This window comes from Calliopsis andreniformis, unplaced genomic scaffold, assembly GCF_051401765.1.
Source record: "Calliopsis andreniformis isolate RMS-2024a unplaced genomic scaffold, iyCalAndr_principal scaffold0178, whole genome shotgun sequence".
NCBI lineage: Eukaryota > Metazoa > Arthropoda > Insecta > Hymenoptera > Andrenidae > Calliopsis > Calliopsis andreniformis.
In genome coordinates, this window is record NW_027480587.1 from 223,831 (window position 1) to 295,919 (window position 72,089).

Sequence of the window (72,089 nt, forward strand, 5' to 3'; positions counted from 1 at the left end):
GAGGATTGAGGATTGAGGACTGAGGACTGAGGATTGAGGATTGAGGATTGAAGGTTGAGTATTGAGTATTGAAGATTGAGGATTGAGGATTGAGGATTGAGGATTGAGGATAGAGGATAGAAGATTGAGGATTGGGGATTGAGGATTGACGATTGAGTATTGAGTGTTGAGGATTGAGAGTTGAGGATTTAGGATTGAAGATTGAGTATTGAGGATTCAAGATTGAGGATTGAGGATTGAGCATTGAAGACCGTCGACTGAGTGTTGAGGGTTGAGTGATGAGAATTGATGTTTGTGGATTGAGATTTGAAGATTGAAGAATGGGGATTGAGTATTGAAAACTGTGAATTGAGGATATTCTATTGAGGATTCAGGATTGACAATTGATTGTTGAGGTCTGAGGACTGAAGTTTGCGGATTCAGGATTGAGGATTCGGGATTGAGGTTTCAGGACTGAGGATTGAGGGTTGAGGATTGAGGATTGAGGATTGTGGATTGAGTATTGAGGATTGAGGATTGAGGATTGAGTATTGAGGATTGAAAATTGAGGATTGATGATTGAGGATTGAGGATTGAGGATTGAGGATGAGGGTTGAGGGTTGAGGATTGAGGTTTGAGGACTAAGGACTGAGGATTGAGGATAGAGAGTTGAGGATTGAGGATTGAGGATTGAAGATTGAGGCTCCGGTATTGAGGTTTGAGGTTTGAGGATTGAGGATTGAGGATTGAGGATTGAGGATTGAGGATTGAAGGTTGAATATTGATGATTGAAGATTGCGGATTTAGGATTAAGGGTTGTGGATTGAGGACGAGGTCAGAGGGTTGGGTATTGATGCTTGAGGTCTGAGGATTGAGGACTGAGGATTGCGAATTGAGGATTGAGAATTGAGGATTGAGGATTGAGGATTTGGTATTGAGGATTGAAGAATGAGGATTGAGGATTGGGGATTGAAGATTGAGTGTTGAAGATTGAGTATTGAGGATTGAAGATTGATGATTGAGGTTTGAGGATTGAGGATTGAGGATTGAGGGTTGAAGATTGAAGATTGAGTATTGAGGATTGAAGATTGAGGATTGGGGATGGAGGATTGAGGATTAAGGATTGAAGATTGAGGATTGAGAATTGAAGATTGACGATTGGGAATTGAGGATTGACGATTGAGGATTGAGTATTGAGGATTGAGAATTGAGGATTGAGGATTGAAGATTGAGTATTGAGGTTTGAAAATTGAGGATTTAGGATTGGGGATTGAAGATTGAGGACTGTGTGTTGAGGGTTGAGTGATGAGAATTGATGTTTGTTGATTGAGATTTGATGATTGAAGAATGGGGATTGAGTATTGAAAGCTGTGAGTTGAGGATATTCTATTGAGGATTGAGGATTGACAACTGATTGTTGAGGACTGAGGGCTGAAGGTTGAGGATTCAAGATTGAGGATTTGGAATTGATGTTTCAGGACTGAGGATTGAGGGTTGAGGATTGAGGATTGAGGATTGAGGATTGAGGATTGAGGATTGAGTATTGAAGGTTGAGTATTGAGGATTGAAGGTTGAGGATTGAGGATTGAGTATTGAGGATTGAGAATTGAGGATTGAGGATTGAGGATTGAAGATTGAGGACTGGGCTTCAAGGAGTGACGAATTAGGATTGAGGATTGAGGACTGAAGATTGAGGATTGCGGATTGAGTATTGAGGATAGAAGATTGAGGATTGAGGATTGAGGATTGAGGACTGAGGACTGAGGATTGAGGATTGAGGATTGAAGATTGAGTATTGAGTATTGAAGATTGAGGATTGAGGATTGAGGATTGAGGATTGAGGATAGAGGATAGAAAATTGAGGATTGGGGATTGAGGTTTGACGATTGAGTATTGAGTGTTGAGGATTGAGAGTTGAGGATTCAGGATTGAAGATTGAGTATTGAGGATTCAAGATTGAGGATTGAGGATTGAGCATTGAAGACCGTGGACTGAGTGTTGAGGGTTGAGTGATGAGAATTGATGCTTGTGGATTGAGATTTGAAGATTGAAGAATGGGGATTGAGTATTGAAAACTGTGAATTGAGGATATTCTATTGAGGATTGAGGATTGACAATTGATTGTTGAGGTCTGAGGACTGAAGTTTGCGGATTCAGGATTGAGGATTCGGGATTGAGGTTTCAGGACTGAGGATTGAGGGTTGAGGATTGAGGATTGAGGATTGTGGATTGAGTATTGAGGATTGAGGATTGAGGATTGAGTATTGAGGATTGAAAATTGAGGATTGATGATTGAGGATTGAGGATTGAGGATTGAGGATGAGGGTTGAGGGTTGAGGATTGAGGTTTGAGGACTAAGGACTGAGGATTGAGGATAGAGTGTTGAGGATTGAGGATTGAGGATTGAAGATTGAGGCTCCGGTATTGAGGTTTGAGGTTTGAGGATTGAGGATTGAGGATTGCGGATTGAGGATTCAGGATTGAAGGTTGAATATTGATGATTGAAGATTGCGGATTTAGGATTAAGGGTTGTGGATTGAGGACGAGGTCAGAGGGTTGGGTATTGATGCTTGAGGTCTGAGGATTTAGGACTGAGGATTGCGAATTGAGGATTGAGAATTGAGGATTGAGGATTGAGGATTTGGTATTGAGGATTGAAGAATGAGGATTGAGGATTGGGGATTGAAGATTGAGTGTTGAAGATTGAGTATTGAGGATTGAAGATTGATGATTGAGGTTTGAGGATTGAGGATTGAGGATTGAGGATTGAAGATTGAAGATTGAGTATTGAGGATTGAAGGTTGAGGATTAGGGATGGAGGATTGAGGATTAAGGATTGAAGATTGAGGATTGAGGATTGAACATTGACGATTGGGAATTGAGGATTGACGATTGAGGATTGAGTATTGAGGATTGAGGTTTGAGGATTGAGGATTGAAGATTGAGTATTGAGGTTTGAAGATTGAGGATTTAGGATTGGGGATTGAAGATTGAGGACTGAGTGTTGAGGGTTGAGTGATGAGAATTGATGTTTGTTGATTGAGATTTGATGATTGAAGAATGGGGATTGAGTATTGAAAGCTGTGAGTTGAGGATATTCTATTGAGGATTGAGGATTGACAACTGATTGTTGAGTACTGAGGGCTGAAGGTTGAGGATTCAAGATTGTGGATTTGGAATTGATGTTTCAGGACTGAGGATTGGGTGTTGAGGATTGAGTATTGAGGATTGAGGATTTGGGATTCAGGATTGAGGATTGAGGATTGAGGATTGAGGATTGAGGATTGAGTATTGAAGGTTGAGTATTGAGGATTGAAGGTTGAGGATTGAGGATTGAGTATTGAGGATTGAGAATTGAGGATTGAGGATTGAGGATTGAAGATTGAGGACTGGGCTTCAAGGAGTGACGAATTAGGATTGAGGATTGAGGATTGAGGATTGAGGATTGCGGATTGAGTATTGAGGATAGAAGATTGAGGATTGAGGATTGAGGATTGAGGACTGAGGACTGAGGATTGAGGATTGAGGATTGAAGATTGAGTATTGAGTATTGAAGATTGAGGATTGAGGATTGACGATTGAGGATTGAGGATAGAGGATAGAAGATTGAGGATTGGGGATTGAGGATTGACGATTGAGGATTGAGTGTTGAGGATTGAGAGTTGAGGATTCAGGATTGAAGATTGAGTATTGAGGATTCAAGATTGAGGATTGAGGATTGAGGATTGAAGATTGAGTACTGAGTGTTGAGGGTTGAGTGATGAGAATTGATGTTTGTTGATTGAGATTTGATGATTGAAGAATGGGGATTGAGTATTGAAAGCTGTGAGTTGAGGATATTCTATTCAGGATTGAGGATTGACAACTGATTGTTGAGTACTGAGGGCTGAAGGTTGAGGATTCAAGATTGTGGATTTGGAATTGATGTTTCAGGACTGAGGATTGGGTGTTGAGGATTGAGGATTGAGGATTGAGGATTTGGGATTCAGGATTGAGGATTGAGGATTGAGGATTGAGGATTGAGGATTGAGGATTGAAGATTAAGGGTTGGGTGTTGAGGATTGAAGAATGAGGATAGAGGATTGAGGATTGAAGATTGAGAGTTGAAGATTGAGTATTGAGGATTGTTGATTGAGGATTGAGGATTGAGGATTGAGGATTGAGGATAGAGAATTGAGGATTGAGGATTGAAGATTGAGTATTGTGGATTGAAAATTGAGGATTTAGTATTGACGATTGAAGATTGAGGACTGAGTGTTGAGGGTTGAGTGATGATAATTGATGTTTGTGGATTGAGATTTGAAGATTGAAGAATGGGGATTGAGTATTGAAAACTGTTAATTGAAGATATTCTATTGAGGATTGAGCATTGACAATTGATTCTTGAGGACTGAGGGCTGAGGATTGAGGATTCAGGATTGAGGATTCGGTATTGAGGTATCAGGACTGAGGATTGTGGGTTGAGGATTGAGGATTGAGGATTAAGGATTTGGGATTGAGGATTGAGGATTGAGGATTGAGGATTGAGGATTGAGGATTGAGTATTGAAGATTGAGTATTGAGGATTGAATGTTGAGGATTCAGGATTGAGGATTGACGATTGAGGATTGAGTATTGCGGATTGAGATTTGAGGATTGAGGATTGAGGATTGAAGATTGAATATTGATGATTGAAGATTGAGGATTGAGGATTGAGGGTTGTGGATTGCGGACGAGGACTGAGGGTTGAGTATTGATGCTTGAGGTCTGAGGATTGAGGACTGAGGATTGACAATTGAGGATTGAGGACTGAGGATTGAAGATTGAGGATTGAGGATTGAGGATTGACGATTCAGGATTGAATATTGAGGATTGAGGATTGAAGATTGAGGATTGGGGATTGGGGATTGAGGATTGACGATTGAGGATTGAGTGTTGAGGATTGAGAGTTGAGGATTCAGGATTGAAGATTGAGTATTGAGGATTCAAGATTGAGGATTGAGGATTGAGGATTGAAGACCGTGAACTGAGTGTTGAGGGTTGAGTGATGAGAATTGATGTTTGTGGATTGAGATTTGAAGATTGAAGAATGGGGTTGAGTATTGAAAACTGTGAATTGAGGATATTCTATTGAGGATTGAGGATTAACAATTGATTGTTGAGGTCTGGGGACTGAAGTTTGCGGATTCAGGATTGAGGATTCGGGATTGAGGTTTCAGGACTGAGGATTGAGGGTTGAGGATTGAGGATTGAGGATTGTGGATTGAGTATTGAGGATTGAGGATTCAGGATTGAGTATTGAGGATTGAAAATTGAGGATTGATGATTGAGGATTGAGGATTGAGGATTGAGGATGAGGGTTGAGGGTTGAGGATTGAGGTTTCAGGACTAAGGACTGAGGATTGAGGACAGAGAATTGAGGATTGAGGATTGAGGATTGAAGATTGGGGCTCCGGTATTGAGGTTTGAGGTTTGAGGATTGAGGATTGAGGATTGAGGATTGAGGATTGAGGATTGAGGATTGAAGGTTGAATATTCATGATTGAAGATTGCGGATTTAGGATTAAGGGTTGTGGATTGAGGACGAGGTCAGAGGGTTGGGTGTTGATGCTTGAGGTCTGAGGATTGAGGACAGAGGATTGCGAATTGAGGATTGAGGATTGAGGATTGAGGATTGAGGATTTGGTATTGAGTATTGAAGAATGAGGATTGAGGATTGAGGATTGACGATTGAGGATTGAGGATTGAGGATTGAGGATTGAGGATTGATGATTGAAGTTTGAGGATTGAGGATTGAGGGTTGTGGATTGCGGACGAGGGCTGAGGGTTGAGTATTGATGTTTGAGGTCTGAGGATTGAGGATTGAGGATTGAGAATTGAGCATTGAGGACTGAGGATTGAGGATTGAGAATTGAGGATTGAGTATTGAGGATTGAAGATTGAGGATTGGGTATTGAGGATTGAACATTCAGGATCGAGGAATGAGGATAGAGGATTGAGGATTGAGGATTGAAGATTGAATATTGATGATTGAATATTGGGGATTGAGGATTGAGGTTTGTGGATTGCGGACGAGGACTGAGGCTTGAGTATTGATGTTTGAGGTCTGAGGATTGAGGATTGAGGATTGAGAATTGAGGATTGAGGATTGAGGATTGAAGATTGAGGATTGGGTGTTGAGGATTGAAGAATGAGGATAGAGGATTGAGGATTGAAGATTGAGGGTAGAAGATTGAGTATTGAGGATTGAAGATTGATGATTGATGATTGAGGATTGAGGATTGAGCATTGAGGATTGAGGATTGACGATTCAGGATGGAGTATTGAGGATTGAGGATTGAAGATTGAGGATTGGGAATTGAGGATTGACGATTGAGGATTGAGCATTGAGGATTGAGGATTGAGGATTGAGTATTGAGGATTGAAGATTGAGGATTCTGTATTGAGGATTGAACATTCAGTATTGAGGATTGAGGATAGAGGATTGAGGATTGACGTTTGAAGGTTGAATATTGACGATTGAAGATTGAGGATTGAGGATTGAGGGTTGTGGATTGCGAACGAGGACTGAGGGTTGAGTATTGATGTTTGAGGTCTGAGGATTCAGGATTGAGGATTGAGAATTGAGGATCGAGGATTGAGGATTGAAGATTGAGGATTGGGAATTGAGGGTTGAAGATTGAGGATTGAGTATTGAGGATTGAGAATTGAGGATTGAGGATTGAAGATTGAGTATTGAGCATTGAAGATTGAGGATTTAGGATTGAGGATTGAAGATTGAGGACCGAGTGTTGAGGGTTGAGTGATGAGAATTGATGTTTGTGGATGGAGATTTGATGATTGAAGAATGGGGATTGAGTATTGAAAGCTGTGAATTGAGGATATTCTATTGAGGATTGAGGATTGACAACTGATTGTTGAGGACTGAGGGCTGAAGGTTGAGGATTCAGGATTGAGGATTCGGAATTGATGTTTCAGGACTGAGGATTGAGGGCTGAGGATTGAGGATTGAGGATTGAGGATTTGGGATTGAGGATTGGGGATTGAGGATTGAGGATTGAGGATTGAGGATTGAGTATTGAAGGTTGAGTATTGAGGATTGAAGGTTGAGGATTGAGGATTGAGGATTGAGGATTGAGAATTGATGACTGAGGATTGAGGATTGAAGATTGAGGACTGGGCTTCATGGAGTGACGAATTAGGATTGAGGATTGAAGATTGAGGATTGAGGATTGAGGATTGAGGATTGAGGATTGAGGATTGAGGATTGAGGATTGAGGATTGAAGATTGAGTATTGAGGATTGAAGATTGGGGATTGGGGATGGAGGATTGAGGATTAAGGATTGAAGATTGAGGATTGAGGATTGAAGATTGAGGATTGGGAATTGAGGGTTGAAGATTGAGGATTGAGTATTGAGGATTGAGAATTGAGGATTGAGGATTGAAGATTGAGTATTGAGGATTGAAGATTGAGGATTTAGGATTGAGGATTGAAGATTGAGGACCGAGTGTTGAGGGTTGAGTGATGAGAATTGATGTTTGTGGATTGAGATGTGATGACTGAAGAATGGGGATTGAGTATTGAAAGCTGTGAATTGAGGATATTATATTGATGTTTGAGGATTGACAACTGATTGTTGAGTACTGAGGGCTGAAGGTTGAGGATTCAAGATTGAGGACTTGGAATTGATTTTTCAGGACTGAGGATTGAGGGTTGAGGATTGAGGATTGAGGATTGTGGATTGAGTATTGAGGATTGAGGATTGAGGATTGAGTATTGAGGATTGAAAATTGAGGATTGATGATTGAGGATTGAGGATTGAGGATTGAGGATGAGGGTTGAGGGTTGAGGATTGAGGTTTGAGGACTAAGGACTGAGGATTGAGGATAGAGAATTGAGGATTGAGAATTGAGGATTGAAGATTGAGGCTCCGGTATTGAGGTTTGAGGATTGAGGATTGAGGATTGAGGATTGAGGATTGAGGATTGAGGATTGAAGGTTGAATATTGATGATTGAAGATTGAGGATTGAGGATTGAGGATTGAGTATTGAGGATTGAAAATTGAGGATTGATGATTGAGGATTGAGGATTGCGGATTGTGGATTGAGTATTGAGGATTGAGGATTGAGGATTGAGTGTTGAGGATTGAAAATTGAGGATTGATGATTGAGGATTGAGGATTCAGGATTGAGGATTCGGTATTGAGGTATCAGGACTGAGGATTGTGGGTTGAGGATTGAGGATTGAGGATTAAGGATTTGGGATTGAGGATTGAGGATTGAGGATTGAGGATTGAGGATTGAGGATAGAGTGTTGAAGATTGAGTATTGAGGATTGAATGTTGAGGATTCAGGATTGAGGATTGACGATTGAGGATTGAGTATTGCGGATTGAGAATTGAGGATTGAGGATTGAGGATTGAAGATTGAATATTGATGATTGAAGATTGAGGATTGAGGATTGAGTGTTGTGGATTGCGGACGAGGACTGAGGGTTGAGTATTGATGTTTGAGGTCTGAGGATTGAGGATTGAGGATTGAGAATTGAGGATTGAGGATTGAGGATTGAAGATTAAGGGTTGGGTGTTGAGGATTGAAGAATGAGGATAGAGGATTGAGGATTGAAGATTGAGAGTTGAAGATTGAGTATTGAGGATTGTTGATTGAGGATTGAGGATTGAGGATTGAGGATTGAGGATAGAGAATTGAGGATTGAGGATTGAAGATTGAGTATTGAGGATTGAAAATTGAGGATTTAGTATTGACGATTGAAGATTGAGGACTGAGTGTTGATGGTTGAGTGATGATAATTGATGTTTGTGGATTGAGATTTGAAGATTGAAGAATGGGGATTGAGTATTGAAAACTGTTAATTGAAGATATTCTATTGAGGATTGAGGATTGACAATTGATTCTTGAGGACTGAGGGCTGAGGATTGAGGATTCAGGATTGAGGATTCGGTATTGAGGTATCAGGACTGAGGATTGTGGGCTGAGGATTGAGGATTGAGGATTAAGGATTTGGGATTGAGGATTGAGGATTGAGGATTGAGGATTGAGGATTGAGGATTGAGTATTGAAGATTGAGTATTGAGGATTGAATGTTGAGGATTCAGGATTGAGGATTGACGATTGAGGATTGAGGATTGAGGATTGAGGATTGAAGGTTGAATATTGATGATTGAAGATTGAGGATTGAGGATTGAGGATTGAGTATTGAGGATTGAAAATTGAGGATTGATGATTGAGGATTGAGGATTGCGGATTGTGGATTGAGTATTGAGGATTGAGGATTGAGGATTGAGTGTTGAGGATTGAAAATTGAGGATTGATGATTGAGGATTGAGGATTCAGGATTGAGGATTCGGTATTGAGGTATCAGGACTGAGGATTGTGGGTTGAGGATTGAGGATTGAGGATTAAGGATTTGGGATTGAGGATTGAGGATTGAGGATTGAGGATTGAGGATTGAGGATAGAGTGTTGAAGATTGAGTATTGAGGATTGAATGTTGAGGATTCAGGATTGAGGATTGACGATTGAGGATTGAGTATTGCGGATTGAGAATTGAGGATTGAGGATTGAGGATTGAAGATTGAATATTGATGATTGAAGATTGAGGATTGAGGATTGAGTGTTGTGGATTGCGGACGAGGACTGAGGGTTGAGTATTGATGTTTGAGGTCTGAGGATTGAGGATTGAGGATTGAGAATTGAGGATTGAGGATTGAGGATTGAAGATTAAGGGTTGGGTGTTGAGGATTGAAGAATGAGGATAGAGGATTGAGGATTGAAGATTGAGAGTTGAAGATTGAGTATTGAGGATTGTTGATTGAGGATTGAGGATTGAGGATTGAGGATTGAGGATAGAGAATTGAGGATTGAGGATTGAAGATTGAGTATTGAGGATTGAAAATTGAGGATTTAGTATTGACGATTGAAGATTGAGGACTGAGTGTTGAGGGTTGAGTGATGATAATTGATGTTTGTGGATTGAGATTTGAAGATTGAAGAATGGGGATTGAGTATTGAAAACTGTTAATTGAAGATATTCTATTGAGGATTGAGGATTGACAATTGATTCTTGAGGACTGAGGGCTGAGGATTGAGGATTCAGGATTGAGGATTCGGTATTGAGGTATCAGGACTGAGGATTGTGGGCTGAGGATTGAGGATTGAGGATTAAGGATTTGGGATTGAGGATTGAGGATTGAGGATTGAGGATTGAGGATTGAGGATTGAGTATTGAAGATTGAGTATTGAGGATTGAATGTTGAGGATTCAGGATTGAGGATTGAGGATTGAGGATTGAGGATTGAGGATTGAGGATTGAAGGTTGAATATTGATGATTGAAGATTGAGGATTGAGGATTGAGGATTGAGTATTGAGGATTGAAAATTGAGGATTGATGATTGAGGATTGAGGATTGCGGATTGTGGATTGAGTATTGAGGATTGAGGATTGAGGATTGAGTGTTGAGGATTGAAAATTGAGGATTGATGATTGAGGATTGAGGATTCAGGATTGAGGATTCGGTATTGAGGTATCAGGACTGAGGATTGTGGGTTGAGGATTGAGGATTGAGGATTAAGGATTTGGGATTGAGGATTGAGGATTGAGGATTGAGGATTGAGGATTGAGGATAGAGTGTTGAAGATTGAGTATTGAGGATTGAATGTTGAGGATTCAGGATTGAGGATTGACGATTGAGGATTGAGTATTGCGGATTGAGAATTGAGGATTGAGGATTGAGGATTGAAGATTGAATATTGATGATTGAAGATTGAGGATTGAGGATTGAGTGTTGTGGATTGCGGACGAGGACTGAGGGTTGAGTATTGATGTTTGAGGTCTGAGGATTGAGGATTGAGGATTGAGAATTGAGGATTGAGGATTGAGGATTGAAGATTAAGGGTTGGGTGTTGAGGATTGAAGAATGAGGATAGAGGATTGAGGATTGAAGATTGAGAGTTGAAGATTGAGTATTGAGGATTGTTGATTGAGGATTGAGGATTGAGGATTGAGGATTGAGGATAGAGAATTGAGGATTGAGGATTGAAGATTGAGTATTGAGGATTGAAAATTGAGGATTTAGTATTGACGATTGAAGATTGAGGACTGAGTGTTGAGGGTTGAGTGATGATAATTGATGTTTGTGGATTGAGATTTGAAGATTGAAGAATGGGGATTGAGTATTGAAAACTGTTAATTGAAGATATTCTATTGAGGATTGAGGATTGACAATTGATTCTTGAGGACTGAGGGCTGAGGATTGAGGATTCAGGATTGAGGATTCGGTATTGAGGTATCAGGACTGAGGATTGTGGGCTGAGGATTGAGGATTGAGGATTAAGGATTTGGGATTGAGGATTGAGGATTGAGGATTGAGGATTGAGGATTGAGGATTGAGTATTGAAGATTGAGTATTGAGGATTGAATGTTGAGGATTCAGGATTGAGGATTGACGATTGAGGATTGAGTATTGCGGATTGAGAATTGAGGATTGAGGATTGAGGATTGAAGATTGAATATTGATGATTGAAGATTGAGGATTGAGGAATGAGGGTTGTGGATTGCGGACGAGGACTGAGGGTTGAGTATTGATGCTTGAGGTCTGAGGATTGAGGACTGAGGATTGACAATTGAGGATTGAGGACTGAGGATTGAAGATTGAGGATTGAGGATTGAGGATTGACGATTCAGGATTGAATATTGAGGATTGAGGATTGAAGATTGAGGATTGGGGATTGAGGATTGACGATTGAGGATTGAGTGTTGAGGATTGAGAGTTGAGGATTCAGGATTGAAGATTGAGTATTGAGGATTCAAGATTGAGGATTGAGGATTGAGGATTGAAGACCGTGAACTGAGTGTTCAGGGTTGAGTGATGAGAATTGATGTTTGTGGATTGAGATTTGAAGATTGAAGAATGGGGTTGAGTATTGAAAACTGTGAATTGAGGATATTCTATTGAGGATTGAGGATTAACAATTGATTGTTGAGGTCTGGGGACTGAAGTTTGCGGATTCAGGATTGAGGATTCGGGATTGAGGTTTCAGGACTGAGGATTGAGGGTTGAGGATTGAGGATTGAGGATTGTGGATTGAGTATTGAGGATTGAGGATTCAGGATTGAGTATTGAGGATTGAAAATTGAGGATTGATGATTGAGGATTGAGGATTGAGGATTGAGGATGAGGGTTGAGGGTTGAGGATTGAGGTTTCAGGACTAAGGACTGAGGATTGAGGATAGAGAATTGAGGATTGAGGATTGAGGATTGAAGATTGGGGCTCCGGTATTGAGGTTTGAGGTTTGAGGATTGAGGATTGAGGATTGAGGATTGAGGATTCAGGATTGAGGATTGAAGGTTGAATATTCATGATTGAAGATTGCGGATTTAGGATTAAGGGTTGTGGATTGAGGACGAGGTCAGAGGGTTGGGTGTTGATGCTTGAGGTCTGAGGATTGAGGACAGAGGATTGCGAATTGAGGATTGAGGATTGAGGATTGAGGATTGAGGATTTGGTATTGAGGATTGAAGAATGAGGATTGAGGATTGAGGATTGAGGATTGAGGATTGAGGATTGAGGATTGAGGATTGAGGATTGAAGATTGAGGATTGGGTATTGTGGATTGAACATTCAGGATTGAGGATTGAGTATAGAGGATTGATGATTGAGGATTGAAGATTGAATATTGATGATTGAAGGTTGAGGATTGAGGATTGAGGGTTGTGGATTGCGGACGACTACTGAGGGTTGAGTATTGATGCTTGAGGTTTGACGATTGAGGATTGAGGATTGAGGATTGAGGATTGAGAATTGAGGATTGAGGATTGAGGATTGATGATTGAAGTTTGAGGATTGAGGATTGAGGGTTGTGGATTGCGGACGAGGGCTGAGGGTTGAGTATTGATGTTTGAGGTCTGAGGATTGAGGATTGAGGATTGCGAATTGAGGATTGTGGACTGAGGATTGAGGATTGAGGATTGAGGATTGAGGATTGAAGAATGAGGATTGAGGATTGAGGATTGAGAATTGAGGATTGAGTATTGAGGATTGAGGATTGATGATTGAAGTTTGAGGATTGAGGATTGAGGGTTGTGGATTGCGGACGAGGGCTGAGGGTTGAGTATTGATGTTTGAGGTCTGAGGATTGAGGATTGAGGATTGAGAATTGAGGATTGTGGACTGAGGATTGAGGATTGAGGATTGAGGATTGAGTATTGAGGATTGAAGAATGAGGATTGGGTATTGAGGATTGAACATTCAGGATCGAGGATTGAGGATAGAGGATTGAGGATTGAGGATTGAAGATTGAGGATTGGGTATTGGGGATTGAAGAATGAGGATTGAGGATTGAGGATTGAGGATTGAGGATTGAAGATTGACAATTCAGGATTGGAGATTGACGATTGAGGATTGAGGATTGAGGATTGAGGGTTCAGGATTGAGGATTGAGGATTGAAGACTGAGTATTGGGGATTGAAGATTGAGGATTGAGGATTGAAGATTGACGATTGGGAATTGAGGATTGACGATTGAGGATTGAGTGTTGAGGATTGAGAATTGAGGATTGAGGATTGAAGATTGAGTATTGAGGATTGAAGATTGAGGATTTAGGATTGGGGATTGAAGATTGAGGACTGAGTGTTGAGGGTTGAGTGATGAGAATTGATGTTTGTGGATTGAGATTTGATGATTGAAGAATGGGGATTGAGTATTGAAAGCTGTGAATTGAGGATATTCTATTGAGGATTGAGGATTGACAACTGATTGTTGAGGACTGAGGGCTGAAGGTTGAGGATTCAAGGTTGAGGATTTGGAATTGATGTTTCAGGACTGAGGATTGAGGGTTGAGGATTGAGGATTGAGGATTGAGGATTGAGGGTTGAGGATTGAGTATTGAAAGTTGAGTATTGAGGATTCAAGGTTGAGGATTGAGGATTGAGTATTGAGGATTGAGAATTGAGGATAGAGGATTGAGGATTGAAGATTGAGGACTGGGCTTCAAGGAGTGACGAATTAGGATTGAGGATTGAGGATTGAAGATTGAGGATTGCGGATTGAGTATTGAGGATAGAAGATTGAGGATTGAGGATTGAGGATTGAGGACTGAGGACTGAGGATTGAGGATTGAAGATTGAAGATTGAGTATTGAGTATTGAAGATTGAGGATTGAGGATTGAGGATTGAGGATTGAGGATAGAGGATAGAAGATTGAGGATTGGGGATTGAGGATTGACGATTGAGTATTGAGTGTTGAGGATTGAGAGTTGAGGATTCGGGATTGAAGATTGAGTATTGAGGATTCAAGATTGAGGATTGAGGATTGAGGATTGAAGACCGTGGGCTGAGTGTTGAGGGTTGAGTGATGAGAATTGATGTTTGTGGATTGAGATTTTAAGATTGAAGAATGGGGATTGAGTATTGAAAACTGTGAATTGAAGATATTCTATTGAGGATTGAGGATTGACAATTGATTGTTGAGGTCTGAGGACTGAAGTTTGCGGATTCAGGATTGAGGATTCGGGATTGAGGTTTCAGGACTGAGGATTGAGGGTTGAGGATTGAGGATTGAGGATTGTGGATTGAGTATTGAGGATTGAGGATTGAGGATTGAGTATTGAGGATTGAAAATTGAGGATTGATGATTGAGGATTGAGGATTGAGGATTGAGGATTGAGGATTGATGATTGAGGGTTGAGGATTGAGGTTTGAGGAATAAGGACTGAGGATTGAGGATAGAGAATTGAGGATTGAGGATAGAGGATTGAAGATTGAGGCTCCGGTATTGAGGTTTGAGGATTGAGGATTGAGGATTGAGGATTGAGGATTGAGGATTGAGGATTGAAGGTTGAGTATTGGTGATTGAAGATTGCGGATTTAGGATTAAGGGTTGTGGATTGAGGATGAGGTCAGAGGGTTGGGTACTGATGCTTGAGGTCTGAGGATTGAGGACTGAGGATTGCGAATTGAGGATTGAGAATTGAGGATTGAGGATTGAGGATTTGGTATTGAGGATTGAAGAATGAGGATTGAGGATTGAGGATTGAGGATTGAGGATTGAGGATTGAGGATTGAGGATTGAGGATTGAGGATTGAAGATTGAGGATTGGGTATTGTGGATTGAACATTCAGGATTGAGGATTGAGTATAGAGGGTTGATGATTGAGGAGTGAAGATTGAATATTGATGATTGAAGGTTGAGGATTGAGGATTGAGGGTTGTGGATTGCGGACGACTACTGAGGGTTGAGTATTGATGCTTGAGGTCTGACGATTGAGGATTGAGTGTTGAGAATTGAGGATGGAGGATTGAAGATTGAGAATTGTGTATTGAGGATTGAAGAATGAGGATTGAGGATCGAGGGCTGAGGATTGAGGACTGAGGATTGAGAATTGAGGATTGAGGATTGAGGATTGAAGATTGAGGTTTGGGTGTTGAGTATTGAAGAATGAGGATTGAGGATTGAGGACTGAGGATTGAGGATTGAGGATTGAAGATTGAGTATTGAAGATTGAGGATTGAGGATTGAGGATTGAGGATTAAGGATTGAAGATTGAGGATTGAGGATTGAAGATTGAGGATTGGGAGTTGAGGATTGACGATTGAGGATTGAGGATTGAGAATTGAGGATTGAGGATTAAGGATTGAAGATTGAGGATTGAGGATTGGGGATTGAGGATTGAGAATTGAGGATTGAGGATTGAGGATTGATGATTGAAGTTTGAGGATTGAGGATTGAGGGTTGTGGATTGCGGACGAGGGCTGAGGGTTGAGTATTGATGTTTGAGGTCTGAGGATTGAGGATTGAGGATTGAGAATTGAGGATTGAGGACTGAGGATTGAAGATTGAGGATTGGGTGTTGAGGATTGAAGAATGAGGATAGAGGATTGAGGATTGAAGATTGAGGGTAGAAGATTGAGTATTGAGGATTGAAGATTGATGATTGAGGATTGAGGATTGAGGATTGAGGATTGAGGATTGAGGATTGACGATTGAAGATTGAGTATTGAGGATTGAAGATTGAGCATTGAGGATTGAGGATTGACGATTCAGGATTGAATATTGAGGATTGGGGATTGAAGATTGAGGGGTGGGAATTGAGGATTGACGATTGAGGATTGAGCATTGAGGATTGAGGATTGAGGGTTGAGGATTAAATGTTTAGTATTGAGGATTGAAGATTGCGGATTTAGGATTGACGATTGAAGATTGAGGACTGAGTGTTGAGGGTTGAGTGATGATAATTGATGTTTGTGGATTGAGATTTGAAGATTGAAGAATGGGGATTGAGTATTGAAAACTGTGAATTGAAGATATTCTATTGAGGATTGAGGATTGACAATTGATTGTTGAGGACTGAGGGCTGAGGATTGAGGATTCAGGATTGAGGATTCGGTATTGAGGTATCAGGACTGTGGATTGTGGGTTGAGGATTGAGGATTGAGGATTAAGGATTTGGGATTGAGGATTGAGGATTGAGGGTTGAGGATTGAGGATTGAGGATTGAGTATTGAAGATTGAGTATTGAGGATTGAAGGTTGAGAGTTCAGGATTGAGGATTGACGATTGAGGATTGAGTATTGCGGATTGAGAATTGAGCATTGAGGATTGAGGATTGAAGATTGAATATTGATGATTGAAGATTGAGGATTGAGGATTGAGGGTTGTGGATTGCGGACGAGGACTGAGGGTTGAGTATTGATTTTTGAGGTCTGAGGATTGCAGATTGAGTATTGAGGATTGAAGATTGAGGATTGAGGATTGAGGATTGAGGATTGAGGACTGAGGATTGAGGATTGAGGATTGAAGATTGAGTATTGGGTATTGAAGGTTGAGGATTGAGGATTGAGGATTGAGGATTGAGGATAGAGGATTGAAGATTGAGGATTGGGGATTGAGGATTGACGATTGAGGATTGAGTGTTGAGGATTGTGAATTGAGGATTGAGGATTGAAGATTGAGTATTGAGGATTCAAGATTGCGGATTGAGGATTGAGGATTGAAGATTGAGGACTGGGTTTCGAGGAGTGACGAATTAGGTTTGAGGATTGAGGATTGAGGATTGAGGATTGCAAATTGAGTATTGAGGGTATAAGATTGAGGATTGAGGATTGAGGATTGAGGATTGAGGACTGAGGATTGAGGATTGAGGATTGAAGATTGAGTATTGAGTATTGAAGATTGATGATTGAGGATTGAGGATTGAGGATTGAGGATTGAGGATAGAGGATTGAAGATTGAGGATTGGGGATTGAGGATTGACGATTGAGGATTGAGTGTTGAGGATTGACAATTGAGGATTGAGGATTGAAGATTGAGTATTGAGGATTGAGGACTGAGTGTTGAGAGTTGAGTGATGAGAATTGATGTTTGTGGATTGAGGTTTGAAGATTGAAGAATGGGGATTGAGTATTGAAAACTGTGAATTGAGGATATTCCATTGAGGATTGAGGATTGACAATTGATTGTTGAGGACTGAGGACTGAGGTTTGCGGATTCAGGATTGAGGATTCGGGATTGAGGTTTCAGGGCTGAGGATTGAGGGTTGAGGATTGAGGATTGAGGATTGAGGATTGAGGATTGAGGATTGAGGATTGAGGATTGAGGATTGAAGATTGAGTATTGAGGATTGAAGATTGAGGATTGAGGATTGAGGATTGACGATTCAGGATTGAATATTGAGGATTGAGGACTAGGATTGAGGATTGGGAATTGAGGATTGACGATTGAGGATTGAGCATTGAGGATTGAGGATTGAGGGTTGAGGATTGAATATTGAGTATTGAGGATTGAAGATTGCGGATTTAGGATTGACGATTGAAGATTGAGGACTGAGTGTTGAGAGTTGAGTGATGATAATTGATGTCTGTGGATTGAGATTTGAAGATTGAAGAATGGGGATTGAGTATTGAAAACTGTGAATTGAAGATATTCTATTGAGGATTGAGGATTGACGATTGATTGTTGAGGACTGAGGGCTGAGGATTGAGGATTCAGGATTGAGGATTCGGTATTGAGGTATCAGGACTGAGGATTGTGGGTTGAGGATTGAGGATAGAGGATTAAGGATTTGGGATTGCGGATTGAGGATTGAGGATTGAGGATTGAGGGTTGAGGATTGAGTATTGAAGATTGAGTATTGAGGATTGAAGGTTGAGGATTCAGGGTTGAGGATTGACGATTGAGGATTGAGTATTGCGGATTGAGAATTGAGGATTGAGGATTGAGGATTGAAGATTGAATATTGATGATTGAAGATTGAGGATTGAGGATTGAGGGTTGTGGATTGCGGACGAGGACTGAGGGTTGAGTATTGATGCTTGAGGTCTGAGGATTGAGGACAGAGGATTGAGAATTGAGGATTGAGGATTGAGGATTGAAGATTGAGGATTGGGTGTTGAGTATTGAAGAATGAGGATTGAGGATTGTGGACTGAGGATTGAGGATTGAGGATTGAAGATTGAGTATTGAAGATTGAGGATTGGGGATTGAGGATTGAGGATTAAGGATTGAAGATTGAGGATTGAGGATTGAAGATTGAGGATTGGGAATTGAGGATTTACGATTGAGGATTGAGGATTGAGAATTCAGGATTGAGGATTAAGGATTGAAGATTGAGGATTGAAGATTGAGGATTGAGGATTGAGGATTGAGAATTGAGGATTGAGGATTGAGGAATGATGATTGAAGTTTGAGGATTGTGGATTGAGGGTTGTGGATTGCGGACGAGGGCTGAGGGTTGAGTATTGATGCTTGAGGTCTGAGGATTGAGGATTGAGGATTGAGAATTGAGGATTGTGGACTGAGGATTGAGGATTGAGGATTGAGGATTGAGTATTGAGGATTGAAGATTGAGGATTGAGGACTGAGGATTGAGGACTGAGGATTGAAGATTGAGTATTGAAGATTGAGGATTGGGGATTGAGGATTGAGGATTAAGGATTGAAGATTGAGGATTGAGGATTGAAGATTGAGAATTGGGAATTGAGGATTGACGATTGAGGATTGAGGATTGAGGATTGAGGATTGAGGATTGACGATTGAAGATTGAGGATTGAGGATTGAGGATTGAGGATTGAGAATTGAGGATTGAGGATTGAGGATTGATGATTGAAGATTGAGGATTGAGGATTGAGGGTTGTGGATTGCGGACGAGGGCTGAGGGTTAAGTATTGACGTTTGAGGACTGACGATTGAGGATTGAGGATTGAGAATTGAGGATTGAGGACTGAGGATTGAGGATTGAGGATTGAAGATTGAGTATTGAGGATTGAAGATTGAGGATTGGGTATTGAGGATTGAACATTCAGGATTGAGGATTGAGGATAGAGGATTGAGGGTTGAGGATTGAAGATTGAATATTGATGATTGAAGATTGAGGTTTGAGGATTGAGGTTTGTGGATTGCGGACGAGGCCTGAGGGTTGAGTATTGATGTTTGAGGTCTGAGGATTGCAGATTGAGTATTGAGGATTGAAGATTGAGGATTGAGGATTGAGGATTGAGGATTGAGGACTGAGGATTGAGGATTGAGGATTGAAGATTGATTATTGGGTATTGAAGGTTGAGGATTGAGGATTGAGGATTGAGGATTGAGGATTGAGGATAGAGGATTGAAGATTGAGGATTGGGGATTGAGGATTGACGATTGAGGATTGAGTGTTGAGGATTGTGAATTGAGGATTGAGGATTGAAGATTGAGTATTGAGGATTCACGATTGCGGATTGAGGATTGAGGATTGAAGATTGAGGACTGGGTTTCGAGGAGTGACGAATTAGGTTTGAGGATTGAGGATCGAGGATTGAGGATTGCAGATTGAGTATTGAGGGTAGAAGATTGAGGATTGAGGATTGAGGATTGAGGATTGAGGACTGAGGATTGAGGATTGAGGATTGAAGATTGAGTATTGAGTATTGAAGATTGATGATTGAGGATTGAGGATTGAGGATTGAGGATTGAGGATAGAGGATTGAAGATCGGGGATTGGGGATTGGGGATTCAGGATTGACGATTGAGGATTGAGTGTTGAGGATTGACAATTGAGGATTGAGGATTGAAGATTGAGTATTGAGGATTCAAGATTGAGGATTGAGGATTGAGGATTGAAGATTGAGGACTGAGTGTTGAGAGTTGAGTGATGAGAATTGATGTTTGTGGATTCAGGTTTGAAGATTGAAGAATGGGGATTGAGTATTGAAAACTGTGAATTGAGGATATTCTATTGAGGATTGAGGATTGACAATTGATTGTTGAGGACTGAGGACTGAGGTTTGCGGATTCAGGATTGAGGATTCGGGATTGAGGTTTCAGGGCTGAGGATTGAGGGTTGAGGATTGAGGATTGAGGATTGAGGATTGAGGATTGATGATTGAGGATTGAAGATTGAGTATTGAGGATTGAAAATTGAGGATTGAGGATTGAGGATTGAGGATTGAGGATTGAAGATTGAGAATTGGGGACGGAGGGTTGAGGGTTGAGTGATGAGAATTGATGCTTGTGGATAGAGATTTGAAGATTGCAGATTGAGTATTGAGTATTGAAAACTGTGCATTGGTGATGTTGTATTGATGATTGAGGATTGACAACTGATTGTTGAAGACTGAGTGCTGAAGGTAGAGGATTCAGGATTGAGGATTGAGGATTGAAGATTGAGGTTTGGGGACTGAGGATTGAAGATTGAGGATTGAGGATTGAGAATTGAGGTTTGAGGAATTAGGATTCAAGATTCAGAATTGAGGATTGAATATTGAGAATTGAGGATTGAGGACTGAACATTGAGGACTGAGTGTTGAGGGTTGAGTTATGAGAATTGATGTTTGTGGATAGAGATTTGAAGAATGCAGATTGAGTATTGAGTATTGAAAGCTGTGAATTGAGGATATTCTATTGAGGACTGAGGATTGGCAACTGATTGTTGAGGACTGAGGGCTGAAGGTTGAGTATTCAGGACTGAGTACTCAGAATTGAGGTTTGAGGACTGAGGATTGAGGGTTAAAGATTGAGTATTGAGGATTGAAGATTAAGGATTGAGGATAGAGGATCGAGGATTGAGGATTGAGGACGAGGGCTGAGGGTTGATGGTTGAGGTCTGAGGACTCAGGACTGAGGATTGAGGATTGAGAATTGAGGATTGAGGATTGAGGATTGAAGATTGAGGATTGGGGACTGAGTGTTGAGCGTTGAGTGATGAGAATTGATGTTTGTGGATTGAGATTTGAAGATTGAACATTGGGGATTGAGTATTGAAACCTGCGAATTGGGTATATTCTATTGAGCATTGAGGACTGACAATTGATTGTTGAGGACTGAGGGCTGAAGGTTGAGGATTCAGGATTGAGGATTCAGGATTGAGGTTTGAGGACTGAGGATTGGGTGTTGAGGATTGAAGAATGAGGATAGAGGATTGAGGATTGAAGATTGAGGGTTGAAGATTGAGTATTGAGGATTGAAGATTGATGATTGAGGATTGAGGATTGAGGATTGGGGATTGAGGATTGAGGATTGAAGATTGAGTATTGAGGATTGAAGATTGAGGATTGGGGATGGAGGATTGAGGATTAAGGATTGAAGATTGAGGATTGAGGATTGAAGATTGAGGATTGGGAATTGAGTGTTGAAGATTGATGATTGAGTATTGAGGATTGAGGATTGAGGATTGAGGATTGAAGATTGAGTATTGAGGATTGAAGGTTGAGGATTTAGGATTGAGGATTGAAGATTGAGGACCGAGTGTTGAGGGTTGAGTGATGAGAATTGATGTTTGTGGATTGAGACTTGATGATTGAAGGATGGGTATTGAGTATTGAAAACTGTTAATTGAAGATATTCTGTTGAGGATTGAGGATTGACAATTGATTCTTGAGGACTGAGGGCTGAGGATTGAGGATTCAGGATTGAGGATTCGGTATTGAGGTATCAGGACTGAGGATTGTGGGTTGAGGATTGAGGATTGAGGATTAAGGATTTGGGATTGAGGATTGAGGATTGAGGATTGAGGATTGAGGATTGAGGATTGAGTGTTGAAGATTGAGTATTGAGGATTGAATGTTGAGGATTCAGGATTGAGGATTGACGATTGAGGATTGAGTATTGCGGATTGGGAATTGAGGATTGAGGATTGAGGATTGAAGATTGAATATTGATGATTGAAGATTGAGGATTGAGGATTGAGGGTTGTGGATTGCGGACGAGGACTGAGGGTTGAGTATTGATGCTTGAGGTCTGAGGATTGAGGACTGAGGATTGAGAATTGAGGATTGAGGACTGAGGATTGAAGATTGAGGATTGGGTGTTGAGGATTGAAGACTGAGGATTGAGGATTGGGGATTGAAGATTGAGTGTTGAAGATTGAGTATTGAAGATTGAAGATTGATGTTTGAGGTTTGAGGATTGAGGATTGAGGATTGAGGATTGAAGATTGAAGATTGAGTATTGAGGATTGAAGATTGTGGATTGGGGATGGAGGATTGACGATTGGGAATTGAGGATTGACGATTGAGGATTGAGTATTGAGTATTGAGAATTGAGGATTGAGGATTGAAGATTGAGTATTGAGGATTGAAGATTGAGGATCTAGGATTGGGGATTGAAGATTGAGGACTGAGTGTTGAGGTTGAGTGATGAGAATTGATGTTTGTGGATTGAGATTTGATGACTGAAGAATGGGGATTGAGTATTGAAAGCTGTGAATTGAGGATATTCTATTGATGATTGAGGATTGACAACTGATTGTTGAGTACTGAGGGCTGAAGGTTGAGGATTCAAGATTGAGGATTTGGAATTGATGTTTCAGGACTGAGGATTGAGGGCTGAGGATTGAGGATTGAGGATTGTGGATTGAGTATTGAGGATTGAGGATTGAGGATTGAGTATTGAGGATTGAAAATTGAGTATTGATGATTGAGGATTGAGGATTGAGGATTGAGGATGAGGGTTGAGGGTTGAGGATTGAGGTTTGAGGACTAAGGACTGAGGATTGAGGATAGAGAATTGAGGATTGAGGATTGAGGATTGAAGATTGAGGCTCGGGTATTGAGGTTTGAGGATTGAGGATTGAGGATTGAGGATTGAAGGTTGAATATTGATGATTGAAGATTGCGGATTTAGGATTAAGGGTTGTGGATTGAGGACGAGGTCAGAGGGTTGGGTATTGATGCTTGAGGTCTGAGGATTGAGGACTGAGGATTGCGAATTGAGGATTGAGAATTGAGGATTGAGGATTGAGGATTTGGTATTGAGGATTGAAGAATGAGGATTGAGGATTGAGGATTGAGGATTGAGGATTGAGGATTGAGGATTGAGGATTGGAGATTGAGGATTGGGTATTGCGGATTGAACATTCAGGATTGAGGATTGAGTATAGAGGATTGATGATTGAGAATTGAGGATTGAACATTGATGATTGAAGGTTGAGGATTGAGGATTGAGGGTTGTGGATTGCGGACGACTACTGAGGGTTGAGTACTGATGCTTGAGGTCTGACGATTGAGGATTGAGTGTTGAGAATTGAGGATTGAGGATTGAAGATTGAGAATTGTGTATTGAGGATTGAAGAATGAGGATTGAGGATTGAGGGCTGAGGATTGAGGACTGAGGATTGAGAATTGAGGATTGAGGATTGAGGATTGAAGATTGAGGATTGGGTGTTGAGTATTGAAGAATGAGGATTGAGGATTGAGGACTGAGGATTGAGGATTGAGGATTGAAGGTTGAGTATTGAAGATTGAGGATTGGGGATTGAGGATTGAGGATTAAGGATTGAAGATTGAGGATTGAGGATTGAAGATTGAGGATTGGGAATTGAGGATTGACGATTGAGGATTGAGGATTGAGAATTGAGGATTGAGGATTAAGGATTGAAGATTGAGGATTGAGGATTGAGGATTGAGGATTGAGAATTGAGGATTGAGGATTGAGGATTGATGATTGAAGTTTGAGGATTGAGGATTGAGGGTTGTGGATTGCGGACGAGGGCTGAGGGTTGAGTATTGATGTTTGAGGTCTGAGGATTGAGGATTGAAGATTGAGGGTAGAAGATTGAGTATTGAGGATTGAAGATTGATGATTGAGGATTGAGGATTGAGGATTGAGGATTGAGGATTGAGGATTGACGATTGAAGATTGAGGACTGAGTGTTGAGGGTTGAGTGATGATAATTGATGTTTGTGGATTGAGATTTGAAGATTGAAGAATGGGGATTGAGTATTGAAAACTGTGAATTGAAGATATTCTATTGAGGATTGAGGATTGACAATTGATTGTTGAGGACTGAGGGCTGAGGATTGAGGATTCAGGATTGAGGATTCGGTATTGAGGTATCAGGACTGTGGATTGTGGGTTGAGGATTGAGGATTGAGGATTAAGGATTTGGGATTGAGGATTGAGGATTGAGGGTTGAGGATTGAGGATTGAGGATTGAGTATTGAAGATTGAGTATTGAGGATTGAAGGTTGAGAGTTCAGGATTGAGGATTGACGATTGAGGATTGAGTATTGCGGATTGAGAATTGAGCATTGAGGATTGAGGGTTGAAGATTGAATATTGATGATTGAAGATTGAGGATTGAGGATTGAGGGTTGTGGATTGCGGACGAGGACTGAGGGTTGAGCATTGATGTTTGAGGTCTGAGGATTGAGGACTGAGGATTGAGAATTGAGGTTTGAGGATTGAGGATTGAAGATTGAGGATTGGGTGTTGAGGATTGAAGAATGAGGATAGAGGATTGAGGATTGAAGATTGAGGGTAGAAGATTGAGCATTGAGGATTGAAGATTGATGATTGAGGATTGAGGATTGAGGATTGAGGATTGAGGATTGAGGATTGAGGATTGACGATTGAAGATTGAGTATTGAGGATTGAAGATTGAGCATTGAGGATTGAGGATTGACGATTCAGGATTGAATATTGAGGATTGAGGATTGAAGATTGAGGATTGGGAATTGAGGATTGACGATTGAGGATTGAGCATTGAGGATTGAGGATTGAGGGTTGAGGACTGAATGTTGAGTATTGAGGATTGAAGATTGCGGATTTAGGATTGACGATTGAAGATTGAGGACTGAGTGTTGAGGGTTGAGTGATGATAATTGATGTTTGTGGATTGAGATTTGAAGATTGATGAATGGGGATTGAGTATTGAAAACTGTGAATTGAAGATATTCTATTGAGGATTGAGGATTGACAATTGATTGTTGAGGACTGAGGGCTGAGGATTGAGGATTCAGGATTGAGGTTTCGGTATTGAGGTATCAGGACTGTGGATTGTGGGTTGAGGATTGAGGATTGAGGATTAAGGATTTGGGATTGAGGATTGAGGATTGAGGGTTGAGGATTGAGGATTGAGGATTGAGTATTGAAGACTGAGTATTGAGGATTGAAGGTTGAGAATTCAGGATTGAGGATTGACGATTGAGGATTGAGTATTGCGTATTGAGAATTGAGCATTGAGGATTGAGAATTGAAGATTGAATATTGATGATTGAAGATTGAGTATTGAGGATTGAGGGTTGTGGATTGCGGACGAGGACTGAGGGTTGAGTATTGATGCTTGAGTTCTGAGGATTGAGGACTGAGGATTGAGAATTGAGGTTTGAGGATTGAGGATTGAAGATTGAGGATTGGGTGTTGAGGATTGAAGGATGAGGATTGAGGATTGAGGACTGAGGATCGAGGATTGAGGATTGAAGATTGAGTATTGAAGATTGAGGATTGGGGATTGAGGATTGAGGATTAAGGATTGAAGATTGAGGATTGAGGATTGGGAATTGAGGATTGACGATTGAGGATTGAGTATTGAGGATTGAGGATTGAGGATTGAGGATTGAGGATTGACGATTGAATATTGAGGATTGAGGATTGAGGATTGAGGATTGAGAATTGAGGATTGAGGATTGAGGATTGATGATTGAAGATTGAGGATTGAGGATTGAGGGTTGTGGATTGCGGACGAGGGCTGAGGGTTGAGTATTGACGTTTGAGGTCTGAGGATTGAGGATTGAGGATTGAGAATTGAGGATTGAGGACTGAGGATTGAGGATTGAGGATTGAGGATTGAGTATTGAGGATTGAAGATTGAGGGTTGGGTATTGAGGATTGAACATTCAGGATTGAGGATTGAGGATAGAGGATTGAGGATTGAGGATTGAAGATTGAATATTGATGATTGAAGATTGAGGATTGAGGATTGAGGTTTGTGGATTGCGGACGAGGACTGAGGGTTGAGTATTGATGTTTGAGGTCTGAGGATTGCAGATTGAGTATTGAGGATTGAAGATTGAGGATTGAGGATTGAGGATTGAGGATTGAGGACTGAGGATTGAGGATTGAGGATTGAAGATTGAGTATTGGGCATTGAAGGTTGAGGATTGAGGATTGAGGATTGAGGATCGAGGATAGAGTATTGAAGATTGAGGATTGGGGATTGAGGGTTGACGATTGAGGATTGAGTGTTGAGGATTGTGAATTGAGGATTGAGGATTGAAGATTGAGTATTGAGGATTCAAGATTGCGGATTGAGGATTGAGGATTGAAGATTGACGACTGGGTTTCGAGGAGTGACGAATTAGGTTTGAGGATTGAGGATTGAGGATTGAGGATTGCAGATTGAGTATTGAGGGTAGAAGATTGAGGATTGAGGATTGAGGATTGAGGATTGAGGATTGAGGACTGAGGATTGAGGATTGAGGATTGAAGATTGAGTATTGAGTATTGAAGATTGATGATTGAGGATTGAGGATTGAGGATTGAGGATTGAGGATAGAGGATTGAAGATTGAGGATTGGGGATTGAGGATTGACGATTGAGGATTGAGTGTTGAGGATTGACTATTGAGGATTGAGGATTGAAGATTGAGTATTGAGGATTCAAGATTGAGGATTGAGGATTGAGGATTGAAGATTGAAGACTGAGTGTTGAGAGTTGAGTGATGAGAATTGATGTTTGTGGATTGAGGTTTGAAGATTGAAGAATGGGGATTGAGTATTGAAAACTGTGAATTGAGGATATTCTATTGAGGATTGAGGATTGACAATTGATTGTTGAGGACTGAGGACTGAGGTTTGCGGATTCAGGATTGAGGATTCGGGATTGAGGTTTCAGGGCTGAGGATTGAGGGTTGAGGATTGAGGACTGAGGATTGAGGATTGAAGATTGAGTATTGAGGATTGAAAATTGAGGATTGAGGATTGAGGATTGAGGATTGAGGATTGAAGATTGAGAATTGGGGACGGAGGGTTGAGGGTTGAGTGATGAGAATTGATGCTTGTGGATAGAGATTTGAAGATTGCAGATTGAGTATTGAGTATTGAAAGCTGTGCATTGGTGATGTTGTATTGAGGATTGAGGATTGACTACTGATTGTTGAAGACTGAGTGCTGAAGGTTGAGGATTCAGGATTGAGGATTGAGGATTGAAGATTGAGGTTTGGGGACTGAGGATTGAAGATTGAGGATTGAGGATTGAGAATTGAGGATTGAGGAATTAGGATTGCAGATTCAGAATTGAGGATTGAATATTGAGAATTGAGGATTGAGGACTGAACATTGAGGACTGAGTGTTGAGGGTTGAGTTATGAGAATTGATGTTTGTGGATAGAGATTTGAAGAATGCAGATTGAGTATTGAGTATTGAAAGCTGTGAATTGAGGATATTCTATTAAGGACTGAGGATTGGCAACTGATTGTTGAGGACTGAGGGCTGAAGGTTGAGTATCCAGGACTGAGTACTCAGAATTGAGGTTTGAGGACTGAGGATTGAGGATTAAAGATTGAGTATTGAGGATTGAAGATTAAGGATTGAGGATTGAGGATCGAGGATTGAGGATTGAGGATGAGGGCTGAGGGTTGAGGGTTGAGGGTTGAGGTCTGAGGACTCAGGACTGAGGATTGAGGATTGTGAATTGAGGATTGAGGATTGAGGATTGAAGATTGAGGATTGGGGACTGAGTGTTGAGCGTTGAGTGATGAGAACTGATGTTTGTGGATTGAGATTTGAAGATTGAACATTGGGGATTGAGTATTGAAACCTGCGAATTGGGTATATTCTATTGAGCATTGAGGACTGACAATTGATTGTTGAGGACTGAGGGCTGAAGGTTGAGGATTCAGGATTGAGGATTCAGGATTGAGGTTTGAGGACTGAGGATTGAGGGTTGAGGATTGAGGATTGAGTATTGAGGATTGAAGATTGAGTATTCTGTATTGAGGATTGAACATTCAGGATTGAGGATTGAGGATAGAGGATTGAGGATTGAGGTTTGAAGATTGAATATTGATGATTGAAGATTGAGGATTGAGGGTTGTGGATTGCGGACGAGGACTGAGGGTTGAGTATTGATGTTTGAGGTCTGGGGATTCAGGATTGAGGATTGAGAATTGAGGATTGAGGATTGAGGATTGAAGATTGAGGATTGGGATATAGGGTTGACGATTGAGTATTGAGTATTGAGGATTGAGAATTGAGGATTGAGGATTGAAGATTGAGTATTGAGGATTGAAGATTGATGATTTAGGATTGAGGATTGAAGATTGAGGACCGAGTGTTGAGGGTTTAGTGATGAGAATTGATGTTTGTGGATTGAGATTTGATGATTGAAGAATGGGGATTGAGTATTGAAAGCTGTGAATTGAGGATATTCTATTGAGGATTGAGGATTGACAACTGATTGTTGAGGACTGAGGGCTGAAGGTTGAGGATTCAGGATTGAGGATTCGGAATTGATGTTTCAGGACTGAGGATTGAGGGTTGAGGATTGAGGATTGAGGATTGAGGATTTGGGATTGAGGATTGGGGATTGAGGATTGAGGATTGAAGATTGAGGGTTGAAGATTGAGTATTGAGGATTGAAGATTGAGGATTGAGGATTGAGGATTGAGGATTGAGGATTGAGGATTGAGGATTGAGGATTGAGGATTGAAGATTGAGTATTGAGGATTGAAGATAGAGGATTGAGGATTGAGGATTGACGATTCAGGATTGAATATTGAGGATTGAGGACTAAGATTGAGGATTGGGAATTGAGGATTGAGCATTGAGGATTGAGGATTGAGGGTTGAGGATTGAATATTGAGTATTGAGGATTGAAGATTGCGGATTTAGGATTGACGATTGAAGATTGAGGACTGAGTGTTGAGAGTTGAGTGATGATAATTGATGTTTGTGGATTGAGATTTGAAGATTGAAGAATGGGGATTGAGTATTGAAAACTGTGAATTGAAGATATTCTATTGAGGATTGAGGATTGACAATTGATTGTTGAGGACTGAGGGCTGAGGATTGAGGATTCAGGATTGAGGATTCGGTATTGAGGTATCAGGACTGAGGATTGTGGGTTGAGGATTGAGGATTGAGGATTAAGGATTTGGGATTGAGGATTGAGGATTGAGGATTGAGGATTGAGGATTGAGGATTGAGGATTGATGATTGAGTATTGAAGATTGAGTATTGAGGATTGAAGGTTGAGGATTCAGGGTTGAGGATTGACGATTGAGGATTGAGTATTGCGGATTGAGAATTGAGGATTGAGGATTGAGGATTGAAGATTGAATATTGCTGATTGAAGATTGAGGATTGAGGATTGAGGGTCGTGGATTGCGGACGAGGACTGAGGGTTGAATATTGAGGATTGAGGATTGAAGATTGAGGATTGGGAATTGAGGATTGACGATTGAGGATTGAGCATTGAGGATTGAGGATTGAGGGTTGAGGACTGAATGTTGAGTATTGAGGATTGAAGATTGCGGATTTAGGATTGACGATTGAAGATTGAGGACTGAGTGTTGAGGGTTGAGTGATGATAATTGATGTTTGTGGATTGAGATTTGAAGATTGATGAATGGGGATTGAGTATTGAAAACTGTGAATTGAAGATATTCTATTGAGGATTGAGGATTGACAATTGATTGTTGAGGACTGAGGGCTGAGGATTGAGGATTCAGGATTGAGGATTCGGTATTGAGGTATCAGGACTGTGGATTGTGGGTTGAGGATTGAGGATTGAGGATTAAGGATTTGGGATTGAGGATTGAGGATTGAGGGTTGAGGATTGAGGATTGAGGATTGAGTATTGAAGACTGAGTATTGAGGATTGAAGGTTGAGAATTCAGGATTGAGGATTGACGATTGAGGATTGAGTATTGCGTATTGAGAATTGAGCATTGAGGATTGAGAATTGAAGATTGAATATTGATGATTGAAGATTGAGGATTGAGGATTGAGGGTTGTGGATTGCGGACGAGGACTGAGGGTTGAGTATTGATGCTTGAGTTCTGAGGATTGAGGACTGAGGATTGAGAATTGAGGTTTGAGGATTGAGGATTGAAGATTGAGGATTGGGTGTTGAGGATTGAAGGATGAGGATTGAGGATTGAGGACTGAGGATCGAGGATTGAGGATTGAAGATTGAGTATTGAAGATTGAGGATTGGGGATTGAGGATTGAGGATTAAGGATTGAAGATTGAGGATTGAGGATTGGGAATTGAGGATTGACGATTGAGGATTGAGTATTGAGGATTGAGGATTGAGGATTGAGGATTGAGGATTGACGATTGAATATTGAGGATTGAGGATTGAGGATTGAGGATTGAGAATTGAGGATTGAGGATTGAGGATTGATGATTGAAGATTGAGGATTGAGGATTGAGGGTTGTGGATTGCGGACGAGGGCTGAGGGTTGAGTATTGACGTTTGAGGTCTGAGGATTGAGGATTGAGGATTGAGAATTGAGGATTGAGGACTGAGGATTGAGGATTGAGGATTGAGGATTGAGTATTGAGGATTGAAGATTGAGGGTTGGGTATTGAGGATTGAACATTCAGGATTGAGGATTGAGGATAGAGGATTGAGGATTGAGGATTGAAGATTGAATATTGATGATTGAAGATTGAGGATTGAGGATTGAGGTTTGTGGATTGCGGACGAGGACTGAGGGTTGAGTATTGATGTTTGAGGTCTGAGGATTGCAGATTGAGTATTGAGGATTGAAGATTGAGGATTGAGGATTGAGGATTGAGGATTGAGGACTGAGGATTGAGGATTGAGGATTGAAGATTGAGTATTGGGCATTGAAGGTTGAGGATTGAGGATTGAGGATTGAGGATCGAGGATAGAGTATTGAAGATTGAGGATTGGGGATTGAGGGTTGACGATTGAGGATTGAGTGTTGAGGATTGTGAATTGAGGATTGAGGATTGAAGATTGAGTATTGAGGATTCAAGATTGCGGATTGAGGATTGAGGATTGAAGATTGACGACTGGGTTTCGAGGAGTGACGAATTAGGTTTGAGGATTGAGGATTGAGGATTGAGGATTGCAGATTGAGTATTGAGGGTAGAAGATTGAGGATTGAGGATTGAGGATTGAGGATTGAGGATTGAGGACTGAGGATTGAGGATTGAGGATTGAAGATTGAGTATTGAGTATTGAAGATTGATGATTGAGGATTGAGGATTGAGGATTGAGGATTGAGGATAGAGGATTGAAGATTGAGGATTGGGGATTGAGGATTGACGATTGAGGATTGAGTGTTGAGGATTGACTATTGAGGATTGAGGATTGAAGATTGAGTATTGAGGATTCAAGATTGAGGATTGAGGATTGAGGATTGAAGATTGAAGACTGAGTGTTGAGAGTTGAGTGATGAGAATTGATGTTTGTGGATTGAGGTTTGAAGATTGAAGAATGGGGATTGAGTATTGAAAACTGTGAATTGAGGATATTCTATTGAGGATTGAGGATTGACAATTGATTGTTGAGGACTGAGGACTGAGGTTTGCGGATTCAGGATTGAGGATTCGGGATTGAGGTTTCAGGGCTGAGGATTGAGGGTTGAGGATTGAGGACTGAGGATTGAGGATTGAAGATTGAGTATTGAGGATTGAAAATTGAGGATTGAGGATTGAGGATTGAGGATTGAGGATTGAAGATTGAGAATTGGGGACGGAGGGTTGAGGGTTGAGTGATGAGAATTGATGCTTGTGGATAGAGATTTGAAGATTGCAGATTGAGTATTGAGTATTGAAAGCTGTGCATTGGTGATGTTGTATTGAGGATTGAGGATTGACTACTGATTGTTGAAGACTGAGTGCTGAAGGTTGAGGATTCAGGATTGAGGATTGAGGATTGAAGATTGAGGTTTGGGGACTGAGGATTGAAGATTGAGGATTGAGGATTGAGAATTGAGGATTGAGGAATTAGGATTGCAGATTCAGAATTGAGGATTGAATATTGAGAATTGAGGATTGAGGACTGAACATTGAGGACTGAGTGTTGAGGGTTGAGTTATGAGAATTGATGTTTGTGGATAGAGATTTGAAGAATGCAGATTGAGTATTGAGTATTGAAAGCTGTGAATTGAGGATATTCTATTAAGGACTGAGGATTGGCAACTGATTGTTGAGGACTGAGGGCTGAAGGTTGAGTATCCAGGACTGAGTACTCAGAATTGAGGTTTGAGGACTGAGGATTGAGGATTAAAGATTGAGTATTGAGGATTGAAGATTAAGGATTGAGGATTGAGGATCGAGGATTGAGGATTGAGGATGAGGGCTGAGGGTTGAGGGTTGAGGGTTGAGGTCTGAGGACTCAGGACTGAGGATTGAGGATTGTGAATTGAGGATTGAGGATTGAGGATTGAAGATTGAGGATTGGGGACTGAGTGTTGAGCGTTGAGTGATGAGAACTGATGTTTGTGGATTGAGATTTGAAGATTGAACATTGGGGATTGAGTATTGAAACCTGCGAATTGGGTATATTCTATTGAGCATTGAGGACTGACAATTGATTGTTGAGGACTGAGGGCTGAAGGTTGAGGATTCAGGATTGAGGATTCAGGATTGAGGTTTGAGGACTGAGGATTGAGGGTTGAGGATTGAGGATTGAGTATTGAGGATTGAAGATTGAGTATTCTGTATTGAGGATTGAACATTCAGGATTGAGGATTGAGGATAGAGGATTGAGGATTGAGGTTTGAAGATTGAATATTGATGATTGAAGATTGAGGATTGAGGGTTGTGGATTGCGGACGAGGACTGAGGGTTGAGTATTGATGTTTGAGGTCTGGGGATTCAGGATTGAGGATTGAGAATTGAGGATTGAGGATTGAGGATTGAAGATTGAGGATTGGGAATTAAGGGTTGACGATTGAGTATTGAGTATTGAGGATTGAGAATTGAGGATTGAGGATTGAAGATTGAGTATTGAGGATTGAAGATTGATGATTTAGGATTGAGGATTGAAGATTGAGGACCGAGTGTTGAGGGTTTAGTGATGAGAATTGATGTTTGTGGATTGAGATTTGATGATTGAAGAATGGGGATTGAGTATTGAAAGCTGTGAATTGAGGATATTCTATTGAGGATTGAGGATTGACAACTGATTGTTGAGGACTGAGGGCTGAAGGTTGAGGATTCAGGATTGAGGATTCGGAATTGATGTTTCAGGACTGAGGATTGAGGGTTGAGGATTGAGGATTGAGGATTGAGGATTTGGGATTGAGGATTGGGGATTGAGGATTGAGGATTGAAGATTGAGGGTTGAAGATTGAGTATTGAGGATTGAAGATTGAGGATTGAGGATTGAGGATTGAGGATTGAGGATTGAGGATTGAGGATTGAGGATTGAGGATTGAAGATTGAGTATTGAGGATTGAAGATAGAGGATTGAGGATTGAGGATTGACGATTCAGGATTGAATATTGAGGATTGAGGACTAAGATTGAGGATTGGGAATTGAGGATTGAGCATTGAGGATTGAGGATTGAGGGTTGAGGATTGAATATTGAGTATTGAGGATTGAAGATTGCGGATTTAGGATTGACGATTGAAGATTGAGGACTGAGTGTTGAGAGTTGAGTGATGATAATTGATGTTTGTGGATTGAGATTTGAAGATTGAAGAATGGGGATTGAGTATTGAAAACTGTGAATTGAAGATATTCTATTGAGGATTGAGGATTGACAATTGATTGTTGAGGACTGAGGGCTGAGGATTGAGGATTCAGGATTGAGGATTCGGTATTGAGGTATCAGGACTGAGGATTGTGGGTTGAGGATTGAGGATTGAGGATTAAGGATTTGGGATTGAGGATTGAGGATTGAGGATTGAGGATTGAGGATTGAGGATTGAGGATTGATGATTGAGTATTGAAGATTGAGTATTGAGGATTGAAGGTTGAGGATTCAGGGTTGAGGATTGACGATTGAGGATTGAGTATTGCGGATTGAGAATTGAGGATTGAGGATTGAGGATTGAAGATTGAATATTGCTGATTGAAGATTGAGGATTGAGGATTGAGGGTCGTGGATTGCGGACGAGGACTGAGGGTTGAGTATTGATGCTTGAGGTCTGACGATTGAGGACTGAGGATTGAGAATTGAGGATTGAGGATTGAGGATTGAAGATAGAGGATTGGGTGTTGAGTATTGAAGAATGAGGATTGAGGATTGAGGACTGAGGATTGAGGATTGAGGATTGAAGATTGAGTATTGAAGTTTGAGGATTGGGGATTGAGGATTGAGGATTAAGGATTGAAGATTGAGGATTGAGGATTGAAGATTGAGGATTGGGAATTGAGGATTGGCGATTGAGGATTGAGGATTGAGAATTGAGGATTGAGGATTAAGGATTGAAGATTGAGGATTGGGGATTGAGGATTGAGGATTGAAGATTGAGGATTGAGAATTGAGGATTGAGGAATTAGGATTGAAGATTCAGAATTGAGGATTGAATATTGAGAATTGAGGATTGAGGACTGAACATTGAGGTCTGAGTGTTGAGGGTTGAGTTATGAGAATTGATGTTTGTGGATAGAGATTTGAAGAATGCAGATTGAGTATTGAGTATTGAAAGCTGTGAAGTGAGGATGTTCTATTAAGGACTGAGGATTGGCAACTGATTGTTGAGGACTGAGGGCTGAAGGTTGAGTATTCAGGACTGAGTACTCAGAATTGAGGTTTGAGGACTGAGGATTGAGGATTAAAGATTGAGTATTGAGGATTGAAGATTAAGGATTGAGGATTGAGGATCGAGGATTGAGGATTGAGGATGAGGGCTGAGGGTTGAGGGTTGAGGGTTGAGGTCTGAGGTCTGAGGACTCAGGACTGAGGATTGAGGATTGTGAATTGAGGATTGAGGATTGAGGATTGAAGATTGAGGATTGGGGACTGAGTGTTGAGCGTTGAGTGATGAGAACTGATGTTTGTGGATTGAGATTTGAAGATTGAACATTGGGGATTGAGTATTGAAACCTGCGAATTGGGTATATTCTATTGAGCATTGAGGACTGACAATTGGTTGTTGAGGACTGAGGGCTGAAGGTTGAGGATTCAGGATTGAGGATTCAGGATTGAGGTTTGAGGACTGAGGATTGAGGGTTGAGGATTGAGGATTGAGTATTGAGGATTGAAGATTGAGTATTCTGTATTGAGGATTGAACATTCAGGATTGAGGACTGAGGATAGAGGATTGAGGATTGAGGTTTGAAAATTGAATATTGATGATTGAAGATTGAGGATTGAGGGTTGTGGATTGCGGACGAGGACTGAGGGTTGAGTATTGATGTTTGAGGTCTGAGGATTCAGGATTGAGGATTGAGAATTGAGGATTGAGGATTGAGGATTGATTATTGAGGATTGGGTGTTGAGGATTGAAGAATGAGGATAGAGGATTGAGGATTGAAGATTGAGGGTTGAAGATTGAGTATTGAGGATTGAAGATTGATGATTGAGGATTGAGGATTGAGGATTGAGGATTGAGGATTGAGGATTGAAGATTGAGTATTGAGGATTGAAGATTGAGGATTGGGGATGGAGGATTGAGGATTAAGGATTGAAGATTGAGGATTGAGGATTGAAGATTGAGGATTGGGAATTAAGGGTTGACGATTGAGTATTGAGTATTGAGGATTGAGAATTGAGGATTGAGGATTGAAGATTGAGTATTGAGGATTGAAGATTGATGATTTAGGATTGAGGATTGAAGATTGAGGACCGAGTGTTGAGGGTTTAGTGATGAGAATTGATGTTTGTGGATTGAGATTTGATGATTGAAGAATGGGGATTGAGTATTGAAAGCTGTGAATTGAGGATATTCTATTGAGGATTGAGGATTGACAACTGATTGTTGAGGACTGAGGGCTGAAGGTTGAGGATTCAGGATTGAGGATTCGGAATTGATGTTTCAGGACTGAGGATTGAGGGTTGAGGATTGAGGATTGAGGATTGAGGATTTGGGATTGAGGATTGGGGATTGAGGATTGAGGACTGAGGATTGAGAATTGAGGATTGAGGATTGAGGATTGAAGATAGAGGATTGGGTGTTGAGTATTGAAGAATGAGGATTGAGGATTGAGGACTGAGGATTGAGGATTGAGGATTGAAGATTGAGTATTGAAGTTTGAGGATTGGGGATTGAGGATTGAGGATTAAGGATTGAAGATTGAGGATTGAGGATTGAAGATTGAGGATTGGGAATTGAGGATTGGCGATTGAGGATTGAGGATTGAGAATTGAGGATTGAGGATTAAGGATTGAAGATTGAGGATTGGGGATTGAGGATTGAGGATTGAAGATTGAGTATTGAGTATTGAAGATTGAGGATTGAGGATTGACGATTGAGGATTGAGGATAGAGGATAGAAGATTGAGGATTGCGGATTTAGGATTAAGGGTTGTGGATTGAGGACGAGGTCAGAGGGTTGGGTATTGATGCTTGAGGTCTGAGGATTGAGGACTGAGGATTGCGAATTGAGGATTGAGAATTGAGGATTGAGGATTGAGGATTTGGTATTGAGGATTGAAGAATGAGGATTGAGGATTGAAGATTGAGGATTGAGGATTGAGGATTGAGGATTGAGGATTGGAGATTGAGGATTGGGTATTGCGGATTGAACATTCAGGATTGAGGATTGAGTATAGAGGATTGATGATTGAGGATTGAAGATTGAATATTGATGATTGAAGGTTGAGGATTGAGGATTGAGGGTTGTGGATTGCGGACGACTGCTGAGGGTTGAGTATTGATGCTTGAGGTCTGACGATAGAGGATTGAGTGTTGAGAATTGAGGATTGAGGATTGAAGATTGAGAATTGTGTATTGAGGATTGAAGAATGAGGATTGAGGATTGAGGGCTGAGGATTGAGGACTGAGGATTGAGAATTGAGGATTGAGGATTGAGGATTGACGATTGAAGATTGAGTATTGAGGATTGAAGATTGAGCATTGAGGATTGAGGACTGACGATTCAGGATTGAATATTGAGGATTGAGGATTGAAGATTGAGGATTGGGAATTGAGGATTGACGATTGAGGATTGAGCATTGAGGATTGAGGATTGAGGGTTGAGGATTGAATGTTGAGTATTGAGGATTGAAGATTGCCGATTTAGGATTGACGATTGAAGATTGAGGACTGAGTGTTGAGGGTTGAGTGATGATAATTGATGTTTGTGGATTGAGGTTTGAAGATTGAAGAATGGGGATTGAGTATTGAAAACTGTGAATTGAGGATATTCTATTGAGGATTGAGGATTGACAATTGATTGTTGAGGACTGAGGACTGAGGTTTGCGGATTCAGGATTGAGGATTCGGGATTGAGGTTTCAGGGCTGAGGATTGAGGGTTGAGGATTGAGGACTGAGGATTGAGGATTGAAGATTGAGTATTGAGGATTGAAAATTGAGGATTGAGGATTGAGGATTGAGGATTGAGGATTGAAGATTGAGAATTGGGGACGGAGGGTTGAGGGTTGAGTGATGAGAATTGATGCTTGTGGATAGAGATTTGAAGATTGCAGATTGAGTATTGAGTATTGAAAGCTGTGCATTGGTGATGTTGTATTGAGGATTGAGGATTGACTACTGATTGTTGAAGACTGAGTGCTGAAGGTTGAGGATTCAGAATTGAGGATTGAATATTGAGAATTGAGGATTGAGGACTGAACATTGAGGACTGAGTGTTGAGGGTTGAGTTATGAGAACTGATGTTTGTGGATTGAGATTTGATGATTGAAGAATGGGGATTGAGTATTGAAAGCTGTGAATTGAGGATATTCTATTGAGGATTGAGGATTGACAACTGATTGTTGAGGACTGAGGGCTGAAGGTTGAGGATTCAGGATTGAGGATTCGGAATTGATGTTTCAGGCCTGAGGATTGAGGGTTGAGGATTGAGGATTGAGGATTGAGGATTTGGGATTGAGGATTGGGGATTGAGGATTGAGGATTGAAGATTGAGGGTTGAAGATTGAGTAGTGAGGATTGAAGATTGAGGATTGAGGATTGAGGATTGAGGATTGAGGATTGAGGATTGAGGATTGAGGATTGAGGATTGAAGATTGAGTATTGAGGATTGAAGATAGAGGATTGAGGATTGAGGATTGACGATTCAGGATTGAATATTGAGGATTGAGGACTAAGATTGAGGATTGGGAATTGAGGATTGAGCATTGAGGATTGAGGATTGAGGGTTGAGGATTGAATATTGAGTATTGAGGATTGAAGATTGCGGATTTAGGATTGACGATTGAAGATTGAGGACTGAGTGTTGAGAGTTGAGTGATGATAATTGATGTTTGTGGATTGAGATTTGAAGATTGAAGAATGGGGATTGAGTATTGAAAACTGTGAATTGAAGATATTCTATTGAGGATTGAGGATTGACAATTGATTGTTGAGGACTGAGGGCTGAGGATTGAGGATTCAGGATTGAGGATTCGGTATTGAGGTATCAGGACTGAGGATTGTGGGTTGAGGATTGAGGATTGAGGATTAAGGATTTGGGATTGAGGATTGAGGATTGAGGATTGAGGATTGAGGATTGAGGATTGAGGATTGAGTATTGAAGATAGAGTATTGAGGATTGAAGGTTGAGGATTCAGGGTTGAGGATTGACGATTGAGGATTGAGTATTGCGGATTGAGAATTGAGGATTGAGGATTGAGGATTGAAGATTGAATATTGCTGATTGAAGATTGAGGATTGAGGATTGAGGGTCGTGGATTGCGGACGAGGACTGAGGGTTGAGTATTGATGCTTGAGGTCTGACGATTGAGGACTGAGGATTGAGAATTGAGGATTGAGGATTGAGGATTGAAGATAGAGGATTGGGTGTTGAGTATTGAAGAATGAGGATTGAGGATTGAGGACTGAGGATTGAGGATTGAGGATTGAAGATTGAGTATTGAAGTTTGAGGATTGGGGATTGAGGATTGAGGATTAAGGATTGAAGATTGAGGATTGAGGATTGAATATTGAGGATTGGGAATTGAGGATTGGCGATTGAGGATTGAGGATTGAGAATTGAGGATTGAGGATTAAGGATTGAAGATTGAGGATTGGGGATTGAGGATTGAGGATTGAAGATTGAGTATTGAGTATTGAAGATTGAGGATTGAGGATTGAGGATTGAGGATTGAGGATAGAGGATAGAAGATTGAGGATTGCGGATTTAGGATTAAGGGTTGTGGATTGAGGACGAGGTCAGAGGGTTGGGTATTGATGCTTGAGGTCTGAGGATTGAGGACTGAGGATTGCGAATTGAGGATTGAGAATTGAGGATTGAGGATTGAGGATTTGGTATTGAGGATTGAAGAATGAGGATTGAGGATTGAAGATTGAGGATCGAGGATTGAGGATTGAGGATTGAGGATTGGAGATTGAGGATTGGGTATTGCGGATTGAACATTCAGGATTGAGGATTGAGTATAGAGGATTGATGATTGAGGATTGAAGATTGAATATTGATGATTGAAGGTTGAGGATTGAGGATTGAGGGTTGTGGATTGCGGACGACTGCTGAGGGTTGAGTATTGATGCTTGAGGTCTGACGATTGAGGATTGAGTGTTGAGAATTGAGGATTGAGGATTGAAGATTGAGAATTGTGTATTGAGGATTGAAGAATGAGGATTGAGGATTGAGGGCTGAGGATTGAGGACTGAGGATTGAGAATTGAGGATTGAGGATTGAGGATTGAAGATTGAGGATTGGGTGTTGAGTATTGAAGAATGAGGATTGAGGATTGAGGACTGAGGATTGAGGATTGAGGATTGAAGATTGAGAATTGGGGACGGAGGGTTGAGGGTTGAGTGATGAGAATTGATGCTTGTGGATAGAGATTTGAAGATTGCAGATTGAGTATTGAGTATTGAAAGCTGTGCATTGGTGATGTTGTATTGAGGAGTGAGGATTGACAACTGATTGTTGAAGACTGAGTGCTGAAGGTTGAGGATTCAGGATTGAGGATCGAGGATTGAAGATTGAGGTTTGGGGACTGAGGATTGAAGATTGAGGATTGAGGATTGAGAATTGAGGATTGAGGAATTAGGATTGAAGATTCAGAATTGAGGATTGAATATTGAGAATTGAGGATTGAGGACTGAACATTGAGGACTGAGTGTTGAGGGTTGAGTTATGAGAATTGATGTTTGTGGATAGAGATTTGAAGAATGCAGATTGAGTATTGAGTATTGAAAGCTGTGAATTGAGGATATTCTATTAAGGACTGAGGATTGGCAACTGATTGTTGAGGACTGAGGGCTGAAGGTTGAGTATTCAGGACTGAGTACTCAGAATTGAGGTTTGAGGACTGAGGATTGAGGATTAAAGATTGAGTATTGAGGATTGAAGATTAAGGATTGAGGATTGAGGATCGAGGATTGAGGATTGAGGATGAGGGCTGAGGGTTGAGGGTTGAGGGTTGAGGTCTGAGGACTCAGGACTGAGGATTGAGGATTGTGAATTGAGGATTGAGGATTGAAGATTGAGGATTGGGGACTGAGTGTTGAGCGTTGAGTGATGAGAACTGATGTTTGTGGATTGAGATTTGAAGATTGAACATTGGGGATTGAGTATTGAAACCTGCGAATTGGGTATATTCTATTGAGCATTGAGGACTGACAATTGATTGTTGAGGACTGAGGGCTGAAGGTTGAGGATTCAGGATTGAGGATTCAGGATTGAGGTTTGAGGACTGAGGATTGAGGGTTGAGGATTGAGGATTGAGTATTGAGGATTGAAGATTGTGTATTCTGTATTGAGGATTGAACATTCAGGATTGAAGAATGAGGATAGAGGATTGAGGATTGAAGATTGAGGGTTGAAGATTGAGTATTGAGGATTGAAGATTGATGATTGAGGATTGAGGATTGAGGATTGAGGATTGAGGATTGAGGATTGAAGATTGAGTATTGAGGATTGAAGATTGAGGATTGGGGATGGAGGATTGAGGATTAAGGATTGAAGATTGAGGATTGAGGATTGAAGATTGAGGATTGGGAATTAAGGGTTGACGATTGAGTATTGAGTATTGAGGATTGAGAATTGAGGATTGAGGATTGAAGATTGAGTATTGAGGATTGAAGATTGATGATTTAGGATTGAGGATTGAAGATTGAGGACCGAGTGTTGAGGGTTGTGTGATGAGAATTGATGTTTGTGGATTGAGATTTGATGATTGAAGAATGGGGATTGAGTATTGAAAGCTGTGAATTGAGGATATTCTATTGAGGATTGAGGATTGACAACTGATTGTTGAGGACTGAGGGCTGAAGGTTGAGGATTCAGGATTGAGGATTCGGAATTGATGTTTCAGGACTGAGGATTGAGGGTTGAGGATTGAGGATTGAGGATTGAGGATTTGGGATTGAGGATTGGGGATTGAGGATTGAGGATTGAAGATTGAGGGTTGAAGATTGAGTATTGAGGATTGAGTATTGAGGATTGAAGGTTGAGGATTCAGGGTTGAGGATTGACGATTGAGGATTGAGTATTGCGGATTGAGAATTGAGGATTGAGGATTGAGGATTGAAGATTGAATATTGCTGATTGAAGATTGAGGATTGAGGATTGAGGGTCGTGGATTGCGGACGAGGACTGAGGGTTGAGTATTGATGTTTGAGGTCTGAGGATTGAGGATTGAGGATTGAGAATTGAGGATTGAGGACTGAGGATTGAGGATTGAGGATTGAGGATTGAGTACTGAGGATTGAAGGTTGAGGATTGGGTATTGAGGATTGAACATTCAGGATCGAGGATTGAGGATAGAGGATTGAGGATTGACGATTGAAGATTGAAGATTGGGTATTGGGGATTGAAGAATGAGGATTGAGGGTTGAGGATTGAGGATTGAGGATTGAAGATTGACAATTCAGGATTGGAGATTGACGGTTGAGGATTGAGGATTGAGGGTTCAGGATTGAGGACTGAGGATTGAAGACTGAGTATTGAGGATTGAAGATTGAGGATTGAGGATTGAAGATTGACGATTGGGAATTGATGATTGACGATTGAGGATTGAGTATTGAGGATTGAGAAATGAGGATTGAGGATTGAAGATTGAGTATTGAGGATTGAAGATTGAGGATTTAGGATTGGGGATTGAAGATTGAGGACTGAGTGTTGAGGGTTGAGTGATGAGAATTGATGTTTGTGGATTGAGATTTGATGATTGAAGAATGGGGATTGAGTATTGAAAGCTGTGAATTGAGGATATTCTATTGAGGATTGAGGATTGACAACTGATTGTTGAGGACTGAGGGCTGAAGGTTGAGGATTCAAGATTGAGGATTTGGAATTGATGTTTCAGGACTGAGGATTGAGGGTTCAGGATTGAGGATTGAGGATTGAGGATTTGGGATTGAGGATTGAGGATTGAGGATTGAGGATTGAGGATTGAGGATTGAGTATGGAAGGTTGAGTCTTGACGATTGAAGGTTGAGGATTGAGGATTAAGTATTGAGGATTGAGAATTGAGGATTGAGGATTGAGGATTGAAGATTGAGGACTGGGCTTCAAGGAGTGACGAATTAGGATTGAGGATTTAGGATTGAGGATTGAGGATTGCGGATTGAGTATTGAGGATAGAAGATTGAGGATTGAGGATTGAGGACTGAGGACTGAGGACTGAGGATTGAGGATTGAGGATTGAAGATTGAGTATTGAGTATTGAAGATTGAGGATTGAGGATTGACGATTGAGGATTGAGGATAGAGGATAGAAGATTGAGGATTGGGGATTGAGGATTGCGGATTTAGGATTAAGGGTTGTGGATTGAGGACGAGGTCAGAGGGTTGGGTATTGATGCTTGAGGTCTGAGGATTGAGGACTGAGGATTGCGAATTGAGGATTGAGAATTGAGGATTGAGGATTGAGGATTTGGTATTGAGGATTGAAGAATGAGGATTGAGGATTGAAGATTGAGGATTGAGGATTGAGGATTGAGGATTGAGGATTGGAGATTGAGGATTGGGTATTGCGGATTGAACATTCAGGATTGAGGATTGAGTATAGAGGATTGATGATTGAGGATTGAAGATTGAATATTGATGATTGAAGGTTGAGGATTGAGGATTGAGGGTTGTGGATTGCGGACGACTGCTGAGGGTTGAGTATTGATGCTTGAGGTCTGACGATTGAGGATTGAGTGTTGAGAATTGAGGATTGAGGATTGAAGATTGAGAATTGTGTATTGAGGATTGAAGAATGAGGATTGAGGATTGAGGGCTGAGGATTGAGGACTGAGGATTGAGAATTGAGGATTGAGGATTGAGGATTGAAGATTGAGGATTGGGTGTTGAGTATTGAAGAATGAGGATTGAGGATTGAGGACTGAGGATTGAGGATTGAGGATTGAAGGTTGAGTATTGAAGATTGAGGATTGGGGATTGAGGATTGAGGATTAAGGATTGAAGATTGAGGATTGAGGATTGAAAATTGAGGATTGGGAATTTAGGATTGACGATTGAGGATTGAGGATTGAGAATTGAGGATTGAGGATTAAGGATTGAAGATTGAGGATTGAGGATTGAGGATTGAGGATTGAGAATTGAGGATTGAGGATTGAGGATTGATGATTGAAGTTTGAGGATTGAGGATTGAGGGTTGTGGATTGCGGACGAGGGCTGAGGGTTGAGTATTGATGTTTGAGGTCTGAGGATTGAGGATTGAGGATTGAGAATTGAGGATTGAGGACTGAGGATTGAGGATTGAGGATTGAGGATTGAGTATTGAGGATTGAAGATTGAGGATTGGGTATTGAGGATTGAACATTCAGGATCGAGGATTGAGGATAGAGGATTGAGGATTGAGGATTGAAGATTGAATATTGATGATTGAAGATTGAGGATTGAGGATTGAGGTTTGTGGATTGCGGACGAGGACTGAGGCTTGAGTAGTGATGTTTGAGGTCTGAGGATTGAGGATTGAGGATTGAGAATTGAGGATTGAGGACTGAGGATTGAAGATTGAGGATTGGGTGTTGAGGATTGAAGAATGAGGATAGAGGATTGAGGATTGAAGATTGAGGTTAGAAGATTGAGTATTGAGGATTTAAGATTGATGATTGAGGATTGAGGATTGAGGATTGAGGATTGAGGATTGAGGATTGACGATTGAAGATTGAGTATTGAGGATTGAAGATTGAGCATTGAGGATTGAGGATTGACGATTCAGGATTGAATATTGAGGATTGAGGATTGAAGATTGAGGATTGGGAATTGAGGATTGACGATTGAGGATTGAGCATTGAGGATTGAGGATTGAGGGTTGAGGATTGAATGTTGAGTATTGAGGATTGAAGAGTGCGGATTTAGGATTGACGATTGAAGATTGAGGACTGAGTGTTGAGGGTTGAGTGATGATAATTGATGTTTGTGGATTGAGATTGGAAGATTGAAGAATGGGGATTGAGTATTGAAAACTGTGAACTGAAGATATTCTATTGAGGATTGAGGATTGACAATTGATTGTTGAGGACTGAGGGCTGAGGATTGAGGATTCAGGATTGAGGATTCGGTATTGAGGTATCAGGACTGTGGATTGTGGGTTGAGGATTGAGGATTGAGGATTAAGGATTTGGGATTGAGGATTGAGGATTGAGGGTTGAGGATTGAGGATTGAGGATTGAGTATTGAAGATTGAGTATTGAGGATTGAAGGTTGAGAGTTCAGGATTGAGGATTGACGATTGAGGATTGAGTATTGCGGATTGAGAATTGAGCATTGAGGATTGAGGATTGAAGATTGAATATTGATGATTGAAGATTGAGGATTGAGGATTGAGGGTTGTGGATTGCGGACGAGGACTGAGGGTTGAGCACTGATGTTTGAGGTCTGAGGATTGAGGACTGAGGATTGAGATTTGAGGTTTGAGGATTGAGGATTGAAGATTGAGGATTGGGTGTTGAGGATTGAAGAATGAGGATAGAGGATTGAGGATTGAAGATTGAGGGTAGAAGATTGAGTATTGAGGATTGAAGATTGATGATTGAGGATTGAGGATTGAGGATTGAGGATTGAGGATTGAGGATTGACGATTGAAGATTGAGTATTGAGGATTGAAGATTGAGCATTGAGGATTGAGGATTGACGATTCAGGATTGAATATTGAGGACTGAGGATTGAAGATTGAGGATTGGGAATTGAGGATTGACGATTGAGGATTGAGCATTGAGGATTGAGGATTGAGGGTTGAGGATTGAATGTTGAGTATTGAAGATTGAAGATTGCCGACTTAGGATTGACGATTGAAGATTGAGGACTGAGTGTTGAGGGTTGAGTGATGATAATTGATGTTTGTGGATTGAGATTTGAAGATTGAAGAATGGGGATTGAGTATTGAAAACTGTGAATTGAAGATATTCTATTGAGGATTGAGGATTGACAATTGATTGTTGAGGACTGAGGGCTGAGGATTGAGGATTCAGGATTGAGGATTCGGTATTGAGGTATCAGGACTGTGGATTGTGGATTGAGGATTGAGGATTGAGGATTAAGGATTTGGGATTGAGGATTGAGGATTGAGGGTTGAGGATTGAGGATTGAGGATTGAGTATTGAAGACTGAGTATTGAGGATTGAAGGTTGAGTATTCAGGATTGAGGATTGACGATTGAGGATTGAGTATTGCGGATTGAGAATTGAGCATTGAGGATTGAGAATTGAAGATTGAATATTGATGATTGAAGATTGAGGATTGAGGATTGAGGGTTGGGGTTTGAGGATTGAGGATTAAGGATTGAAGATTGAGGATTGAGGATTGGGAATTGAGGATTGACGATTGAGGATTGAGGATTGAGGATTGAGGATTGAGGATTGAGGATTGAGGATTGACGATTGAAGATTGAGGATTGAGGATTGAGGATTGAGGATTGAGGATTGAAGATTGAGTATTGAGGATTGAAAATTGAGGATTGAGGATTGAGGATTGAGGATTGAGGATTGAGGATTGAAGATTGAGAATTGGGGACGGAGGGTTGAGGATTGAGTGATGAGAATTGATGCTTGTGGATAGAGATTTGAAGAATGCAGATTGAGTATTGAGTATTGAAAACTGTGCATTGGTGATGTTGTATTGAGGATTGAGGATTGACAACTGATTGTTGAAGACTGAGTGCTGAAGGTTGAGGATTCAGGATTGAGGATTGAGGATTGAAGATTGAGGTTTGGGGACTGAGGATTGAAGATTGAGGATTGAGGATTGAGAATTGAGGATTGAGGAATTAGGATTGAAGATTCAGAATTGAGGATTGAATATTGAGAATTGAGGATTGAGGACTGAACATTGAGGACTGAGTGTTGAGGGTTGAGTTATGAGAATTGATGTCTGTGGATAGAGATTTGAAGAATGCAGATTGAGTATTGAGTATTGAAAGCTGTGAATTGAGGATATTCTATTGAGGACTGAGGATTGGCAACTGATTGTTGAGGACTGAGGGCTGAAGGTTGAGTATTCAGGACTGAGTACTCAGAATTGAGGTTTGAGGACTGAGGATTGAGGATTAAAGATTGAGTATTGAGGATTGAAGATTAAGGATTGAGGATTGAGGATCGAGGATTGAGGATTGAGGATGAGGGCTGAGGGTTGAGGGTTGAGGTCTGAGGACTCAGGACTGAGGATTGAGGATTGAGAATTGAGGATTGAGGATTGAGGATTGAAGATTGAGGATTGGGGACTGAGTGTTGAGCGTTGAGTGATGAGAATTGATGTTTGTGGATTGAGATTTGAAGATTGAACATTGGGGATTGAGTATTGAAACCTGCGAATTGGGTATATTCTATTGAGCATTGAGGACTGACAATTGATTGTTGAGGACTGAGGGCTGAAGGTTGAGGATTCAGGATTGAGGATTCAGGATTGAGGTTTGAGGACTGGGGATTGAGGGTTGAGGATTGAGGATTGAGTATTGAGGATTGAAGATTGAGGATTCTGTATTGAGGATTGAACATTCAGGATTGATGATTGAGGATAGAGGATTGAGGATTGACGTTTGAAGATTGAATATTGATGATTGAAGATTGAGGATTGAGGATTGAGGGTTGTGGATTGCGGACGAGGACTGAGGGTTGAGTATTCATGTTTGAGGTCTGAGGATTCAGGATTGAGGATTGAGAATTGAGGATTGAGGATTGAGGATTGAAGATTGAGGATTGGGTGTTGAGGATTGAAGAATGAGGATAGAGGATTGCGGATTGAAGATTGAGGGTTGAAGATCGAGTATTGAGGATTGAGAATTGAGGATTGAGGATTGAAGATTGAGTATTGAGGATTGAAGATTGAGGATTTAGGATTGAGGATTGAAGATTGAGGACCGAGTGTTGAGGGTTGAGTGATGAGAATTGATGTTTGTGGATTGAGATTTGATGATTGAAGAATGGGGATTGAGTATTGAAAGCTGTGAATTGAGGATATTCTATTGAGGATTCAGGATTGACAACTGATTGTTGAGGACTGAGGGCTGAAGGTTGAGGATTCAGGATTGAGGATTCGGAATTGATGTTTCAGGACTGAGGATTGAGGGTTGAGGATTGAGGATTGAGGATTGAGGATTTGGGATTGAGGATTGGGGATTGAGGATTGAGGATTGAGGATTGAGGATTGAGTATTGAAGGTTGAGTATTGAGGATTGAAGGTTGAGGATTGAGGATTGAGGATTGAGGATTGAGAATTGATGACTGAGGATTGAGGATTGAAGATTGAGGACTGGGCTTCATGGAGTGACGAATTAGGATTGAGGATTGAAGATTGAGGATTGAGGATTGAGGATTGAGGATTGAGGATTGAGGATTGAGGATTGAGGATTGAGGATTGAAGATTGAGTATTGAGGATTGAAGATTGAGGATTGGGGATGGAGGATTGAGGATTAAGGATTGAAGATTGAGGATTGAGGATTGAAGATTGAGGATTGGGAATTGAGGGTTGAAGATTGAGGATTGAGTATTGAGGATTGAGAATTGAGGATTGAGGATTGAAGATTGAGTATTGAGGATTGAAGATTGAGGATTTAGGATTGAGGATTGAAGATTGAGGACCGAGTGTTGAGGGTTGAGTGATGAGAATTGATGTTTGTGGATTGAGATTTGATGATTGAAGAATGGGGATTGAGTATTGAAAACTATTAATTGAAGATATTCTGTTGAGGATTGAGGATTGACAATTGATTCTTGAGGACTCAGGGCTGAGGATTGAGGATTCAGGATTGAGGATTCGGTATTGAGGTATCAGGACTGAGGATTGTGGGTTGAGGATTGAGGATTGAGGATTAAGGATTTGGGATTGAGGATTGAGTATTGAGGATTGAGGATTGAGGATTGAGGATTGAGTGTTGAAGATTGAGTATTGAGGATTGAATGTTGAGGATTCAGGATTGAGGATTGACGATTGAGGATTGAGTATTGCGGATTGAGAATTGAGGATTGAGGATTGAGGATTGAAGATTGAATATTGATGATTGAAGATTGAGGATTGAGGATTGAGGGTTGTGGATTGCGGACGAGGACTGAGGGTTGAGTATTGATGCTTGAGGTCTGAGGATTGAGGACTGAGGATTGAGGACTGAGGATTGAGAATTGAGGATTGAGGACTGAGGATTGAAGATTGAGGATTGGGTGTTGAGGATTGAAGACTGAGGATTGAGGATTGGGGATTGAAGATTGAGTGTTGAAGATTGAGTATTGAGGATTGAAGATTGATGTTTGAGGTTTGAGGATTGAGGATTGAGGATTGAGGATTGAAGATTGAAGATTGAGTATTGAGGATTGAAGATTGAGGATTGGGGATGGAGGACTGAGGATTAAGGATTGAAGATTGAGGATTAAGGATTGAAGATTGACGATTGGGAAATGAGGATTGACGATTGAGGATTGAGTATTGAGGATTGAGAATTGAGGATTGAGGATTGAAGATTGAGTATTGAGGATTGAAGATTGAGGATTTAGGATTGGGGATTGAAGATTGAGGACTGAGTGTTGAGGGTTGAGTGATGAGAATTGATGTTTGTGGATTGAGATTTGATGACTGAACAATGGGGATTAAGTATTGAAAGCTGTGAATTGAGGATATTCTATTGATGATTGAGGATTGACAACTGATTGTTGAGTACTGAGGGCTGAAGGTTGAGGATTCAAGATTGAGGATTTGGAATTGATGTTTCAGGACTGAGGATTGAGGGTTGAGGATTGAGGATTGAGGATTGTGGATTGAGTATTGAGGATTGAGGATTGAGGATTGAGTATTGAGGATTGAAAATTGAGGATTGATGATTGAGGATTGAGGATTGAGGATTGAGGATGAGGGTTGAGGGTTGAGGATTGAGGTTTGAGGACTAAGGACTGAGGATTGAGGATAGAGAATTGAGGATTGAGGATTGAGGATTGAAGATTGAGGCTCCGGTATTGAGGTTTCAGGATTGAGGATTGAGGATTGAGGATTGAGGATTGAGGATTGAGGATTGAGGATTGAAGGTTGAATATTGATGATTGAAGATTGAGGATTGAGGATTGAGGATTGAGGATTGAGAATTGAGGATTGAGGATTGAGGATTGATGATTGAAGTTTGAGGATTGAGGATTAAGGGTTGTGGATTGAGGACGAGGTCAGAGGGTTGGGTATTGATGCTTGAGGTCTGAGGATTGAGGACTGAGGATTGCGAATTGAGGATTGAGAATTGAGGATTGAGGATTGAGGATTTGGTATTGAGGATTGAAGAATGAGGATTGAGGATTGAGGATTGAGGATTGAGGATTGAGGATTGAGGATTGAGGATTGGAGATTGAGGATTGGGTATTGCGGATTGAACATTCAGGATTGAGGATTGAGTATAGAGGATTGATGATTGAGGATTGAAGATTGAATATTGATGATTGAAGGTTGAGGATTGAGGATTGAGGGTTGTGGATTGCGGACGACTACTGAGGGTTGAGTATTGATGCTTGAGGTCTGACGATTGAGGATTGAGTGTTGAGAATTGAGGACTGAGGATTGAAGATTGAGAATTGTGTATTGAGGATTGAAGAATGAGGATTGAGGATTGAGGGCTGAGGATTGAGGACTGAGGATTGAGAATTGAGGATTGAGGATTGAGGATTGAAGATTGAGGATTGGGTGTTGAGTATTGAAGAATGAGGATTGAGGATTGAGGACTGAGGATTGAGGATTGAGGATTGAAGATTGAGTATTGAAGATTGAGGATTGGGGATTGAGGATTGAGGATTAAGGATTGACGATTGAGGATTGAGGATTGAGAATTGAGGATTGGGTATTGCGGATTGAACATTCAGGATTGAGGATTGAGTATAGAGGATTGATGATTGAGGATTGAAGATTGAATATTGATGATTGAAGGTTGAGGATTGAGGATTGAGGGTTGTGGATTGCGGACGACTACTGAGGGTTGAGTATTGATGCTTGAGGTCTGACGATTGAGGATTGAGTGTTGAGAATTGAGGATTGAGGATTGAAGATTGAGAATTGTGTATTGAGGATTGAAGAATGAGGATTGAGGATTGAGGGCTGAGGATTGAGGACTGAGGATTGAGAATTGAGGATTGAGGATTGAGGATTGAAGATTGAGGATTGGGTGTTGAGTATTGAAGAATGAGGATTGAGGATTGAGGACTGAGGATTGAGGATTGAGGATTGAAGATTGAGTATTGAAGATTGAGGATTGGGGATTGAGGATTGAGGATTAAGGATTGAAGATTGAGGATTGAGGATTGAAGATTGAGGATTGGGAATTGAGGATTGACGATTGAGGATTGAGGATTGAGAATTGAGGATTGAGGATTAAGGATTGAAGATTGAGGATTGAGGATTGAGGATTGAGGATTGAGAATTGAGGATTGAGGATTGAGGATTGATGATTGAAGTTTGAGGATTGAGGATTGAGGGTTGTGGATTGCGGACGAGGGCTGAGGGTTGAGTATTGATGTTTGAGGTCTGAGGATTGAGGATTGAGGATTGAGAATTGAGGATTGAGGACTGAGGATTGAGGATTGAGGATTGAGGATTGAGTATTGAGGATTGAAGGTTGAGGATTGGGTATTGAGGATTGAACATTCAGGATCGAGGATTGAGGATAGAGGATTGAGGATTGAGGATTGAAGATTGAATATTGATGATTGAAGATTGAGGGTTGAGGATTGAGGTTTGTGGATTGCGGACGAGGACTGAGGCTTGAGTATTGATGTTTGAGGTCTGAGGATTGAGGATTGAGGATTGAGAATTGAGGATTGAGGACTGAGGATTGAAGATCGAGGATTGGGTGTTGAGGATTGAAGAATGAGGATAGAGGATTGAGGATTGAAGATTGAGCGTAGAAGATTGAGTATTGAGGATTGAAGATTGATGATTGAGGATTGAGGATTAAGGATTTGGGATTGAGGATTGAGGATTGAGGGTTGAGGATTGAGGATTGAGGATTGAGTATTGAAGACTGAGTATTGAGGATTGAAGGTTGAGAATTCAGGATTGAGGATTGACGATTGAGGATTGAGTATTGCGGATTGAGAATTGAGCATTGAGGATTGAGAATTGAAGATTGAATATTGATGATTGAAGATTGAGGATTGAGGATTGAGGGTTGTGGATTGCGGACGAGGACTGAGGGTTGAGTATTGATGCTTGAGTTCTGAGGATTGAGGACTGAGGATTGGGAATTGAGGTTTGAGGATTGAGGATTGAAGATTGAGGATTGGGTGTTGAGGATTGAAGGATGAGGATTGAGGATTGAGGACTGAGGATTGAGGATTGAGGATTGAAGATTGAGTATTGAAGATTGAGGATTGGGTATTGAGGATTGAGGATTAAGGATTGAAGATTGAGGATTGAGGATTGGGAATTGAGGATTGACGATTGAGGATTGAGGATTGAGGATTGAGGATTGAGGTATGAGGATTGAGGATTGACGATTGAAGATTGAGGATTGAGGATTGAGGATTGAGGATTGAGAATTGAGGATTGAGGATTGAGGATTGATGATTGAAGATTGAGGATTGAGGATTGAGGGTTGTGGATTGCGGACGAGGGCTGAGGGTTGAGTATTGACGTTTGAGGTCTGAGGATTGAGGATTGAGGATTGAGAATTGAGGATTGAGGACTGAGGATTGAGGATTGAGGATTGAGGATTGAGTATTGAGGATTGAAGATTGAGGGTTGGGTATTGAGGATTGAACATTCAGGATTGAGGATTGAGGATAGAGGATTGAGGATTGAGGATTGAAGATTGAATATTGATGATTGAAGATTGAGGATTGAGGATTGAGGTTTGTGGATTGCGGACGAGGACTGAGGGTTGAGTATTGATGTTTGAGGTCTGAGGATTGCAGATTGAGTATTGAGGATTGAAGATTGATGATTGAGGATTGAGGATTGAGGATTGAGGACTGAGGATTGAGGATTGAGGATTGAAGATTGAGTATTGGGTATTGAAGGTTGAGGATTGAGGATTGAGGATTGAGGATTGAGGATAGAGTATTGAAGATTGAGGATTGGGGATTGAGGATTGACGATTGAGGATTGAGTGTTGAGGATTGTGAATTGAGGATTGAGGATTGAAGATTGAGTATTGAGGATTCAAGATTGCGGATTGAGGATTGAGGATTGAAGATTGACGACTGGGTTTCGAGGAGTGACGAATTAGGTTTGAGGATTGAGGATTGAGGATTGAGGATTGCAGATTGTGTATTGAGGGTAGAAGATTGAGGATTGAGGATTGAGGATTGAGGATTGAGGACTGAGGATTTAGGATTGAGGATTGAAGATTGAGTATTGAGTATTGAAGATTGATGATTGAGGATTGACGATTGAGGATTGAGGATTGAGGATAGAGGATTGTAGATTGAGGATTGGGGATTGAGGATTGACGATTGAGGATTGAGTGTTGAGGATTGACTATTGAGGATTGAGGATTGAAGATTAAGTATTGAGGATTCAAGATTGAGGATTGAGGATTGAGGATTGAAGATTGAGGACTGAGTGTTGAGAGTTGAGTGATGAGAATTGATGTTTGTGGATTGAGGTTTGAAGATTGAAGAATGGGGATTGAGTATTGAAAACTGTGAATTGAGGATATTCTATTGAGGATTGAGGATTGACAATTGATTGTTGAGGACTGAGGACTGAGGTTTGCGGATTCAGGATTGAGGATTCGGGATTGAGGTTTCAGGGCTGAGGATTGAGGGTTGAGGATTGAGGATTGAGGATTGAGGATTGAGGATTGAGGATTGAGGATTGAAGATTGAGTATTGAGGATTGAAAATTGAGGATTGAGGATTGAGGATTGAGGACTGAACATTGAGGACTGAGTGTTGAGGGTTGAGTTATGAGAATTGATGTTTGTGGATAGAGATTTGAAGAATGCAGATTGAGTATTGAGTATTGAAAGCTGTGAATTGAGGATATTCTATTAAGGACTGAGGATTGGTAACTGATTGTTGAGGACTGAGGGCTGAAGGTTGAGTATTCAGGACTGAGTACTCAGAATTGAGGTTTGAGGACTGAGGATTGAGGATTAAAGATTGAGTATTGAGGATTGAAGATTAAGGATTGAGGATTGAGGATCGAGGATTGAGGATTGAGGATGAGGGCTGAGGGTTGAGGGTTGAGGGTTAAGGTCTGAGGACTCAGGACTGAGGATTGAGGATTGAGAATTGAGGATTGAGGATTGAGGATTGAAGATTGAGGATTGGGGACTGAGTGTTGAGCGTTGAGTGATGAGAATTGATGTTTGTGGATTGAGATTTGAAGATTGAACATTGGGGATTGAGTATTGAAACCTGCGAATTGGGTATATTCTATTGAGCATTGAGGACTGACAATTGATTGTTGAGGACTGAGGGCTGAAGGTTGAGGATTCAGGATTGAGGATACAGGATTGAGGTTTGAGGACTGAGGATTGAGGGTTGAGGATTGAGGATTGAGTATTGAGGATTGAAGATTGAGGATTCTGTATTGAGGATTGAACATTCAGGATTGAGGATTGAGGATAGAGGATTGAGGATTGAGGTTTGAAGATTGAATATTGATGATTGAAGATTGAGGATTGAGGATTGAGGGTTGTGGATTGCGGACGAGGACTGAGGGTTGAGTATTGACGTTTGAGGTCTGAGGATTCAGGATTGAGGATTGAGAATTGAGGATTGAGGATTGAGGATTGATTATTGAGGATTGGGTGTTGAGGATTGAAGAATGAGGATAGAGGATTGAGGATTGAATATTGAGGGTTGAAGATTGAGTATTGAGGATTGAAGATTAATGATTGAGGATTGAGGATTGAGGATTGAGGATTGAGGATTGAGGATTGAGGATTGAAGATTGAGTATTGAGGATTGAAGATTGACGATTGGGGATGGAGGATTGAGGATTAAGGATTGAAGATTGAGGATTGAGGATTGAAGATTGAGGATTGGGAATTGAGGGCTGAAGATTGAGGATTGAGTATTGAGGATTGAGAATTGAGGATTGAGGATTGAAGATTGAGTATTGAGGATTGAAGATTGAGGATTTAGGATTGAGGATTGAAGATTGAGGACCGAGTGTTGAGGGTTGAGTGATGAGAATTGATGTTTGTGGATTGAGATTTGATGATTGAAGAATGGGGATTGAGTATTGAAAGCTGTGAATTGAGGATATTCAATTGAGGATTGAGGATTGACAACTGATTGTTGAGGACTGAGGGCTGAAGGTTGAGGATTCAGGATTGAGGATTCGGAATTGATGTTTCAGGACTGAGGATTGAGGGTTGAGGATTGAGGATTGAGGATTGAGGATTTGGGATTGAGGATTGGGGATTGAGGATTGAAGATTGAGGACTGGGCTTCATGGAGTGACGAATTAGGATTGAGGATTGAAGATTGAGGATTGAGGATTGAGGATTGAGGATTGAGGATTGAGGATTGAGGATTGAGGATTGAAGATTGAGTATTGAGGATTGAAGATTGAGGATTGGGGATGGAGGATTGAGGATTAAGGATTGAAGATTGAGGATTGAGGAATGAAGATTGAGGATTGGGAATTGAGGGTTGAAGATTGAGGATTGAGTATTGAGGATTGAGAATTGAGGATTGAGGATTGAAGATTGAGTATTGAGGATTGAAGATTGAGGATTTAGGATTGAGGATTGAAGATTGAGGACCGAGTGTTGAGGGTTGAGTGATGAGAATTGATGTTTGTGGATTGAGATTTGAAGATTGAAGAATGGGGATTGAGTATTGAAAACTGTGAATTGAAGATATTCTATTGAGGATTGAGGATTGACAATTGATTGTTGAGGACTGAGGGCTGAATATTGAGGATTTAGGATTGAGGATTCGGTATTGAGGTATCAGGACTGTGGATTGTGGGTTGAGGATTGAGGATTGAGGATTAAGGATTTGGGATTGAGGATTGAGGATTGAGGGTTGAGGATTGAGGATTGAGGATTGAGTATTGAAGATTGAGTATTGAGGATTGAAGGTTGAGAGTTCAGGATTGAGGATTGACGATTGAGGATTGAGTATTGCGGATTGAGAATTGAGCATTGAGGATTGAGGATTGAAGATTGAATATTGATGATTGAAGTTTGAGGATTGAGGATTGAGGGTTGTGGATTGCGGACGAGGACTGAGGGTTGAGTATTGATGTTTGAGGTCTGAGGATTGAGGACTGAGGATTGAGAATTGAGGTTTGAGGATTGAGGATTGAAGATTGAGGATTGGGTGTTGAGGATTGAAGAATGAGGATAGAGGATTGAGGATTGAAGATTGAGGGTAGAAGATTGAGTATTGAGGATTGAAGATTGATGATTGAGGATTGAGGATTGAGGATTGAGGATTGAGGATTGAGGATTGACGATTGAAGATTGAGTATTGAGGATTGAAGATTGAGCATTGAGGATTGAGGATTGACGATTCAGGATTGAATATTGAGGATTGAGGATTGAAGATTGAGGATTGGGAATTGAGGATTGACGATTGAGGATTGAGCATTGAGGATTGAGGATTGAGGGTTGAGGATTGAATGTTGAGTATTGAGGACTGAAGATTGCCGATTTAGGATTGACGTTTGAAGATTGAGGACTGAGTGTTGAGGGTTGAGTGATGATAATTGATGTTTGTGGATTGAGATTTGAAGATTGAAGAATGGGGATTGAGTATTGAAAACTGTGAATTGAAGATATTCTATTGAGGATTGAGGATTGACAATTGATTGTTGAGGACTGAGGACTGAGGTTTGCGGATTCAGGATTGAGGATTCGGGATTGAGGTTTCAGGGCTGAGGATTGAGGGTTCAGGATTGAGGATCGAGGATTGAGGATTGAGGATGAGGGCTGAGGGTTGAGGGTTGAGGGTTGAGGTCTGAGGACTGAGGACTGAGGATTGAGGATTGAGAATTGAGGATTGAGGATTGAGGATTGAAGATTGAGGATTGGGGACTGAGTGTTGAGCGTTGAGTGATGAGAGTTGATGTTTGTGGATTGAGATTTGAAGATTGAACATTGGGGATTGAGTATTGAAACCTGCGAATTGGGTATATTCTATTGAGCATTGAGGACTGACAATTGATTGTTGAGGACTGAGGGCTGAAGGTTGAGGATTCAGGATTGAGGATTCAGGATTGAGGTTTGAGGACTGGGGATTGAGGGTTGATGATTGAGGATTGAGTATTGAGGATTGAAGATTGAGGATTCTGTATTGAGGATTGAACATTCAGGATTGAGGATTGAGGATAGAGGATTGAGGATTGAGGTTTGAAGATTGAATATTGATGATTGAAGATTGAGGATTGAGGATTGAGGGTTGTGGATTGCGGACGAGGACTGAGGGTTGAGTATTCATGTTTGAGGTCTGAGGATTCAGGATTGAGGATTGAGAATTGAGGATTGAGGATTGAAGATTGAGGGTTGAAGATTGAGTATTGAGGATTGAAGATTGATGATTGAGGATTGAGGATTGAGGATTGAGGATTGAGGATTGAGGATTGAAGATTGAGTATTGAGGATTGAAGATTGAGGATTGGGGATGGAGGATTGAGGATTAAGGATTGAAGATTGAGGATTGAGGATTGAAGATTGAGGATTGGGAACTGAGGGTTGAAGATTGAGGATTGAGTATTGAGGATTGAGAATTGAGGATTGAGGATTGAAGATTGAGTACTGAGGATTGAAGATTGAGGATTTAGGATTGAGGATTGAAGATTGAGGACCGAGTGTTGAGGGTTGAGTGATGAGAATTGATGTTTGTGGATTGAGATTTGATGATTGAAGAATGGGGATTGAGTATTGAAAACTATTAATTGAAGATATTCTGTTGAGGATTGAGGATTGACAATTGATTCTTGAGGACTCAGGGCTGAGGATTGAGGATTCAGGATTGAGGATTCGGTATTGAGGTATCAGGACTGAGGATTGTGGGTTGAGGATTGAGGATTGAGGATTAAGGATTTGGGATTGAGGATTGAGGATTGAGGACTGAGGATTGAGGATTGAGGATTGAGTGTTGAAGATTGAGTATTGAGGATTGAATGTTGAGGATTCAGGATTGAGGATTGACGATTGAGGATTGAGTATTGCGGATTGAGAATTGAGGATTGAGGATTGAGGATTGAAGATTGAATATTGATGATTGAAGATTGAGGATTGAGGATTGAGGGTTGTGGATTGCGGACGAGGACTGAGGGTTGAGTATTGATGCTTGAGGTCTGAGGATTGAGGACTGAGGAATGAGGACTGAGGATTGAGAATTGAGGATTGAGGACTGAGGATTGAAGATTGAGGATTGGGTGTTGAGGATTGAAGACTGAGGATTGAGGATTGGGGATTGAAGATTGAGTGTTGAGGATTGAGTATTGAGGATTGAAGATTGATGTTTGAGGTTTGAGGATTGAGGATTGAGGATTGAGGATTGAAGATTGAAGATTGAGTATTGAGGATTGAAGATTGAGGATTGGGGATGGAGGATTGAGGATTAAGGATTGAAGATTGAGGATTAAGGATTGAAGATTGACGATTGGGAAATGAGGATTGACGATTGAGGATTGAGTATTGAGGATTGAGAATTGAGGATTGAGGATTGAAGATTGAGTATTGAGGATTGAAGATTGAGGATTGAGGATTGTGGATTGAGTATTGAGGATTGAGGATTGAGGATTGAGTATTGAGGATTGAAAATTGAGGATTGATGATTGAGGATTGAGGATTGAGGATTGAGGATGAGGGTTGAGGGTTGAGGATTGAGGTTTGAGGACTAAGGACTGAGGATTGAGGATAGAGAATTGAGGATTGAGGATTGAGGATTGAAGATTGAGGCTCCGGTATTGAGGTTTGAGGATTGAGGATTAAGGATTGAGGATTGAGGATTGAGGATTGAGGATTGAGGATTGAAGGTTGAATATTGATGATTGAAGATTGCGGATTTAGGATTAAGGGTTGTGGATTGAGGACGAGGTCAGAGGGTTGGGTATTGATGCTTGAGGTCTGAGGATTGAGGACTGAGGATTGCGAATTGAGGATTGAGAATTGAGGATTGAGGATTGAGGATTTGGTATTGAGGATTGAAGAATGAGGATTGAGGATTGAGGATTGAGGATTGAGGATTGAGGATTGAGGATTGAGGATTGGAGATTGAGGATTGGGTATTGCGGATTGAACATTCAGGATTGAGGATTGAGTATAGAGGATTGATGATTGAGGATTGAAGATTGAATATTGATGATTGAAGGTTGAGGATTGAGGATTGAGGGTTGTGGATTGCGGACGACTACTGAGGGTTGAGTATTGATGCTTGAGGTCTGACGATTGAGGATTGAGTGTTGAGAATTGAGGATTGAGGATTGAAGATTGAGAATTGTGTATTGAGGATTGAAGAATGAGGATTGAGGATTGAGGGCTGAGGATTGAGGACTGAGGATTGAGAATTGAGGATTGAGGATTGAGGATTGAAGATTGAGGATTGGGTGTTGAGTATTGAAGAATGAGGATTGAGGATTGAGGACTGAGGATTGAGGATTGAGGATTGAAGATTGAGTATTGAAGAATGAGGATTGAGGATTGAGGACTGAGGATTGAGGATTCAGGATTGAAGATTGAGTATTGAAGATTGAGGATTGGGGATTGAGGATTGAGGATTAAGGATTGAAGATTGAGGATTGAGGATTGAAGATTGAGGATTGGGAATTGAGGATTGACGATTGAGGATTGAGGATTGAGAATTGAGGATTGAGGATTAAGGATTGAAGATTGAGGATTGAGGATTGAGGATTGAGGATTGAGAATTGAGGATTGAGGATTGAGGATTGATGATTGAAGTTTGAGGATTGAGGATTGAGGGTTGTGGATTGCGGACGAGGGCTGAGGGTTGAGTATTGATGTTCGAGGTCTGAGGATTGAGGATTGAGGATTGAGAATTGAGGATTGAGGACTGAGGATTGAGGATTGAGGATTGAGTATTGAGTATTGAGGATTGAAGATTGAGGATTGGGTATTGAGGATTGAACATTCAGGATCGAGGATTGAGGATAGAGGATTGAGGATTGAGGATTGAAGATTGAATATTGATGATTGAAGATTGAGGGTTGAGGATTGAGGTTTGTGGATTGCGGACGAGGACTGAGGCTTGAGTATTGATGTTTGAGGTCTGAGGATTGAGGATTGAGGATTGAGAATTGAGGATTGAGGACTGAGGATTGAAGATCGAGGATTGGGTGTTGAGGATTAAAGAATGAGGATAGAGGATTGAGGATTGAAGATTGAGGGTAGAAGATTGAGTATTGAGGATTGAAGATTGATGATTGAGGATTGAGGATTGAGGGTTGAGGATAGAGGATTGAGGATTGACGATTGAAGATTGAGTATTGAGGATTGAAGATTGAGCATTGAGGATTGAGGATTGACGATTCAGGATTGAATATTGAGGATTGAGGATTGAAAATTGAGGATTGGGAATTGAGGATTGACGATTGAGGATTGAGCATTGAGGATTGAGGATTGAGGGTTGAGGATTGAATGTTGAGTATTGAGGATTGAAGATTGCGGATTTAGGATTGACGATTGAAGATTGAGGACTGAGTGTTGAGGGTTGAGTGATGATAATTGATGTTTGTGGATTGAGATTTGAAGATTGAAGAATGGGGATTGAGTATTGAAAACTGTGAATTGAAGATATTCTATTGAGGATTGAGGATTGACAATTGTTTGTTGAGGACTGAGGGCTGAGGATTTAGGATTCAGGATTGAGGATTCGGTATTGAGGTATCAGGACTGTGGATTGTGGATTGAGGATTGACGATTGAGGATTGAGTATTGCGGATTGAGAATTGAGCATTGAGGATTGAGAATTGAAGATTGAATATTGATGATTGAAGATTGAGGATTGAGGATTGAGGGTTGTGGATTGCGGACGAGGACTGAGGGTTGAGTATTGATGCTTGAGTTCTGAGGATTGAGGACTGAGGATTGGGAATTGAGGTTTGAGGATTGAGGATTGAGGATTGAGGATTGGGTGTTGAGGATTGAAGGATGAGGATTGAGGATTGAGGATTAAGGATAGAGGATTGAAGATTGAGGATTGGGGATTGAGGATTGACGATTGAGGATTGAGTGTTGAGGATTGACTATTGAGGATTGAGGATTGAAGATTAAGTATTGAGGATTCAAGATTGAGGATTGAGGATTGAGGATTGAAGATTGAGGACTGAGTGTTGAGAGTTGAGTGATGAGAATTGATGTTTGTGGATTGAGGTTTGAAGATTGAAGAATGGGGATTGAGTATTGAAAACTTAGAATTGAGGATATTCTATTGAGGATTGAGGATTGACAATTGATTGTTGAGGACTGAGGACTGAGGTTTGCGGATTCAGGATTGAGGATTCGGGATTGAGGTTTCAGGGCTGAGGATTGAGGGTTGAGGATTGAGGATTGAGGGTTGAGGATTGAGGATTGAGGATTGAGGATTGAAGATTGAGTATTGAGGATTGAATATTGAGGATTGAGGATTGAGGATTGAGGATTGCGGATTGAGGATTGAAGATTGAGAATTGGGGACGGAGGGTTGAGGGTTGAGTGATGAGAATTGATGCTTGTGGATAGAGATTTGAAGATTGCAGATTGAGTGTTGAGTATTGAAAGCTGTGAATTGAGGATATTCAATTAAGGACTGAGGATTGGCAACTGATTGTTGAGGACTGAGGGCTGAAGGTTGAGTATTCAGGACTGAGTACTCAGAATTGAGGTTTGAGGACTGAGGATTGAGGATTAAAGATTGAGTATTGAGGATTGAAGATTAAGGATTGAGGATTGAGGATCGAGGATTGAGGATTGAGGATGAGGGCTGAGGGTTGAGGGTTGAGGGTTAAGGTCTGAGGACTCAGGACTGAGGATTGAGGATTGAGAATTGAGGATTGAGGATTGAGGATTGAAGATTGAGGATTGGGGACTGAGTGTTGAGCGTTGAGTGATGAGAATTGATGTTTGTGGATTGAGATTTGAAGATTGAACATTGGGGATTGAGTATTGAAACCTGCGAATTGGGTATATTCTATTGAGCATTGAGGACTGACAATTGATTGTTGAGGACTGAGGGCTGAAGGTTGAGGATTCAGGATTGAGGATACAGGATTGAGGTTTGAGGACTGAGGATTGAGGGTTGAGGATTGAGGATTGAGTATTGAGGATTGAAGATTGAGGATTCTGTATTGAGGATTGAACATTCAGGATTGAGGATTGAGGATAGAGGGTTGAGGATTGAGGTTTGAAGATTGAATATTGATGATTGAAGATTGAGGATTGAGGATTGAGGGTTGTGGATTGCGGACGAGGACTGAGGGTTGAGTATTGATGTTTGAGGTCTGAGGATTCAGGATTGAGGATTGAGAATTGAGGATTGAGGATTGAGGATTGATTATTGAGGATTGGGTGTTGAGGATTGAGGAATGAGGATAGAGGATTGAGGATTGAAGATTGAGGGTTGAAGATTGAGTATTGAGGATTGAAGATTGATGATTGAGGATTGAGGATTGAGGATTGAGGATTGAGGATTGAGGATTGAAGATTGAGTATTGAGGATTGAAGATTGACGATTGGGGATGGAGGATTGAGGATTAAGGATTGAAGATTGAGGATTGAGGATTGAAGATTGAGGATTGGGAATTGAGGGTTGAAGATTGAGGATTGAGTATTGAGGATTGAGGATTGAAGATTGAGTATTGAGTATTGAGGATTGAAGGTTGAGGATTGGGGATGGAGGATTGAGGATTAAGGATTGAAGATTGAGGATTGAGGATTGAAGATTGAGGATTGGGAATTGAGGGCTGAAGATTGAGGATTGAGTATTGAGGATTGAGAATTGAGGATTGAGGATTGAAGATTGAGTATTGAGGATTGAAGATTGAGGATTTAGGATTGAGGATTGAAGATTGAGGACCGAGTGTTGAGGGTTGAGTGATGAGAATTGATGTTTGTGGATTGAGATTTGAAGATTGAAGAATGGGGATTGAGTATTGAAAACTGTGAATTGAAGATATTCTATTGAGGATTGAGGATTGACAATTGATTGTTGAGGACTGAGGGCTGAGGATTGAGGATTTAGGATTGAGGATTCGGTATTGAGGTATCAGGACTGTGGATTGTGGGTTGAGGATTGAGGATTGAGGATTAAGGATTTGGGATTGAGGATTGAGGATTGAGGGTTGAGGATTGAGGATTGAGGATTGAGTATTGAAGATTGAGTATTGAGGATTGAAGATTGACAGTTCAGGATTGAGGATTGACGATTGAGGATTGAGTATTGCGGATTGAGAATTGAGCATTGAGGATTGAGAATTGAAGATTGAATATTGATGATTGAAGATTGAGGATTGAGGATTGAGGGTTGTGGATTGCGGACGAGGACTGAGGGTTGAGTATTGATGCTTGAGTTCTGAGGATTGAGGACTGAGGATTGAGAATTGAGGTTTGAGGATTGAGGATTGAAGATTGAGGATTGGGTGTTGAGGATTGAAGAATGAGGATTGAGGATTGAGGACTGAGGATTGAGGATTGAGGATTGAAGATTGAGTATTGAAGATTGAGGATTGGGGATTGAGGATTGAGGATTAAGGATTGAAGATTGAGGATTGAGGATTGAAGATTGAGAATTGGGAATTGAGGATTGACGATTGAGGATTGAGGATTGAGGATTGAGGATTGAGGATTGACGATTGAAGATTGAGGATTGAGGATTGAGGATTGAGGATTGAGAATTGAGGATTCAGGATTGAGGATTGATGATTGAAGATTGAGGATTGAGGATTGAGGGTTGTGGATTGCGGACGAGGGCTGAGGGTTGAGTATTGATGTTTGAGGTCTGAGGATTGCAGATTGAGTATTGAGGATTGAAGATTGAGGATTGAGGATTGAGGATTGAGGATCGAGGACTGAGGATTGAGGATTGAGGATTGAAGGTTGAGTATTGGGTATTGAAGGTTGAGGATTGAGGATTGAGGATTGAGGATTGAGGATAGAGGATTGAAGATTGAGGATTGGGGATTGAGGATTGAGGATTGAAGATTGAGTATTGAGTATTGAAGATTGATGATTGAGGATTGAGGATTGAGGATTGAGGATTGAGGATAGAGGATTGAAGATTGAGGATTGGGGATTCAGGATTGACGATTGAGGATTGAGTGTTGAGGATTGACAATTGAGGATTGAGGATTGAAGATTGAGTATTGAGGATTCAAGATTGAGGATTGAGGATTGAGGATTGAAGATTGAGGACTGAGTGTTGAGTGTTGAGTGATGAGAATTGATGTTTGTGGATTGAGGTTTGAAGATTGAAGAATGGGGATTGAGTATTGAAAACTGTGAATTGAGGATATTCTATTGAGGATTGAGGATTGACAATTGATTGTTGAGGACTGAGCACTGAAGTTTGCGGATTCAGGATTGAGGATTCGGGATTGAGGTTTCAGGGCTGGGGATTGAGGGTTGAGGATTGAGGATTGAGGATTGAGGATTGAGGATTGAGGATTGAGGATTGAAGATTGAGTATTGAGGATTGAAAATTGAGGATTGAGGATTGAGGATTGAGGATTGAGGATTGAAGATTGAGAATTGGGGACGGAGGGTTGAGGGTTGAGTGATGAGAATTGATGCTTGTGGATAGAGATTTGAAGATTGCAGGTTGAGTATTGAGTATTGAAAACTGTGCATTGGTGATGTTGTATTGAGGATTGAGGATTGACAACTGATTGTTGAAGACTGAGTGCTGAAGGTTGAGGATTCAGGATTGAGGATTGAGGATTGAAGATTGAGGTTTGGGGACTGAGGATTGAAGATTGAGGATTGAGGATTGAGAATTGAGGATTGAGGAATTAGGATTGAAGATTCAGAATTGAGGATTGAATATTGAGAATTGAGGATTGAGGACTGAACATTGAGGACTGAGTGTTGAGGGTTGAGTTATGAGAATTGATGTTTGTGGATAGAGATTTGAAGAATGCAGATTGAGTATTGAGTATTGAAAGCTGTGAATTGAGGATATTCTATTGAGGACTGAGGATTGGCAACTGATTGTTGAGGACTGAGGGCTGAAGGTTGAGTATTCAGGACTGAGTACTCAGAATTGAGGTTTGAGGACTGAGGATTGAGGATTAAAGATTGAGTATTGAGGATTGAAGATTAAGGATTGAGGATTGAGGATCGAGGATTGAGGATTGAGGATGAGGGCTGAGGGTTGAGGGTTGAGGTCTGAGGACTCAGGACTGAGGATTGAGGATTGAGAATTGAGGATTGAGGATTGAGGATTGAAGATTGAGGATTGGGGACTGAGTGTTGAGCGTTGAGTGATGAGAATTGATGTTTGTGGATTGAGATTTGAAGACTGAACATTGGGGATTGAGTATTGAAACCTGCGAATTGGGTATATTCTATTGAGCATTGAGGACTGACAATTGATTGTTGAGGACTGAGGGCTGAAGGTTGAGGATTCAGGATTGAGGATTCAGGATTGAGGTTTGAGGACTGAGGATTGAGGGTTGAGGATTGAGGATTGAGTATTGAGGATTGAAGATTGAGGATTCTGTATTGAGGATTGAACATTCAGGATTGAGTATTGAGGATAGAGGATTGAGGATTGACGTTTGAAGATTGAATATTGATGATTGAAGATTGAGGATTGAGGATTGAGGGTTGCGGATTGCGGACGAGGACTGAGGGTTGAGTATTCATGTTTGAGGTCTGAGGATTCAGGATTGAGGATTGAGAATTGAGGATTGAGGATTGAGGATTGAAGATTGAGGATTGGGTGTTGAGGATTGAAGAATGAGGATAGAGGATTGAGGATTGAAGATTGAGGGTTGAAGATTGAGTATTGAGGATTGAAGATTGATGATTGAGGATTGAGGATTGAGGATTGAGGATTGAGGATTGAGGATTGAAGATTGAGTATTGAGGATTGAAGATTGAGGATTGGGGATGGAGGATTGAGGATTAAGGATTGAAGATTGAGGATTGAGGATTGAAGATTGAGGATTGGGAATTGAGGGTTGAAGGTTGAGGATTGAGTATTGAGGATTGAGAATTGAGGATTGAGTATTGAAGATTGAGTATTGAGGATTGAAGATTGAGGATTTAGGATTGAGGATTGAAGATTGAGGACCGAGTGTTGAGGGTTGAGTGATGAGAATTGATGTTTGTGGATTGAGATTTGATGATTGAAGAATGGGGATTGAGTATTGAAAGCTGTGAATTGAGGATATTCTATTGAGGATTGAGGATTGACAACTGATTGTTGAGGACTGAGGGCTGAAGGTTGAGGATTCAGGATTGAGGATTCGGAATTGATGTTTCAGGACTGAGGATTGAGGGTTGAGGCTTGAGGATTGAGGATTGAGGATTTGGGATTGAGGATTGGGGATTGAGGATTGAGGATTGAGGATTGAGGATTGAGTATTGAAGGTTGAGTATTGAGGATTGAAGGTTGAGGATTGAGGATTGAGGATTGAGGATTGAGAATTGATGACTGAGGATTGAGGATTGAAGATTGAGGACTGGGCTTCATGGAGTGACGAATTAGGATTGAGGATTGAAGATTGAGGATTGAGGATTGAGGATTGAGGATTGAGGATTGAGGATTGTGGATTGAGGATTGAGAATTGAGGATTGAGGATTGAAGATTGAGTATTGAGGATTGAAGATTGAGGATTTAGGATTGAGGATTGAAGATTGAGGACCGAGTGTTGAGGGTTGAGTGATGAGAATTGATGTTTGTGGATTGAGATTTGATGACTGAAGAATGGGGATTGAGTATTGAAAACTGTTAATTGAAGATATTCTGTTGAGGATTGAGGATTGACAATTGATTCTTGAGGACTCAGGGCTGAGGACTGAGGTTTCAGGATTGAGGATTCGGTATTGAGGTATCAGGACTGAGGATTGTGGGTTGAGGATTGAGGATTGAGGATTAAGGATTTGGGATTGAGGATTGAGGATTGAGGATTGAGGATTGAGGATTGAGGATTGAGTGTTGAAGATTGAGTATTGAGGATTGAATGTTGAGGATTCAGGATTGAGGACTGACGATTGAGGATTGAGTATTGCGGATTGAGAATTGAGGATTGAGGATTGAGGATTGATGATTGAATATTGATGATTGAAGATTGAGGATTGAGGATTGAGGGTTATGGATTGCGGACGAGGACTGAGGGTTGAGTATTGATGCTTGAGGTCTGAGGGTTGAGGACTGAGGATTGAGCATTGAGGATTGAGGACTGAGGATTGAAGATTGAGGATTGGGTGTTGAGGATTGAAGACTGAGGATTGAGGATCGGGGATTGAAGATTGAGTGTTGAAGATTGAGTATTGAGGATTGAAGATTGATGTTTGAGGTTTGAGGATTGAGGATTGAGGATTGAGGATTGAAGATTGAAGATTGAGTATTGAGGATTGAAGATTGAGGATTGGTGATGGAGGATTGAGGATTAAGGATTGAAGATTGAGGATTAAGGATTGAAGATTGACGATTGGGAATTGAGGATTGACGATTGAGGATTGAGTATTGAGGATTGAGAATTGAGGATTGAGGATTGAAGATTGAGTATTGTGGATTGAAGATTGAGGATTTAGGATTGGGGATTGAAGATTGAGGACTGAGTGTTGAGGGTTGAGTGATGAGAATTGATGTTTGTGGATTGAGATTTGATGACTGAAGAATGGGGATTGAGTATTGAAAGCTGTGAATTGAGGATATTCTATTGATGATTGAGGATTGACAACTGGTTGTTGAGTACTGAGGGCTGAAGGTTGAGGATTCAAGATTGAGGATTTGGAATTGATGTTTCAGGACTGAGGATTGAGGGTTGAGGATTGAGGATTGATGATTGTGGATTGAGTATTGAGGATTGAGGATTGAGGATTGAGTATTGAGGATTGAAAATTGAGGATTGATGATTGAGGGTTGAGGATTGAGGATTGAGGATGAGGGTTGAGGGTTGAGGATTGAGGTTTGAGGACTAAGAACTGAGGATTGAGGATAGAGAATTGAGGATTGAGGATTGAGGATTGAAGATTGAGGCTCCGGTATTGAGGTTTGAGGATTGAGGATTGAGGATTGAGGATTGAGGATTGAGGATTGAGGATTGAGGATTGAAGGTTGAATATTGATGATTGAAGATTGCGGATTTAGGATTAAGGGTTGTGGATTGAGGACGAGGTCAGAGGGTTGGGTATTGATGCTTGAGGTCTGAGGATTGAGGACTGAGGATTGCGAATTGAGGATTGAGAATTGAGGATTGAGGATTGAGGATTTGGTATTGAGGATTGAAGAATGAGGATTGAGGATTGTGGATTGAGGATTGAGGATTGAGGATTGAGGATTGAGGATTGAAGATTGAGTATTGAAGATTGAGGATTGGGGATTGAAGATTGAGGATTGAGGATTGAAGATTGAGAATTGGGTATTGAGGATTGACGATTGAGGATTGAGGATTGAGGATTGAGGATTGAGGATTGACGATTGAAGATTGAGGATTGAGGATTGAGGATTGAGGATTGAGAATTGAGGATTGAGGATTGAGGATTGATGATTGAAGATTGAGGATTGAGGATTGAGGGTTGTGGATTGCGGACGAGGTCTGAGGGTTGAGTATTGACGTTTGAGGTCTGAGGATTGAGGATTGAGGATTGAGAATTGAGGATTGAGGACTGAGGATTGAGGATTGAGGATTGAGGATTGAGTATTGAGGATTGAAGATTGTGGATTGGGTATTGAGGATTGAACATTCAGGATTGAGGATTGAGGATAGAGGATTGAGGATTGAGGATTGAAGATTGAATATTGATGATTGAAGATTGAGGATTGAGGATTGAGGTTTGTGGATTGCGGACGAGGACTGAGGGTTGAGTATTGATGTTTGAGGTCTGAGGATTGCAGATTGAGTATTGAGGATTGAAGATTGAGGATTGAGGATTGAGGATTGAGGATCGAGGACTGAGGATTGAGGATTGAGGATTGAAGATTGAGTATTGGGTATTGAAGGTTGAGGATTGAGGATTGAGGATTGAGGATTGAGGATAGAGGATTGAAGATTGAGGATTGGGGATTGAGGATTGAGGATTGAGGATTGAAGATTGAGTATTGAGTATTGAAGATTGATGATTGAGGATTGAGGATTGAGGATTGAGGATTGAGGATAGAGGATTGAAGATTGAGGATTGGGGATTCAGGATTGACGATTGAGGATTGAGTGTTGAGGATTGACAATTGAGGATTGAGGATTGAAGATTGAGTATTGAGGATTCAAGATTGAGGATTGAGGATTGAGGATTGAAGATTGAGGACTGAGTGTTGAGTGTTGAGTGATGAGAATTGATGTTTGTGGATTGAGGTTTGAAGATTGAAGAATGGGGATTGAGTATTGAAAACTGTGAATTGAGGATATTCTATTGAGGATTGAGGATTGATAATTGATTGTTGAGGCCTGAGGACTGAGGTTTGCGGATTCAGGATTGAGGATTCGGGATTGAGGTTTCAGGGCTGAGGATTGAGGGTTGAGGATTGAGGATTGAGGATTGAGGATTGAGGATTGAGGATTGAGGATTGAAGATTGAGTATTGAGGATTGAAAATTGAGGATTGAGGATTGAGGATTGAGGATTGAGGATTGAAGATTGAGAATTGGGGACGGAGGGTTGAGGGTTGAGTGATGAGAATTGATGCTTGTGGATAGAGATTTGAAGATTGCAGATTGAGTATTGAGTATTGAAAACTGTGCATTGGTGATGTTGTATTGAGGATTGAGGATTGACAACTGATTGTTGAAGACTGAGTGCTGAAGGTTGAGGATTCAGGATTGAGGATTGAGGATTGAAGATTGAGGTTTGGGGACTGAGGATTGAAGATTGAGGATTTGGGATTGAGGATTGAGGATTGAGGGTTGAGGATTGAGCATTGAGGATTGAGTGTTGAAGATTGAGTATTGAGGATTGAATGTTGAGGATTCAGGATTGAGGACTGACGATTGAGGATTGAGTATTGCGGATTGAGAATTGAGGATTGAGGATTGAGGATTGATGATTGAATATTGATGATTGAAGATTGAGGATTGAGGATTGAGGGTTATGGATTGCGGACGAGGACTGAGGGTTGAGTATTGATGCTTGAGTTCTGAGGATTGAGGACTGAGGATTGAGAATTGAGGATTGAGGACTGAGGATTGAAGATTGAGGATTGGGTGTTGAGGATTGAAGACTGAGGATTGAGGATCGGGGATTGAAGATTGAGTGTTGAAGATTGAGTATTGAGGATTGAAGATTGATGTTTGAGGTTTGAGGATTGAGGATTGAGGATTGAGGATTGAAGATTGAAGATTGAGTATTGAGGATTGAAGATTGAGGATTGGTGATGGAGGATTGAGGATTAAGGATTGAAGATTGAGGATTAAGGATTGAAGATTGACGATTGGGAATTGAGGATTGACGATTGAGGATTGAGTATTGAGGATTGAGAATTGAGGATTGAGGATTGAAGATTGAGTATTGTGGATTGAAGATTGAGGATTTAGGATTGGGGATTGAAGATTGAGGACTGAGTGTTGAGGGTTGAGTGATGAGAATTGATGTTTGTGGATTGAGATTTGATGACTGAAGAATGGGGATTGAGTATTGAAAGCTGTGAATTGAGGATATTCTATTGATGATTGAGGATTGACAACTGGTTGTTGAGTACTGAGGGCTGAAGGTTGAGGATTCAAGATTGAGGATTTGGAATTGATGTTTCAGGACTGAGGATTGAGGGTTGAGGATTGAGGATTGATGATTGTGGATTGAGTATTGAGGATTGAGGATTGAGGATTGAGTATTGAGGATTGAAAATTGAGGATTGATGATTGAGGATTGAGGATTGAGGATTGAGGATGAGGGTTGAGGGTTGAGGATTGAGGTTTGAGGACTAAGAACTGAGGATTGAGGACAGAGAATTGAGGATTGAGGATTGAGGATTGAAGATTGAGGCTCCGGTATTGAGGTTTGAGGATTGAGGATTGAGGATTGAGGATTGAGGATTGAGGATTGAGGATTGAGGATTGAAGGTTGAATATTGATGATTGAAGATTGCGGATTTAGGATTAAGGGTTGTGGATTGAGGACGAGGTCAGAGGGTTGGGTATTGATGCTTGAGGTCTGAGGATTGAGGACTGAGGATTGCGAATTGAGGATTGAGAATTGAGGATTGAGGATTGAGGATTTGGTATTGAGGATTGAAGAATGAGGATTGAGGATTGTGGATTGAGGATTGAGGATTGAGGATTGAGGATTGAGGATTGAAGATTGAGTATTGAAGATTGAGGATTGGGGATTGAAGATTGAGGATTGAGGATTGAAGATTGAGAATTGGGTATTGAGGATTGACGATTGAGGATTGAGGATTGAGGATTGAGGATTGAGGATTGACGATTGAAGATTGAGGATTGAGGATTGAGGATTGAGGATTGAGAATTGAGGATTGAGGATTGAGGATTGATGATTGAAGATTGAGGATTGAGGATTGAGGGTTGTGGATTGCGGACGAGGTCTGAGGGTTGAGTATTGACGTTTGAGGTCTGAGGATTGAGGATTGAGGATTGAGAATTGAGGATTGAGGACTGAGGATTGAGGATTGAGGATTGAGGATTGAGTATTGAGGATTGAAGATTGTGGATTGGGTATTGAGGATTGAACATTCAGGATTGAGGATTGAGGATAGAGGATTGAGGATTGAGGATTGAAGATTGAATATTGATGATTGAAGATTGAGGATTGAGGATTGAGGTTTGTGGATTGCGGACGAGGACTGAGGGTTGAGTATTGATGTTTGAGGTCTGAGGATTGCAGATTGAGTATTGAGGATTGAAGATTGAGGATTGAGGATTGAGGATTGAGGATCGAGGACTGAGGATTGAGGATTGAGGATTGAAGATTGAGTATTGGGTATTGAAGGTTGAGGATTGAGGATTGAGGATTGAGGATTGAGGATAGAGGATTGAAGATTGAGGATTGGGGATTGAGGATTGAGGATTGAGGATTGAAGATTGAGTATTGAGTATTGAAGATTGATGATTGAGGATTGAGGATTGAGGATTGAGGATTGAGGATAGAGGATTGAAGATTGAGGATTGGGGATTCAGGATTGACGATTGAGGATTGAGTGTTGAGGATTGACAATTGAGGATTGAGGATTGAAGATTGAGTATTGAGGATTCAAGATTGAGGATTGAGGATTGAGGATTGAAGATTGAGGACTGAGTGTTGAGTGTTGAGTGATGAGAATTGATGTTTGTGGATTGAGGTTTGAAGATTGAAGAATGGGGATTGAGTATTGAAAACTGTGAATTGAGGATATTCTATTGAGGATTGAGGATTGATAATTGATTGTT